Source organism: Spea bombifrons, chromosome 1, assembly GCF_027358695.1.
Source record: "Spea bombifrons isolate aSpeBom1 chromosome 1, aSpeBom1.2.pri, whole genome shotgun sequence".
NCBI classification, from domain to species: domain Eukaryota; kingdom Metazoa; phylum Chordata; class Amphibia; order Anura; family Pelobatidae; genus Spea; species Spea bombifrons.
In genome coordinates this window covers 92855885-92927973 of record NC_071087.1, presented here as the reverse complement: position 1 = coordinate 92927973, position 72089 = coordinate 92855885, and the positions used below count along the sequence as shown (strand labels likewise).

At 39.9% G+C, this 72089-nt stretch overlaps 2 protein-coding genes and 3 non-coding genes across 6 annotated transcripts; all 5 read left to right on the top strand.

Annotated features, from left to right (window-relative positions):
• Positions 1-17320: 17320 nt before the first annotated feature.
• Positions 17321-24070, top strand: PLIN2 (perilipin 2). 2 transcript variants are annotated; one of them, XM_053465895.1, is made up of 8 exons: positions 17321-17380; positions 17965-18160; positions 18634-18716; positions 18972-19224; positions 19359-19543; positions 20641-20769; positions 20950-21240; positions 23905-24070. In XM_053465895.1, exons 1-8 carry the CDS (start codon positions 17336-17338, stop codon positions 24025-24027), a joined length of 1305 nt encoding a protein of 434 aa, XP_053321870.1. In that variant the 5' UTR covers positions 17321-17335; the 3' UTR covers positions 24028-24070. The 2 variants fall into 2 exon arrangements, with proteins under 2 accessions (XP_053321870.1, XP_053321871.1); XM_053465896.1 differs by lacking the exon at positions 23905-24070 and having other exon boundaries at positions 20950-21649.
• Positions 24071-26596: 2526 nt separating this feature from the next.
• On the top strand, positions 26597-35801 carry HAUS6 (HAUS augmin like complex subunit 6). Its single transcript, XM_053465894.1, has 17 exons — positions 26597-27074; positions 27408-27503; positions 27604-27682; positions 27776-27908; positions 28497-28644; positions 28825-28887; positions 28974-29028; positions 29123-29296; positions 29383-29573; positions 30044-30173; positions 30696-30798; positions 31485-31578; positions 31986-32049; positions 32238-32417; positions 33619-33754; positions 33851-34825; positions 35209-35801. The coding sequence occupies exons 1-17, from the start codon at positions 26941-26943 to the stop codon at positions 35295-35297; spliced, it is 2844 nt and encodes a 947-aa protein (XP_053321869.1). The 5' UTR covers positions 26597-26940; the 3' UTR covers positions 35298-35801.
• Positions 29687-29811, top strand: LOC128468428 (small Cajal body-specific RNA 8). Its single transcript, XR_008345836.1, has one exon. It is a non-coding gene; the product is annotated as a small Cajal body-specific RNA 8 (non-coding RNA).
• Positions 29869-29993, top strand: LOC128468434 (small Cajal body-specific RNA 8). The gene has a single exon (XR_008345837.1). It is a non-coding gene; the product is annotated as a small Cajal body-specific RNA 8 (non-coding RNA).
• LOC128468418 (small Cajal body-specific RNA 8) lies at positions 32469-32597 on the top strand. Its single transcript, XR_008345834.1, has one exon. It is a non-coding gene; the product is annotated as a small Cajal body-specific RNA 8 (non-coding RNA).
• Positions 35802-72089: the final 36288 nt, after the last annotated feature.

Here is a 72089-nt window from a genome sequence, read left to right as displayed (position 1 = left end):
TGGTATATATGTGTGGATTAGTGGATTGGTGTATACGTGTGGATTGGTATACGTGTGGATTTGTATACGTGTGGATTGGTATATGTGTGGATTGGTATACGTGTGGATTAGTATATGTGTGGATTGGTAAGTGTGTGAGAGTGATGGGTGTTATGCTGTACCATTCCCAATGTCTTTTTCATGATCTAATTATGCTCTAAAAGTACATCATAACTCCCATCACTCTATACTGTTCCATACAGTGGCAGAGCTGGGAGGCAGAGGCCTTGCACCCCCACCGCAGGACTCCTGAAAGGTAAGTGAACTTCAAAGAGGGAAAGGGTAGATAGTTAGGAGGGGGTAGATAGGGAGAAGGGAGTGAGACAGGGGAAAGGGGGTAGATAGGGAGAAGGGTGTGAGAAGGGGTAGATAGGGCAATCATACTCCTATCATGCCAAGTCTGCGAGTACATCCTGGAATCTGGGTATGCCTGGGCATGATAGGAATGTGATTGCTGTTAATCATATATATATATATTGTGACAGAAAGGCCGGTACAGTAGTGGATGGGCGGTATATACGCCCTACTCTGGCTAACTTTGTGTGTCCTTATGTGTAAAATTGAAGTCCCAGGGAAAGATGTTGTTTGACTACAAACTGCATTACTGGCAGTTTGCAAAACATGGTAAGGGTCCCTGGGGCGGAGCATCTGGAAGAGCAGGGTGAGCCAGTGCTCCAACAGCACTAATTGCTGTATTCATCCAATCCAGAGTCTGCATTCTGGACAGGAGCTCCACAGGTGTGGACTAAGTAGCAGCTCACCTGTGGTTGATTAATTAGCAGGCAGAGGGTAAAAGGAACTGAGCCTGATTCAGGAAAAAAGGCCATTGTTATTCCAGCTGGGAGAGCTGAGGAACTGAGGAGTGTGGTTTCTCTCTGAAAAGCCATTTTGATGGAAACTTGTGACTTGTTGGAAGGTGAATGTTTGGAGCTCTTTTGTACTAAGTCAGTGCTCAAGCAAAGACTGTTATCCTGTGCTGCTTATAACTGCTGCTGTTTCTTCCTGTAAAATAAACATTGATACTGAGCTGGATGTATCCTGGGCTTCATTTACCCTAGAAGACTGTGGTAACAACCAAGATCCTTGACAAAAATCCCAAGGAAAAGGGAGGCCTGTCGCAATATATATATATAATATTGTTATTTAATTGTTTTGTCCTATTTTGGTGTGTTACTTACTTTAAATAAAAGTGTTAGATTTTTTTATGGTGTGGGGGGGTCATATTCGGTTTCGGCCAGGTAAATGCTGCGCTTGCGGTTTCAGTCCAGAATTCGTTTCGGTGCATCCCTACTACTAAGCCAGACAATGAAGTGGTAGGCCTACACCACATCAATGTTTGGCGTAGTATATAGTGATTGGGGTTTTGTTGCAAGTTTTTATTCCTTTCTTTTTTTGGGATGGGGGGGCGCCAGAGGAGTAGTCCGCACAGGGCGCCAGAACACCTAAGGCCGGCTCTGTCTCCGCTACTCTGTCTGCACTCTCCAGAGGCGTACTTGACTTCAAGGAGGAGCAGGGCTGGTTGGGGAGATCATGGATCAAGAGTGAATGTGCATGGGCAGGCATGTATGTGTGTGTGAATGTGTGTGTATGTGTATGGGCAGGCATTTATAAGGGCAGTGTATATGTGTGTGTGAGACAGTCTATCCATTACTATTTTGGGTCTAAGAGTAGAGATAAAGAAAAGTGGGGACAGATAAAGAGAAAGTAGAGAGATGGGAAGAAATTGGAGAGATAATGCAGAAGGGTGGAGATAAAGAGAAAGGGGGAAGATAATGAGAAAAGGGAGAGATAAAAACAAAGGGGAAATATAGGGAGGGATGGCAAAAGGAAGAGAGATGGGGAATGATAACGATAAATAAGAGGATGAGAGATAAAGAAGGAAAGGAGAAAGGGGAGAGACAATAGAAACGGGAAATAGAAAGGGGAGATATAATGAGACATGAGAGAAAAGAAGAGACATTGGGAGAAAAGGGAGTGATAAAAAGAAAGGGGGAGACAATGAGAAAGGGGAGAAATAGGAAGCGATGGGAGAGATAATAAGAAGAAAGAGAAATTGGAAGAGATAAAGATAAAGAGATAAAGATAAAGAGGAGGAGATATAGAGAAAGACCAGAGATCAAGAGAAAGGGGAGAAAAGAGGTACAAAGGGAAACTATAGAGAAAGGGAAGACATAATGAGAAAGAGGAAGTTGATTGATAAAAGAGAAATTGGACAAATAAAGAGATAAGGGAGGAAAGGAGGGATAAGAAAGAGAAAATATGAGATAGCACTGAAATTATAAGAAAGGGGAGTGATGGGGAGAAATCAGTGCATCTCCAGCAATCATACTTGGGGGGCACATGAGGACACAGGGACAAAGGGGGGGACAATAATTCTGAAACATTATAAAATTATATATATATATATATATATATATATATATATATATATATTACTACCGTTCACCAGTTTGGGGTCACTCAGAAATGTTCTTGTTTTTGAAAGAAAAGCAAATTTTGTCCATTAAAATGACATCCAACGGATCAGAAATAGCGTGTGGTTAAGTTGTTAATATTGTAAGTGACTATTGTAGCTGGAAACGGTTGATTTTTAATGGAATATCTTCATAGGCGTCCTTTATTACTCCCATCACGCCTGTGTTCCAATGGCACGTTGTGTTTGCTTTTGAACAGTAGTGTATGTTCCCAAGGATAGCAGTGTTTGGACACAGTCTAACAGTGGGAATGGTGGTGTATATACATGGCTGTGTTTTTGTGAATGGTACACATTTAAGGACTAAAATCACAGATTTGTTTTATGAATGCAAATTCTTGTTGAGGATTACGAGATAGTCAGGCAATAGGTGTGCACATTTAGTTACATTAACAGATAATGTTTATAACCAACCATGGCCACCAGAGGCTGCAATGTCCAAACAACCTGGATGTGAATGCTCCTCTATTAACACAACAGCCTATATTAGCCAGAAGAGGTTAACATGCTACCAAACGAACTAATTTAATATTTTTATATATTATAGTTTTATTTTTAACTTAAATGAGCCTGTTCTTTATTGATATGTGTTTATATTTTAAATAGAAATGTGTGTCAAATATGTGTACAATAGTATGTCTCACAACTTGCTGTGACCTGAGCGTGCAGTAGTCCACTAAGCACTTTCACCTTAAATCTCTAAACACCACTAACCACTTTTCCATCTTCTTACCATAGATATGTGTTTATGCAAAAGATGCATATTTAGGATTACTGCAAGTCACGTGGAACAGGAACAGATTAGCTTCTAACAATTTACTTACTGCAGCTACCTTAGGCATTTAGAAAAATAAAATGCTTGAAGTACAGGGCTAGTACTAGAATTATCATGGACGGTACCAAGATAACCTTATTCATAATACATATACATCATGAAATGGTCAACTAGCAATCAGATTGTGGACAGGTAGCCATTATAACAAAGTATAATCACACATATCATCAGACATGTAAACTGAGTACAAAGAGTACAGTTGCCAGAAATGCAACTTTTTTTGGCGTTTCTGGGTTTTAAAGATAAGTTTTGTCAATTTCGCAAACCTGCACTTGAAGTGTAAAAGTCTGCAGTGATGTGTGTGTGCAGTGTTCTTCAATCCTAGAGCTTTTAAAGGGACACTTCAAATATCATTGATTTCAATAGGAGCACTTTCCTGTCACTGATTGGCTGCTTAAACCAGCCAATTAGTGGCTAGATTTGTCTGCAGGTCTGAGAGATGTAGGTCTGGAGCTTTAGCTTCTACCAAAGGTATATTAAAGTACTCACAAAGAAAGTACTTACACTAGTATGTACTCTTTACAATATGTATTCTTTAAAAAATATATATAAAAAACACTTTCCTTTGATAGCAGCTGAAGCTCCAGACTTGCAGCTCTCAGCTTCCTTGCGGTCTGAGAATTCTGAATAATTCAAGCTTGAAGTGCAGCAGGTAGAGTGATTGATCCCCTGGTCAATCCAACAAGTAACAAGACTATGAAAGAATATACAATGCACATTCTCATCAAAATAAAGACAAATTAATCATTAAGCCAATTTTGGCCGTAAGTGGCCTTCATCAGGGCTAACAGTTAAAATAGATCCCTTGCTGGCCATGCTTAGATTCATTGAAGGAAGAGTGTACTATTTTTTGGTTACAATCCACTAGAGGGCGTGCCTAATGGTCCAAGATTCACCTGTTGAGTAAGATTGATTTAATGGAATGCTGTATGGCATTCTATCAGTGGTGAGTATAAGTTGTGCAGAGGGGGATAGTCTTCCAAGTCAACAACTCAAGGCCTGTTCTATGATTGCTCCTGTAGTGTCTTTCTCCATAAAAGCAAGTGCCCGTGGCAGCATACCATTCCACATATGGCCGTGGACATCTTGAATAAGACACATACAGGTAAAGATCACTAGGTTTCTGCTGGATCACTTCTATAAACAAAACTTCTGTTTTAAATAGAACTGGCTTAATATGTAAGCAAGCACTACATTTTCCAGTGTTTCAATGAAAATTATTTCTTCATACTCCAATTAGGCAAAGTGCTATGACAAGCTGTTTTACAGTTGCCTATGAAGACCCACCTACATCAAAAATGAATCAGTTACAACATTTTGGTACATTGTCAGCCCCAAGGATCACTGTAAGAGAACAGTCAATGGCTAAAAAATTTAAGGCTTGCTTTACTATGGTTTTATAGTGGGAAATGTACATTGATCTCAAATCAGTGCCAAATGCCCTGTCTAAGTGAAAAGATCCATGTCCTTCAGCGCCTTGTGGTGAGCATAATTATATGTAAAGGGCCTACTGCTAAATTTCTGATCTTTCCATGTACTGAACAAGCTTGTCAGATTTAAAATTGTCGCTGGAATGAATCTGCACTTGCTCTTGTATTGGTTACACTTTTGTCTTTGAGATGACTTCTTCTGGCTCCTTGTTTGAAATGGGAGATGGATTTTCCAGGAGTTACTTGACCAGGAGAGAGCTAGCAAATATAAATCTGGTGGGACAAACCCAGTAAAACAGTGGCCCAAACATTTTGTGTGTTTGGCCATTTACCACAGGATAGAGAGGTAAAGCAATCCAAGTACTTTCATCTCATGTAAATTGTTTACCAATTGTGTCCTTTGTTGATTTTCGAGTGCCAAAATAACAGCTAAATCTCATTTCTTGGCACTGCTCCTTTACTTGTTCTACACAGGGATCAATTTGTTGTCTGGAGATTTTCTTCACCCAAGACCCAAGCTTTTCTATTGTTTACAGCAACAGTTGAATCGCTTTTCTCAGCAGAGCAAAAGGGTCAGTAATATCTCAGTATACATGGATTTTATTTTACACACTGAAAGAACTTAAAGCATTTATACAAAAGTAACCAACCTCAGGGCCATTATTAAGATATGGACTAAAGCAGCAGATTCCTCAACTCTTCATGCCAAGGCTTATGAAAACTGTAAATAAAAACCAAAAAACCCAAGACCCATAAAATTTACATACATTTTAACATGTAAGATTGAATGTCTCGAAACATGAACTTTTACATCAGCTGAACTGAATTAAGATGCATTGAAAGAGATATAAACAAACATTAAATAATAAATTGTAGTATCAATATTAATCTAAAAAATCTAAAAGATTTTGTAACAATTTAATCTTTATGATTAAACAACACGATAGCTTTAAATATCATATTCTGATGGTTATGTCTCTTTGTTCGCCATGTAGCATTTATGAGTAGGTTGAAACCAAGTAACCTAGACCTAGAAATTTTCATTAGTGTTGAAAGGCCTGTCATTACACAATGAGCTTGTTGCAACTTTGGACCTAGATCATTTTTTATGAAAGCAGTTAGCAATTTGATATGACCTTTGCCTCCATAAATCTAATATTGTGTAGTCATGTTGTTTTAATTACCCATACTATTCCATTAGATTGTAAGCAAATGAGCGAGGCCCTCAAAAGCCCACCATTCCTGCCAGAACGTTGTAAAAGTACCATAAGGCTAGATGGCAGCTCACAGGCAGCATTCTCATCTCCTGATGTGTCTGTATGTATTAATGTACCGTATATTTTTTATGTATGTGTTAACATATTGTACAGTGCTGCGTAATGTATTGTCGCTTAATAAAAAAAAGATAATAATACTGAGTCTTCTGTTACTGTACCATAAAGTGTATCTGCAGGTAAGATGGTGCTGCTCATGATGTGGCCTAATTAATAAACTCTTTTTTTATATGAAGATTTTCTTTTGTAAAAGTCTCAATCTCTCTCATTGTGGCTAACACTCTATAAGAATGTAGATCAACAGCTTGTGCATTCTGGCTTATCGGAGGGGCCAGAAGATGTGAGAAGCTAAAGTAGTTCATCTGCTTTGTGTACAGGGTCCTTCTATGCATCTGAAAGTGTCATGACCTGTATTTTCTGAGGTGGGCAGATTGATCCTATGACAGTACAGGGTCTGGTTTGTCACTGTCGACAACAGAGAAAGTAAAATATGCTGCTTATGTCTGTTTGTCAGCCGCACACCAGCGAGGCCCACTGCTTCAGCAATCATGGGGACCACTGAGCGGGCTTCCCATGATCATTTCAAGTCTCTCAACTTACCTGTCATTCTGGTGGGCATTGCAGGGACCTCTAATGCTTCCTTGGAGGGCCACGGTGCAGACAACAGCAGACCCCAGTAAAACTCCTCCGGTCGCTTCAATGCCCCCAAATGAAATGAGCAGCTTCAGCAAAAAACATGAGGATACCACTAATTTGTCAAGTTGCTTCAGCCAGCCTCCTGGAGGTGTGGAAAGGCTTGAACCGTTTTTTTAACCCTCATTTTAGACTATAGCCTTTCAACATCGTTTATTTACTTTTACCTGTTTGATTATCCAGTTCTGACTCTGCTTGTTCCTGACCTTGATTTTTGAACGTCTTGTTGTTTATAGTGGATCTAATTGGGTATTTGACCTCAGCTTGCCTGACTATTCTGTTTGCCTCCTGCTCCTCCTGGTTCCTGGTTCCTGCTTTCATACCCTGGTTTAGTCCTTCCACCTTCAATATTATTGAGAGACGTTGGTGCAACCAAGTGCTCAGTGGGTGGTGCCTGCTGCTTAACCAAGGGTGCCCTCCCATTAGGGTGAAATCCTAATCTCAAGGTACCAAGTGGTGACTAGCATTGCAGGTTCATTTACCATATCGGTAGCTAACAATTCTTTAATACTACAGACATTTACAGCATAGAAGGAAACACTGCATACCGACAGAATGTAGGTGAAGGTTCACACCAATGATTACACTGCAGTTAATCAGAGTTCAATGCCGAAGGAAAAAATAAACTACCATTAGTTTATGGAGACATGGCTATGTACTGACTATGTACTGGCTATAACAATGTATATGTACTGAAGGGGAGTTGCACAAAAAGTGGTTGCATATGCGTCAGCTTTACTCAACAGAGAACAGACCACCCAATTAAGGTAGGACAGATATGGAAAATGTAAACAATGGGTATGGTTAAGTTACCTGTCAAGCCCACTGGTGTGGATGAGTATGAGTGAATGAATGAATATCATTGAATGAGTGAATGAATGTGTGAATGGGTATGTGCAAAGATGACACAGACATGTTGTTTGGGGAAAAAGAAGGCAAGTCCTACACCAATCTGGGTACTGAGTAGGTCCTGTGAATGCAATCTGTGTGCTGAACCAAGTTCTATGAGTGTGATCTGGGTGTCCATTGGGGTGTGCGACCTGTGATCTATGGCTGCAATTTAGCGTTTCCATGCATTCTTTATTTGAGCTATACATTCAGTGTTGAGTTTACGTGTAATTTCCGTTGCTCTACACTGCAATGCTATATTTCCATGTGTTATTTATGTACTCTGTACCTGCAAATACAGGGTATCAATCAGTTGATCTGTACCCTCAATGCTGTGTTTCCATGGGTTGTTTATTTGAGTTGTGGTACAGTGAAGGAGGGGACAAAGTGACTCTGGAGGTGATAATGGGAGGAGGCACCACGGGGTGGCCCGAACAGGCGCCTGTACAGTTAAGGCTGGCCCTGATCACGACTCAAATGTCCATTATGGGTCACTTGCTGGACCCACACCAATTCACTTGCTGTGCGATCGGCATAGTATTGTGCTCCTCCCTTGCCCTGTGAATGTGTCATGAGGACGTCTAACACTGGGTCACACTAGGGTTAGAAGGAGAGAAGACAGAACTGGCTGTGACAGTCTCCTTGTAATCTGCAGAGTCAATGCAGTAAGCACGTTTTTGGGGGGTTTTTTGGTGTTGGAGTGGAGGGTGTGAATCCATGCTAGGGAGTACTTTAATAATGAATATTAAAGACAACATTAAATATGACATTTCTGTGTCTTTCCATTTCTGAAAAAAATCTGTGTAACTAACTTTGTTCTGCTGTTCAGTGAACTGTATTGCAGATGCTGTTCTATGGAAGGTTACAGCAGGGAGAGGCACAGTGCGCATACACTATACGTGAATAGAAAGTGGGTGAAAGTTCACAATGAACAGCAGATCCTTCAAAGAGGAAGCACTGTATGAACCACAATTATATTTCTTAGTCACAGTCAGTTCTGCTATTACGCATCGTTGGTATATGCCACATGTGTCTTACAACGTCGTGACTACCACAGCAAACCTAAAAGGCGACATTTAAATATTCAAGTAGAAGTCCCACTGTGTGTATTAAAAAGAAACCATTCAGTGATTAATATCTGTGTTTGTGATGGGCTATGGCTAGTGTTTCATCCAGGACCCAGAAAGAAACAGAAGTGTGCCGATTGCTAACTGACATAATAGGAGTTTAATGTCCACGATATCCTAGGAGCAACCTATTGGATACTCAAGATTTAGAACCAAGAAAACTGCAATTTACGCAGCACTTAATACAATACATATATTCAAGGGGTATGACAAGACTAGAACTGACAGACTATGACAAACCGACACATTAGGTGGAGTGGGCCCTGCTCACAAGCGTACCCATTTTTTTACGCCAAACCCCTTTGCGTTACTTTAAACATGATGCCTGCTTTACTTGTAATGATGCGGTTAGCTGTGTGCCATTATAATAATACTCAAGTTTCAGGCAAGAGTATCAGACCTTGGAGCCAAACATCTTAATATGAAATTAATTTAAAATAAATTTCATACATTTAAAAAAAATACTGAAAACAAAGTTATTTAAAATAGAGAAAATACTTTTAAAGTAGGTAATAAACATTGCAAATAAATGTGTAGCTCCCCTAAAAGGATTTATAGCTAAAAATGTAAGAGGGTGGCTTAGGGAGGGGGACGTGTGTGAGCCACATGGATTATCAGAGAGAGTGGCTGTGTGTATATTTAAGTGTATGGTGTTAGATTGTGTGCATGAATGTATGTTTATATATGTAAGTGCATGGTGTTAGAGTGGCTATGTGTATGTACATATAAGTATATGGTGTTTGAGGGGCTGCATGTGGATGTATGCATAAGTGTTTTATGTTATGAGTGGTGTGTGTATGTAATTGTATGTGTATGTTGTAAGAGTGTGTGTATGCATGTATGTGTAGGGTGTTAGTGGGCATGTGTATATGTATGTATGTTTATGGTGTTAGAGTGGCTGTATGTATGTAGAGCTGCCCATGACTATCATCATACCACCAATATCATATCCTCCTTCATATTCATACAATATTCAACAATAATTTTCATTCATACAATTTAAGGACATAACTAGAAACTGCAGGGTCCCGGTGTGCAGCGTGTCTGTGCCATCTTTACCCCAAACAGCTTGCCTCTCTTTCTTTGCCTCCAAACAGCCAGCCAGTGCAATATTTGCAGCCAAACAACCTGCCTGTGCCATCATAGCACCCAAACATATCTGTGCCATCTTTGCCTCAAGCAGTTTGTCAGTGATCCCAAACAGCTTGCATGTGCCATATTTGCCCCAAACAGCATGTCAGTGGCCCCAAGCAGCTTGTCTGTGCCATCTTTGTCCTCAAATAACTTGTCAGTGCCCCCAAACTGTATTTGTCATCTTTGCCACCAAACATCTTATCAGTGCCCACAAACAGCCTACCTGTTCCATCTTTGCTAAAGAGCTTATCAGTCCCACCAAAGAGCCTGCTTTTTCCATTATTCGCCCCCAAACAACCTGCCTGTGCCATATTAGCCCCCCAAACAATTACAAAACCATGCTCACACAAAGGCATACACAACTACATACATATTTATGCTCACATACACTTACACATTCATGGTAAGACACATTTATACTTATATTTTCATTATAACATACATTTATACACACTCTCTTATCCTCCTTATTCACTCACAAGTTCACTCCCTCTTGCACCCACTTGCCTCATCTGCAGCTTTCTGGGGGTCACATCAGCCAGTAAGCACCTGGCAGAGGTGACCCAACCGTAAAAGCGAGAGTGCTTGCTTTTATACATGTGCTTGTGACCATGCTCATCAATGTAGCTGCAGGGACAAAATCTATTTTGCTCCTGCAGCTTCATTTGTGGCTGGTGTGGACACACTTATAATTAAATGGCCGGCCTAAGGACCAGTCCAAGGAGAGGCAGCTAACTGGGAAATCTTCCGGTATGCCAGTAGGCCAGTCTGGCTCTGACTCAGCCAAGAAACAACGATGAAAGGACCCAACAGCAGCAGTGAAAAGTTCCTCTACTCAGTTGTGATGTAGACTGGATGCACAGTCCCAGGATACAGAGGTATCCTTGACTTATCTATTTATGTCCCAGGAAATGACTGGTGGTCATGTGCATCCACGATCTGCAAACACTGGACAAGTGAAAGTGGCTAGTAGGGCCTTATAATGTGTATGTGGAAGGAATGGGAATGTTCGCAGTGTCCTAGGGAGAGAGTTGATGCTCTCTGCATATTTCCATAAAGAAACAGTCGGATGTTGGCAGGCAGCGGTGTCACAGAAAACAAAAAGGGTCCAGAAAATCACAAGGACCCACAACAAGTGCAATGAGAATGACTGTATTTATTGCATGAAGCCACAACAACACGGGGGTGACAGCAGAGTCAGAGAACCAGTAATACCCGCCTGTTGGGGCTAGGACAGGAGTAAGCCAACTCAGTTATAGTATTTATCAGTGTATTAAGTGGATATTAGGGGCACAGAAGTGGTTATATTTGTTCTTGATGTCAAATTGATGCCCTCTGCATGCCTGTGCATAAACAGTAGGTTGAGCTATATTATAAAAGTGTGCTGGAGATATGTAGACTGGGGATAACCCAGGGTCACCTCAGTGCAAAACATTGGAGCTCCAAAACTGAGAGGAGGTGTAGCTTTTTTTTAAGATGTAGTAGGTATATTCTTTAATTTTCTGGCACAGCTGCCAAGGGGGTCTAAATGTCATTGCTTTCCATTTTTGTTTGTCTTTCATATTGCTGTTATTTAGTCTCATTTTATCTCCGCTTCCCTCTTTCTTTTTCCGTTCACTCTCATCTCCCTTAATTCTCCTCCTCCTTATCTCATTTCTTCCATCTCCCTCTGCTTTTCACTCCTCTCTTCTCTATCCTTTCTCTCTTTTCCTTCCACAAGACCACTCCACTGAAAACGCCCCAGCTACACTCGCAGACACAACCTCTCAAAGAAGGTCCAGGGAACAGCTCAGCAAAGGGTGGTATTTGTTCTCCCAGACATAGAGCAAAGGGCCTCTTATAAACAGTAGATTTACAGTCACTGGTAGACTGCTTTCCATTGGCTGGGTCAGCCAGATGTTACATTATGTTAGTACTTGTTTTTCTTGGTTTTATATTTGGATGACTTACTTTTGACCCAGACATGTCACAAAACAAGAGGTAACTAGAGGCAAATGTGCTATGTTTAAAACAAACTGTACTTTGCTCCTTAACAAATGCAAGTCTCATTTAGACTAGGGAGGACCATCCATAGTATGTACAAAGGTCAATGTCTCGGCGTAAACTGGAAATTGGAGTGTCTGAAATGGTATGTTGTAAGAATGAAGTAATAAAAAAAATGAGATGACTCATCAAAGAAGTCTATTTGATTCACTTCCACAAATGTATTTCTGTAAAATAATTGTTGCTTAAATTTTTGACACCGCTTATTGTACAAAGAAAACCATATCAGTAGGGCACAGGGACATAAAATAGTCTTTTAAAGCTGATACTACTGCTTAAAATTAATTTTGTAAGTATTCTTTAGTAGGTAAGTACAAGGTGTTATATTTATCCAAAATTGGCAATGATTATTTGTTCCGCATAATTGCACATACTGTAGATAATAATGTGTACAGTAATAAGTACATACATAAGGGGTGTCACCAGTTAGTAATGCATGTCTTTTAACTGATCACCTACATTCTCAGGAAGAAAGGAGACACGTTGCACTGCCATTTCTTGCAGCCCAGTATGGATCTTTGTCTAAAATGCAGAACTGACACTTCCACTAACTCAGACACTCACGCCAAAACAACTACACATTGTGTGGCCCTGCCTCTTGTTGGAAGTTAGGGAGATAAAGAGGTAAGTCTGGGTTTCGGATTCATCTTTTTATCCCTACTCCCGGGAACATGCCTCTGTCAATCTTGGGGGCCCCTATGAACCACCAATCCCTCTGGGACCTGCCAATGACTAAAATGCAGTAAAGCATAGATGTTTTGCTCCCTTAGCCAACACACCACAGGTGTGGCATTGGAGATGGGCATGCAATTGACGGAAAAGTGCTGGAAGGGGCGTAGAGAGGGTTGTGAGGTTGGCAGAGATATTCTTCTAATAGTTCTTCATCGGATGAGCAACGTGCAGAAATTATTAATAGAAATGTGCAGAGACCATTGTAGAAAGTAGAGGTGAGTCAGCACTCAGCATAGGTTACAACAAGGAAAGTTCTAGATGGTAGTTAAGTGTTTATCAAGCACTCGTTCTGCATGATTACCCCTAAATAATGCCCCAGCTCTCCAAGTTGGCTGCAACAGCATCTTTTTCAAGTTAGTATGCCAAGGAGGGTTTCTGAAACATTCAGGCTGGCACCATTCCTTGCCTGCTCTCTTAACCAAGTCTGCTCCTCATTTGAATCATAATAACTTAGTTTAGTCCCTTTTAATATGTTATTACCTTTCTAATTCCAATGTTGAAATGTATGTTATATCAGATGGCATTTTACATGTTCTTTCAGTTGAAAAGCAGTAGCCAGGTGTTTGCGAGGAGGGGGAAATTCAGAAGTCTGGAAATAGAATGTTGTGCCCCAGAAGTGGTAAGGCCAGATGAGTGGCAGACCCCCTCTCCCCACCACCAGACAGTGCCTGAGAACCATGGCTGTCTTATAAAAACTGGCACTGCTGGGAGGTATGTATTTATATTAATTACCTCTCCCAGGTTTCCTGCATTGTCTGCAGGAAGCACATGTGAGACAGGTGGTGAAGGTGGTCAGTGGCCAATTAGAGCTCATGATTGAGAGCCACGGACAACAGATGCAAAATCAGGGCCCATTGTCATGCCTTCATGTACACCTACCTTTTCTGCATTGTATTGTCAGTGCAAGGGGACTGGAAATAGACTGTTAACGGGCTGCTGTCTGGGTGCGCCCCAACACCTGCCTGCCTCTGCTCCTGGTTGGCATGTTTATGAAGGAAGCAGTAACAGAAAGGCATTAAACATGGGCAGTGGACTCCTCATGTGATCCATATACTCATAAAAGCGCACTACAGTGTTGAGCCAATGCTGCCACAGCAAATGCAGTTTGGAGAATTTACCAACAGGACAGGCAAGAGTTGGGTACACAGGCAAATATTTCTCCAGAGGAGAAATTATTTGTCCTATACTTCCTTTTTGTATAAGCCCTGCAGAGACCTCTTCAATAAGAGTACTTCTCTTACCACTTGATTTATGAACCTTTTCCCAGGCACATAAACAAAGGGATTAGCACCTAATGTTCTGAGTAAAGGGTACTTTAGATTAATTGATCATAAGTAGTCTTGAGGAGGATGACATATCACACTCCCCTACTGGCCTTTTCATTTTAATGTCCAGATTATTTACCCTACCCTGCCCACATTCATTGCCCCCTCCCCGTCACATCACCATCCTCATTCCCAGGCATATTTTTGATGTTTCAAACCATGTAGTATTCATAAAGATTTGGAGTATTGTATATATTTTCAAATGTATGTTACAGGGTTTGTATGGTAACATATTTGAATTGTACTGTTAAAGTTTTTGCAGGACTTTGTGTGACAATGTATTGTATCAACTATAATAAATCTTTGTGCCATATGTATACTGTGACAGTACACTGGTGTCTATCTCTGTCTACAAATAGGACCGAGTGATTTCAGTTTTGATTTGATGTTAAATGTAAACAATATATTTCTTATTCATCTCCAGGTACAAGATAATGTTTTATGTCTCATTTTGTGGCATTCTGTGGCATAGTGTGTACAGCCAGGAGTTGTTAGCAAGGGGAAAGAGGGTAATTGGACCATTAACTGAGTTGATAACACTGAGAGGTTCACCTACAATATGTACAATTCACATGATTCTCAAATATTATATATATATATATATATATATATATATATATATATATATAATCATAATGTTGAAAAATATCACCATGTGATGTTGTCAAGCAGCAAGAAATAACAGAGCACTCACTGGGAAAGATTAAGCAATCTTGGAAAATTTGTGATATTGACTTTTATTTAAAGTTCATCCCCTTCTCTTTCACTGACCCATGTCTCTGAACCAGAGGCTAATGTCTGCTTGGGCATGCTAATGATATGATTACTGTTATTTTCTAATAACAATAACAGCAAGGGTGGATGGGAAGGTGCTTTATGTTAAATTATGCTTATTTTTAATTTGTTGCGTATTATGTGTAAATAAACTTTAGCAGTGATGCCATCACTAACTGGTGTTCGTGCCACACCACAACTATGTCATAATACACTGTTCAGACATAAGGCATATTTCAACATTAATTGAACTGCACCAGCCTAACTGGCCAACTTTCAAGTAAGCCAAAGTCTTGACACCAATATTCTGCAGATCCTAAGTAATAATTGTGCACACATCTTCAAGAAACAGCATTGTCATGTTTAAGAGTTAAAATGCCAAAAAAAAAGTCACAACCTTTCCTTGTTTTATATAAAATTTAACGAAACTAGTAACTTTTTAGAAAAAGCCTATAAACACTGCTCACCAACAGAACATTCATCTCCTCATCCACATCTCCACCAGCCACTTATCTTTTTCTTCAATCTACATCGGTATCTGGCACCAAGAAGTTAGCAGCAGATCCTTCAAGTTGCGAGGTGGGGCCTCCCTGAATCGGACTTGTGTGTCCAGCGCAGGCCAAGTCAACACCTTGAACTCATTTTTGTGTTCCTAAAACCATTCCTGAACCACTTTACTTTGTGGCAGGGTACATTATCCTTCTGAAAGAGGCCAATGCCATCAGGGAATACCGTATCCATGATATGGTATACATGGTCTGCAACAATGCTTAGGAAGGTGGTACCTGTCAAAGTATCATCCACATGAATGGCAGGACCCAAGGTTTCCTACCAGAACATTGCCCAAAGCATCACACTGCTTCCACCAACTTGCCTTCTTCCCATAGTGCATCCTGGTGCCATATGTTCTACAGGTAAGCGTCACACACACACCCAGCACGTAAAAGAAAGCGTGATTCAGGCCACTGAGGTCCAGTTCTTGCTCACAAGCCGATAGTAGGCACTTTCAGCAGTGGACAGGGGTCAGCATGGGCACCCTGACTGGTCTGCGGCTACACAGCCCCATACACAACAAAACTGCGATGCGCTGTGTGTTCTGACACCTATCTATAAGAACCAGCATTGACTTTTCAGCGATTTGAGCTACAGTAGCTCATCTGTTGGATTTGACCACACGGGCCAGCCTTCACCCCCCCCCACTTGCATCAATGAGCCTTGGCTGCCCATGACCCTGTTACCGGTTCACCGTTTTTCCTTCCTTGGACCACTTTTGATAGACACTGACGTTTTGATAAATAAATACGTTTTATTTCTTACTTTCTGAAAAAAATCTCACCAGGATTATCCAAAAAGAACCAGCAGGTTTCACGTTAGTAGTGAGTAAAGCTTTGACATATTATCACGCCTGAAAGTTTTGCATAATACATTTTAACTTGTGCAATTCATTTCTATAATTAAACAGTGCCAGGTGTCTAGCGATACTGCATACATTACACTATGCTAAACATAGCAGCAGAACATTGACTTGGAAACAGCGATCAAAGATAAAGTTGCATCATTATCTAATTTCAAAGCCTTAAGTTAGTCTGTATTCCTAAATGCTGGACAGCGGTTTACAGAAAAATATTTTAGGCCGTCTGACTTGGACGGGGCCCGCAGGCAGAACTTGGGGGGGTCACACTTGCTCCGAAGACACGCTACGCGTGCTTATGTCTGTGGTAAATACGGCGGCGGGGAGTCCCTCGCTAATAATGGTCAGGTCCCTCAGGAAGAAAAATGTGTCTTAACCCCCAGCACTCAAAAGGTTAAAAATGTGTCCCACTAGCATATTTCTTTTTTGAAATTACCCTTATTTATTATATAATTGAACCAATACAATGTATTATTTAATTCAAGCATCCATACGCGCCTTTCAAATGCTTTCCTCCCAAGCTCTTTCAGCACTATATGTATCGAAAACTAGCATTTATTCTATGAGGGTTATAAAAACGTGTTCCTCTATATATTTTATTATTATATTTAAAATATTATTATACCGTAATTATTTTTATTTTTTAACACAGGCCAAGTTATAAATGTCTTTTGTGTGACACAACAGCACAGGCTGGTATGGCTGGTAAATGAAATTAGCAGGCACAGTGTCTACTGGCAGGTCATAGTCCGTTCTGTGTCATATAATATTCCATGAATTACATTGTGCAAGTTACTAAACTTCGACCCCTGTCTTTTGAGCGCAAACCCTCTTCCACGACTCAGGCACGCGCCTGATTTCCTCCGGTGACATCACCTTATTATCGGAGATCAGCTGACACTCGGGAAGCTCAGGGACGCAGCTTCGCGAGGAGAGGGCGTGGTCTGGTGCGCCTATAAATTCATTTACTCGCTGATTTTTTTCTTCAGTCCTCCTCCTCAGTTGGATCTTGTGAGAAAGAGGTGAGCTGCTGTAGTTGGTGGTTAGGTTACGCCTGTTGTTTGGTGGGTGCATTTTCTGATTTTGGTTCCGTTTGGTGTATTTCTTATTTTATTTTAAGCCCCTGTTTATTATTTTTATAGGGTTTTTTTTCTAAAATGGCATCCGAAGTTGAGCAGCAACAGCAGCAGCATCAGCAGCAGGTAACTATATGATTGCTAATGGAGTTGAATAGCGCACTATGTTGTGCATTAGGCTAGCTCGATCCATGGGTGTGGGAGGCAGGATAAAAAGGTGTGTGTGTGTATATATATATATATATATATATATATATATATATATATTAGCGTGTGCGCCATAATGATCTATAATGTGCTCGGGTGTCTATGCTGTCAAACACGGGGCTTATTAACTAAATACCCTGTCTGTTCGCATGTTTGATACATGCCACCTAAAATCAATAAGGGGTCTACTGCATGATGTCATTCCATGCACATGGCTTCTAGTGAGAAGATCTTGGTCATGGGATTTATCAATCCCTTTCTAGTTCTGTTTCCCGTCATGGAATGTGTACTTCTCTGGTTAGTGGTAGTGTTGTATGTGTCTGAGGTCTTGTGTAACTCTACTTTTTTACTGGGCCAGCACAAATAAAGTTGGATAGAAACTAAAGAGTCTACTGAGATAAAATGGCTAAATACTCTAGTATTATGAAAGCAATGAACCGTTTATGTAATGCAGTATTGTACTTTATTATATATATTTTATATTGGCTTTTTTTTTGTCCTAGAATGCAGTTGTCAGGTTAATTAACCTGCCTTTGGTGAGCTCCACCTATGACATGGTGTCTAATGCTTACACCAACACAAAAGATAATCATCCATACTTGAAGTCTGTCTGCGATGTGGCTGAGAAAAGTGTGAAGACCATCACCTCGGTGGCAATGGTTGGCGCCATGCCTATCATACAGAAGCTGGAGCCTCAAAGTAAGACTTGACTTTTAGTGTGAATATTCTGGCTAACATAACTATTCAGTTTAATCAGTGTTTGCATTAAGACTGCAGGAATAGCTTGTGGACCATGGGTATGTCCCTAGTGGTGGTCTCTTTACCTTGGGGTGTTAGTGTGTCTAGATTCAATGTTCTGGTGTTAACGTTTTATTCTTTGGGTGTCTGATGCTTCACAAGGTTTGACTTTTATCTTTGATGTTGGGATGTTTCACTTTTCCTCTGCCCTTTTGCCTTAAACTATTTGTTGACCCAGACTTTCACAATACAAGCTCTGTAGCCTTTGGTGTATGTGCTGTCCTTGGAAAGGGCACAGTGACACTACAGATGCTGCCCAGAAATGATCTTGGAATGGCACCCCCTCCCCCAGACTGTTATACAGTCTGCCCTTGAACATTAAACTTGGCACGTATTGCTATGTTGACTGAATACCAAACTTTTTCCTCCTTTAGTTGCTATTGCCAACAGCGTGGCTTGTATCGGCCTGGATAAAATTGAAGAAAAGCTCCCTATCCTCTATCAGCCTAGTGACAAGGTATGTGTCGTCTTCTAGGATGTTCTGTCCAGTGTTTTTATGTAGACTAGTCATAATCTGCTTTTGGGAAGCATTGAGTGTCTAGCCCAGTTCTGATGCCGCTGACAAACCCTAAATAACAGTAACTTGAGCTCTTAGCCTACCCAAAGTTCTTGGTATTTGATGCTTCCAAAAACCAACATGGCCCTGTAGCTATCTGTCTTGTGACGGAAAACTTATTAGACTGCTTTTTAATTGTTTTTCTACTACATCTAGGTTGTGTCCAGTGCAACAGAAGTAGTGGTTGGTGCCAAAGACACTGTCATTAATGGAATTACAGGAGTGGTTGATAAAACAAAGGGTGCTGTCCATGACAGTGTGGAAATGACAAAGGCTGTTGTGAATGGCAGTATAAACACTGTGCTTGGAAGCAGTGTGGTGCAGATGATGAGCAGCACCGTTAACACTGCCCTCACAAAGTCCGAGTCCTTGTTGGAACAATACTTGCCGCCAACTGATGAAGAGATGGGTAAGTAGAGTCTAAAGTTCATGGTAGATATTTTAAGTCTTCTTGCTGTAAATTAGCTCCGTATCTCTTGTTGCGATTGTACAATAAACTGATGCTTCTAAAGACTTCTTTTTTTTATTTTTGTTCCTTTTTAGCCGTAGAAGCATCTAAAACTGAAGGCTTTGAAGTTGGAACTGAAAAACCCAACTATTATGTCAGACTGGGTTCCCTGTCTTCTAAAGCTCGTAAGCGTGCCTACCAGCAGGCTGTCAATCGGATGAAGGATGCAAAATCAAAAAGTCAAGAAACAATTACTCAATTGAACAAGACTGTTGATCTTGTAAGTGTTTGTCCCACCCTCCACATGTCGGACTTATTGTAACTATTTTAGCTCAGTCACTACACATTAATGTGTATTGGGTACTTAAAACCAATACTGTCAAAATGGAAACCTGCACAGAAACCAGGAATAGACAATGTGTTCCTTAACCCCCTTAATGACAGCCTGTACGGGATCAAAAATGCATTGTCTTCAAGAAGCGCAGACAGTTTTTGTTTTTTGTATACATTGTACAGCCAATACACTGTTTTTTGCAGCATGCTTACACCTGTTTGGTAGGCCTCGTATTATACATTTGTATTATCTGAGCCTGTGACTAGCTTAGCGCACCGACATTTTTTCTTTTCCCTGTTTGCGCATATTTGAGGTTGTTGGCTCCTCATCAGTCTGGTTGCAGCTTGCTGTCCAGGGGTTAATAGGGAGGAGGTTTAATTGCACCTCCCCCAGCACATTAATAAGGTTTTGGTAGCAGTATAAACTGCTTTGTGTGCCCACTATGTAGGAGGTGAGAGTAGGTTCTCACCCTATTGAGAGTGTGCCTTGACGTGGCGGGTGAGCTTAATTATGCTTTGGCCAATTCATATAACCAAAACCTCTCATTTATATTATGTTTATATATTAGTTGCCAACTTTATTAGGGTAAGAAGCGCAGACAGTTTTTGTTTTTTGTATACATTGTCTTCAATGGGTTTAGGGACCGTCCTTAAGGGGTTAATAAAATCTGCTTTCAGCACTCCACTGGCTAACCTTAGCTGTTGGCTCCATTGAGCATATAGAAATGCTTTCTTCCATAGCATTTGCGTTTCTTAATAGTAGCTTTGTGGGAGTTCCGTAACAACCCTCATCCAGTCTACAACTCTTTAGCTAGCCTGAGGGCAAATTGGCTCTCTTAATGGGGCTAGTAATGTCTTAAAGGAGAAATGTGAGGGAAATCACCCAGATCTTTTTTTAATAGATGCCTGTCCTACTGAAGCTAGAAGGCTTCTGCTCATAAGGGCTCATATTTTGAACAAGTCAGAACATGATCCACAAGTGTCCCAGTTTAACAAACGTTAATGATGCAACAAGGTATTGATGTAATGTTGTTGTGTACCTAGATTGAGTTTGCAAGGAAGAACATGAATGATGCCAACCAGAAGATCCATGGTGCCCAGGAAAAGCTGTACAGTGCTTGGATGGAATGGAGAAAGGGCTCAGGGGAGACTGAAGGGCCAGAGAGTGCTGAGGTAGTCTAGATTTCTCCAGTTTAAGAACTACTTAAACATGCTTACCTTGTTAAAAGGATTATGTAATCAATTGAAATGTTGACACTTACAGCCAGTGGCTGTAATAAATTTAACAAAGAACGTGAAATTGCTTAGTAATGTAACATGATTCTTTAACACTTTTTATTTTTGTTCCTCCAGCAAATTGAGTCCCGTACTCTATCAATTGCACGAAATTTGACACAGCAACTTCAGACCACTTGTCTCTCCCTGGTTACAAGTGTACAAGGGCTACCACAGAACATCCAAGAAAAGGCTCACAATGTTAGCACCATGGCTGGAGAAGTGTACCAAAACTTCCGTTCCGCTTCCTCCTTCAGGGAAGTTTCTGACAACCTTCTCACAACCAGCAAAGGCCAGCTCAAGAAAATGAAAGAGTCTATGGATGACATGATGGACTATTTGGTCAACAATACACCACTCAACTGGCTGGTAGGTCCCTTTTACCCCCAGTTGGGTGGGTCTCCGCATGGTGAACAAGAATGTGATGGGGCAGATAAACAAATGAGCCAGGAGGAAAGACTGAATTAAATTCCACATATCACACTCTGCACTTAAATATTTGCAAGACATGGGTGAATTCTATTTCTGCTCTTCTGGATTTCAAGCAATAGCTTGTATTACCACATGGGCTTTAAAGCCAAGTCTTGAAGACTGTCTTTGAAGCCTAACTTTGCAGCATCACAAGAAAAACTCTTGCCTAACAAGCGCTGCTGTATTACATGCTCGTCTAACTTTGTCCTAAGTGTTTACGTCACTCACACAACCTACACTAATTTTGTAAACCCTAACTTTTGTATACCTTTTTGTATCTGCAATAAACACATCAGCATTAGATAAATTCTGGTCTGTTTGTTTAACCTGAAACTCTATGCGTAAACCGCTGTAAGAGCCTAATTTGTGGAATATGTTTGAAGACTTAAGTTAAACAAGTGTGTAAACCACTGCTGGAATGCACAAAGCTACTCAAACCAGAAAATCTCCTCTTCCAAGAGTACAAAAAAAAGTATAACGCTCCCTGTGTGCCTCACACAAGTGATTGCATTAATACTCAAATTGTACATAATCTTGTGAATGTAATAAACTTGCATCTGTCCACAAAGACTAGATATTCACCAATTGTAACATTTAAAGTTCCCCTCCATAAAAGTGATTGCTGTAATACACCTAACTTCCAGTATCTTGAACGTAGCACAGTGTATGCTAATCATGCCATGATACAGGTGTGGCGTATCAATCAATATTTAAAAACTGCTAAGCGTCCGGACTTCTTGGTTTTGTGTTTGTTTGTCCACCCCCCCCTTATTTGGAGCTTTCAACCAAATCTGCACAAACAAATGGCTATTTCACTGAGTGTCTATAGTGGCTCAAAATCCATTCGATAACAAACCCGCTTCATTAGTTTACTGCCTCCAATGGATTATATTGATTTTATAGTTACAGTTGGAAAATACAAAATCCGTAATCGCTTCTAAATACAAGCACTACTCCTACCACACCTCAAGTATTCAACGCGCCAGCTTGGTTTGTGTTAGGATCCGATATTAAAGGTGGGGCTATGTATATGGGGAGAGGGGCTTTATGATCATGTGTAACTAATAACACTACAGCGGTTTCTAACAAACAAAATTAGAGCTGGTGCTGTAGAAACAATCTCTCTGTACTGTAGTGATGCTGACCAGTGGATGTCTCCCTTTAATATTCTAAAATCAAATCTTAAATGTTGGGATTGGTACCATGTAGGGCTGCAACTAACGATTATTTTAATAATCGATTAATCGGCCGATTATTTTTTCGATTAATCGATTAATCGGATAAAAAAAAACAATATGCAAATTTTTCGTTTATTTAAAAGAATTTAATGAACTGGATGTTAAAAAACAACTTAAAATTTACATTAACATTCTTATTTTGTTATGATGTAATAAAAAACAATATTTTCAAAGTACAAGAACCCAAACACAATATTTATGAAACAAAATAACCCCAAACATTCTGAAAAGAGGTGGACTATTACTGTTCAAGAAACTTTGCCCCAGCACTTTGCACTTTGCACCCAGCACTTTGCACCCAGCACTTTGCACCCAGCCCTGGCACTTTGCACCCAGCACTTTGCACCCAGCACTTTGCCCCAGCCCTGGCACTTTGCATCCAGCACTTTGCACCCAGCATTCAGCACTTTGCACCAGCACTTTGCACTTTGCACCCAGCACTTTGCACCCAGCCCTGGCACTTTGCACCCAGCACTGGCACTTTGCACCCAGCACTTTGCACTGTGCCCCTGCACCCAGTCTCTAACTCTGCCCTGCACCCAGCCCTGCCCCCACATTCTGCCCTGCCCCCACACTCACACTCTGCCCTGCACCCACTCTGCCCTGCACCCACACTCACACCCTGCCCTGCATCCCCACCCCCACTCTGCCCTGCACCCAGTCTCCCACTCTGCTCTGCACCCACACTCACACCCTGCATCCCCACCCCCACTCTGCCCTGCACCCAGTCTCCTGCCCTGCACCCCCCACCCCCACTCTGCCCTGCACCCCCCACCCCCACTCTGCCCTGCACCCCCACCCCCACTCTGCCCTGCACCCACACTCACGAACCGCTCCGTGCGAATGGAGCCACTCGCACAGAGCGAACCGCTCTGTGCGAGTGGAGCCACTCGCACAGAGCGAACCGCTCTGTGCGAGTGGCTCCATTCGCACAGAGCGATTCGCTCTGTGCGAGTGGCTCTGTGCGATCCGTGCACATAGACATGAAGAATACTTACCTCCGGAACGCGTCACATCCGTCACGTAGCTAGAAGAAGGCGGAGACTGCAGAGCGTGTAGCAGAAGCGGGGAACGCTCGCGGAGGTAAGTAAAAGGAGCCGAGTGCTCCAACAACGAATTGATCACTCGATTAATCGATAACGGAAATCGTTATCGATGATTTCCGTTATCGATTATTATCGATTTTATCGATTCGTTGTTTCAGCTCTAGTACCATGGCAGACCTTTAATGCCTTAATAGCAGAGTGAGCCAGCTAAATTATATCACCTGATTGTTGCGTTTTCAGTTGCTATGAGATTCATTTCCATTTTTCCCTTTTACTAGGTACCAGACTTCACAATCACAGACCTATCTTCAGAACCTGATGACAACACTGATGACACGGAGGAGGAAATGCAAGACTTTTCCCGTGTAAACGGCCGTTTAACAAGCCAGCAATCTATTTAATATGTAATCTATCGCTGTTGATTAAAATAAGACTGTGTGCTGCCCTGGTCGCTGGAATTTAGTTTGTATGCAGAGGGTAGTAGGAGATTGTGCCTGGGATTACAAAACACTTTTTGGGGGCGGGCGTACAGATGTTTTCCTGTTGTAACTGTATGAAAACACTTTTTTTTTTTTTTTGCCGTAGACTTGATTGTTGCAACCACTAAAGCACTTAATATACAAAAGTAACCTATAAATATTTAAGTATTTTCTTTTTGCTCAAGCTCGGTATTGCTATGGTAGGACTTAATATGTTTGACAAAGTATTGGTGTTTCTAGTTCACTGTGCCAATAACTACATTTAATAGTCTACCTAGAAAACGGGAATGAAACTGGTCATGTGGGGAGAAAAATAAAATCCCGTTACGGAGAACTAAGAAGAATTCATTACAATTCCAAAAACATTGGCTAATAAAAGAAAAAAACAGTCCAGTATATCTGGAAGTTGCCTCTGTTGTAAACGTCATGGCTTTGGTTGGATGTGTTAATTCCGTGCATGTTTTCTAGTAGGCTTGTTAGTTGTGTGAACTTAATGTTGGATTATACTGTTACATCATTTTTGAAGGACAATACTTAACACAGTTCTCTCCCCCCCCCCCTTTTTGAAAAAAATAAACCACATGCAAAATTGCCTTGTTCTAGTTATGACGCTACTGCCTAGCAATGGAAAACACGGCTATATTGTGAATGCATGGCTTCAAAATACAAGCGGGTTATACAGTTCTAAAATTCTGTTTCTTTATCAGCATAAGTGATCATGGTACCATAATGTAACAAACTCTATATCATCTAAGGTCTTCACTCAAATGATCTAAATGTTTGGGAACCCTGAACAACTAATTACATCCGTATTGATGAACCCCCTACAGCAAGGGCGTCCAACATGTGGCCCGTCAGATTAAGAGGTGCAGCCCGTCTGAGCAGGGCCGCACTGGCCCCCGGGAGATATAAATATCGTAATACAAAAGGGGGTGGCTGGGTTGTGGCATACAAAATCAATAGTGGGGGTGGCGGGGGTAATACACATGGCAGTGGGGTCATTGATAGACAGAGGTTGGTTGGGCATCAAATTAGCCAATACAAAAAGGGTGGGGCATCAATACACAAGGGAGGGGATTGGCTGGGGCATAAATGCACAAAGGGGGGCAATAGACAAGGTTGTGGGTAGGACACACTGATCAATGCTAAAGGGGGCCAGGCTGGGGCATCAATACAAAAGGGGCAGTTAATGACAAGATACAGTGTAGCAGTATTTTTTTTTTTACGCTTCAGTGCGGCAGAGCCTGCCCTGGTGTGTGTTTTTGGGTGTCGGTGTGGCAGACTGTCCTGGTGTGTATGTTTGGGTCACTGTGTGGCAGAGCCTGTCCTGGTGTGTGTGTTTAGATGTCGGCGTGGCAGAGCTTGTCCTGGTGTGTGTGTTTAGATGTCGGCGTGGCAGAGCTTGTCCTGGTGTGTGTGTTTGGGGGTCTGTGTGGCAGAGCTTGTCCTGGTGTGTGTGTTTGGGGGTCTGTGTGGCAGAGCCTGTCCTGGTGTGTGTGTGTTTGGGTGTCAGTGACTGTCCTGGTGTGTGTGTTTAGATGTCGGCGTGGCAGAGCTTGTCCTGGTGTGTGTGTTTGGGGGTCTGTGTGGCAGAGCTTGTCCTGGTGTGTGTGTTTGGGGTCTGTGTGGCAGAGCCTGTCCTGGTATGTGTGAAATGTTTGTTTATGGCAGCTGATTAATACCTTCTGCCTCTTTCTTGTATCTTTTTTAAATTGTATTTATTAAAATAAAATCACTTTATCTTTCTAAAAAATCCAATTGCTATAAAAGTTAATCCATTGAATTATATCATAATCCTAAAAAACTAAATAAAACACTATTATAAAATTGACAATAATGCCTAAAATATTGTAAAAGGGAGCTTTCCCCTGGGTACTGACAGACCTCAGACGGTTTATACCGGTAAGACCAAAAACAGGCCAGTGAAACAAATGCGCCTGAGACACCTCCATAGAAAATAGAATCTCATTTAATTTATTGGCCTTAATTGCAGTGATCCGCAGTCAACAAAGAATCTGATCATATGTTGCTGTCTGGATCACACCTGGGGGTTAAATCTTTACAGCCTGAGGCGATATTCCCTTTTTAATCTTAAAAAGTATATATTGATTATGTTGAACACTCATATAGAATAATTAACGGAATATGCGACTAAAAACTCTATAGGTTTCCGCCCTAAGAGTTCCGGCCAAAATTCCCACTTATCCCCGCCCCGAATGGCCACTTTCTTACTTCTATTGGCTGCATGTAAGCGGGGCGTTTAGAGCTCCAAGAGTTCTAAATACAAGACGCACTGCGAATCATTTACGTAGACGCTTTAGCCGTAGAGTTAAACAAAGCTTGGTCGCCACACAAATGGCCGTTATCGTCTCTAGTGCTTTGAACTACGCCAACATCAGGTACTATATAAGCCTGCGTTGCAGTTTGATTGGACAAAGCAAATGACCTGTTTTGGCGGGTCTGGATGAGATCATGGCGGCTTCGGTTATCACAGTATATGGGAAAGTAATGCGCTCTTCACGAAAACAGATACGTGGTGTCGAAGCTCCACGTGAAACCGGAGAATAAAGCGACGCCGCAGCTCATACTACTGTCGTTGAGGGGACTTTAATACTGCGGACGCCCCACGGCATAACTCCCTCAACTTTTAAAGCGGGTTTGGGCCTGGTGTTGAGCTTCGGGGGGCATACCCCCAACTATCTGGTACCGCCGTCCTGTGTGTTCGCGTCTGCCGCTTTAAAGCTCTTGCTGTTTCATAGAGCGGACGCCGCCTGCAGTTTTTTTTTCCTCCGTAACCCTTTCATTACCGGAACAGGGGCGGATAACCACCTCAGCATGCAGGCTGCGCCTCGTCCTTCCTCCTCCTGGCAGAAGGAGCACCTATGGATGTCTTTACAGGCTCTGGGCTTCGACCCCGGCACAGAGGCAGCTGCTGCGGGCAAAAGCCTGGCCCATGTCACCTTTGGAGTGTGAGTATGTGTGTCATAAGGGCATGTACGGAATGTGGTATAGTAAATATAGTTAAACAGGTCACTACATATTTATAGTAAATATTTAGGACTTAAACATGCCGCTATGCTAAATGGTCAGAGTATACTGGCAATATTTATAAATATTGGGTAAAGTGTATTAATGTTCCAAGTCATAGTATACACGGTTTATGCTGTGTCTGAGCCAAAATGGCAACTATCTTACAGGTTTTTTTACACTGTATTTATAACACCCTGGGGTTGCTATTCATAAATACGTGTGGTTTGGGCTTCTCAGTAGCTAGCTGACCAATTTTATTTGTCTTTATGCAGGAACATGTTTGACAGGCCGAACAAGGATGCTTTCTATGTGGTCTTCCACTTCTTGTTTGGGAAGCTGGATAACGCACGTTGTGAAGAAGTCTTTAGGTGAGTTGGACAGCTCCCGCTTCATCTAGCAAGATATTAACGCTCTGGAAATATAAAGCGGCTTATATTGGTAACCGTCCCGTCTTTGCTTTCTGCTTAGGTATTGTTGGCCGCATATGGATAAGAAGCGAGATGCTGAATTCAGAAAAGCTTGCTGTGAGTGGCTGCGGAAGATCTCAGTAAGTGGATTTATTTCAGGCTTCTGACATAAGACATTTGTTCAGAGGTCTGTTTTTAGCAGTTAATTTTTGATTTGTTTCTATTCTGTTTAGGAGGATGCTGGTAGTGGCTTTCCTCAGGTGGTTGCGTCCGTATTTCTTTCCCCTGGAGGGCCAAAGTTTGTGCACCTCTCGTACCATTTTGCAAGATTTGTTCTACTGCAGCATATCAAAAAAGATGTTGATGGTGAGTTTGCCATTGTGGCCGTCTCTTGTTCCTGAACATCTTGGGTTCAACTTGTGTGATGTAAATGTCCCGGTTGACCCATACTCTTGTTTGCCATGAAGGACAACTTGAAGCAGTACCACAGAAACATACAATATACATAAAGTGTGTGTGTTGCTTTTCTATTCAATGTGCTTACAACTCAAGCAGTAAGCATGTTAAGTCCTTGCTCCTTCCTGAATTACAAAGCTGATTTAGGCTATATGAGCTTGCACTCTAAGCAGTGCGCACATTCTGCAGTGGTTGTATATCTCCCTCACATACTTTTATATGTACATGCTATCCATCAATTTCTGGCTAATGAAAGAGGTTCATATAAGTAAATATAATCTGCTTTCTCTGACTCTTATAATGAACCGGATGAGCAAGGGTATATAGATTCCAAACTTGGGTAAATTGTATGGTCAAAGCTATAGAAATGCCTAAATACAATATTTTTATGTAAATGATTTATTTTTAATACACACTTCCTCATAACCGGGCTTTTTTTTTTTTTTTTTAATTTCTTTATTTTTTTTTCTTGCATTTCTCAATGCATATTTTTCTTAGGTGCCAATTCTTACATGCCGGAAGCCCTGCAGGCCAGGGTTCAGGACCCCCAGAAAGCCTTGATAAGAAATAAAGTGGCACGTCGGAGATACTTGCAGATGCTGCAAAGAGAAAACTTTGTGATCGGAGAGTACCAGAAAAAAGCACAGTGAGTTACATTGATGTTGCTAATTTTTGAAAGGCTGTCAACCAAACTCCTGATTCTTCACTGGGTAAACATCAAGCTTTTAAATGGTATAGTCTTTTAGTTGCCTCATAGTCAGATTTATTTTATTGCAGTGCATCAATTTTTTTTGTTTTTTATTAATGCATGTTATGTTAAACGTAGGCTTCTTGTGAAACAAATAAGGGACCTTCGTTCTGAATGTGCAGCCCTGCAGAACCAGCAAAAGTATGTGACTTTAATTGCTTTCTTTACAAAGTAGCTTCACAATGTCTGTCAAGTTGTCCAAACCAAGGGTTTTAATTTACTTTCAGGATGGTAGAAAATTCCAGTACAGACCAGACTGAAAGGCGTAGCAATATTGAACAGGTGAGTCCTGGGGTAATTGCTTAATGGACTGCCTTGGTAGCTCAGTATCTTTCAGACCATTTGATTGCTAACTAGTTATTTTCCTCTCATAAAGATACGATCAATGTGGAATACGATTATGCAGACTCTGAAATCGATAGAAAAGGAGGTGGAAGTTGTGGACTGCGTGGTTAGAGGGAATGTCTATCAGTACTATTTAGATGGCTCAAAAGTTTCTTTGACCATACCAAATATATTGGTCACCAGAATTGAGAGTGAAATGCATAAGGTAAGTGTTCAGAAAGCTTTGAAGACTTAAACAGAACTTGGATGCCTCATCACTAGATGACTTCATGTCTCCCCCCTCTGTTACAGTTGCAAATGGAGAATGTGTATGAAGCTGGAAAGGTGAATCTTGTAACAATTTTCCAGCTTTTAAACGAAGCTCTAAAAATAGTGAAACGGGAACGCTGCCAATATGATAAAGGTCTTCCACTAGATCTGCAGTATTTAACTGGAAAAGCAAAGTTTGAGACTGATATTCTGACAAGGCTGCAAACTATGAGGTAAGATAATCATGAGCGTTCAGTTCGATTATACTTGTATGGCTAAAAATCACTAGATGCCTCGGTATGTGTCAGGCATCTAGTGGTGTAGTGGCCATTCTTATGGCTCACAATGGGTGATTGATACACAGACAGAACTTACTCTGCCTGTCACAAAATCGCCCTAGATTAATAATGCCTTCTGATGACCGGGGCGAATTGAGAGAAATCGCAACGGACAGATACGGGGCAGACAGATTGACCATGTTGATGTTCTAGTACATCTATGGTAGTGGCCATTCTTTATGGCTCACAATGGGTGATTGATACACAGACAGAATTTACTCTGCCTGTCACAAAATCGCCCTAGATTAATAATGCCTTCTGATGACCGGGGCGAATTGAGAGAAATCGCAACGGACAGATACGGGGCAGACAGACTGACTTGATTGTCAACGTATATTCTGTGTGCTCAAACCAATGTATTGCAGGCATAAAATAAAGAGGGAGGATCTTGTATCTATAAACAAGTCTATTGCTGATAAAGAACATGAGTGGGAGAAGAAATGGAGGAAGGTCCTTGGCAAGTCTCCATTTGACATATTCAAGGTTCTGAATCCAGTAGGTATTCTGAAAGCTGTTCATACTAAATCCCCCTCTTTAGGAGGACCCTGCACTCTCTCCCTGTCCAATTGTGCTCCGGCATAGTCATCTTGGTTATGGGTTCCATGCAACAAGCTTTTAACAGTAAGTAAAACTGTTCAGGCTATAAGTGTTTGGGACACAACTGAACTTGTAGCGAGTCCCTAGTGGGGGCTTGGAGAGTTCAGAGTGGTGCCTGGTGCAATATTTCTTCATTCTTGCAGACTCATTCTAACACCATACAGACACTCCCTCTTGTCCCCCTCTGCCAGGTGCCACTAATGCCATAAGTTTGGTCCCATACTCCCCTTCATCCATTATCCTTGCCGCTCGCAGATGACATGTCACATCAAGTGATGCTGCCGGGAAGCCTTGGCATTTTGTACCCACAGCACGGGATAATGTATCATGAACAAAACGGTCAACCGTTCATGCTGTTGTAACTTGTGAATCTCAAGCTGTTCTTTTTTTTTTATTTTTTTTTTTTTTTTTTTTTTTTAGGTTCTCAATCTCCAGCCCCCCATGGCTCCATTTTCCTTTGAACCCGCCACAGATGAAGTATTAAGAAACAGTGTGTTTTATCAGTACCCACCATCTGCACAAGGTGAGAGCCTTTCTGTTTGTGCATTACAGTACTTGCTACTTGCATAGCCCTTGAGTCAGGTATGTTTGTGGCTATACATACAAAAGAACCTAGGGCCAGCTTGTGTATCCTGAGATGCTAAATAGCCCTGTGCTCTCTGAATAATATTGGAGTTACTTGCAGGTGTGGTGTGTGTGTGTGTGTGTGTTCCTGCTTTGCCCAAGAGTCAGTTTTTTTATTTTATTCTTTACTAGCTTATGCCCTGTGAATGTTAGACCCTTTTTATATAAAGATTTGGCATTAATTGTGCTTCATGCAACATAACTAATATGGTTGCCTGTATTCAAACAAGTCTTGGAATGGTTCTGTAACGGAGGCAAATCTGCTGTTCATGTACCACTTCACCCCAACAGCTTGTGTGTTCAGCAAATGTAAAGCATCAAACACCTTAATATTCAGAGCTCAGAAGCCAGGTGCTTGAAACAATTCTCCCCCCCCCCCCATACTTCAGCTGTGATATGTTAACTGGACCCAAGCTGCACCTGTCAAAATTGTGCTAGATAATGTATATCCTTACATAGTATAACTTTATATGGGGGAAGCCAAAAGCTCTGACAAAATGGGTTCACAAGCTTGGAAAATGTCAAGGCACTAAAAGCATTGAGATTCCCACATGCACACGTATAATAGTTCCTATATCTCGCTAGATCAACATTCGACAGATTCAAAGGATCTGAACCGTGAGAGTGGGCAGTTGAGAAGAAGCTTTATGGAGTCTACAGTGTTAACTCCATCTGGAAGGTGTGTTTCTACAGTAACTATGTGCTAGAAAGGAATAAGTGCTAACTGCCAGTTCTATATAGAAGGGTTGTACAACTCTTGTGAATATTGAACGTAAACTGGAAAAACATTGGAAAGCTGTTCTGCTATTGGGCAGGCCATCACAATCCATAGCATCTGTTAATCTCATGGTATATCTTTTTTGTTTCCTGAGACATTGCAGTTGAGTTGAACACTTTACTGTCATCTATACGAGTTTAATTTTTGTGAAGGAAGATCCAGGTTAGCAAACAAACCTCTGTGTACGATGGATACAAATTCCCAGTGATTAAAAGTTTTAATATGAAACTATACCAGATATGCTGTGTATAAACTTTGTTGTATTGACTTTTTTTTTTTTTCTTCTGTGCATCCCGATCTGTCTCTAGGAACTCTTTGCCTCTACTCTGTCAAACCCCTACCCTTAAACGCAGAATGTCCTTAAATGAAAAGGTATGGTTTCATTGCATAACAGCTGGTTAGTGAATTGAGATTGCAGCCCCCACTCTAGCGACTGTTAATATTAATCAAGTATTGTAGTAAATATTGCTATAATTTTTGCCCCTCTTGGGTCCCAGTAAAGTATTGTCGTTCAGGTGACGCTACATTTACATGTTCTAACTTGTATCTTCTTGACAAAGGACTTTCGGACACCGACTCCAAACGCAAAAGACAGTTTTCTGGAGAGGACCCCAAGTTCTGCTTTAAACAAGAGGAGGTCTGATACCAGCTGGAAAACTAATGCCGGTAGCCTGCTGCACACGCCAACACCATGCAAAGCAGATCCAATGAGCACAGCACGCCAGCAACTTGCACAACAGGTGAGCGAATTACTGCCTTTTCATGTTCTTGTAACATATCTATAATCACCATGGGAGTCTGATACACGGATAGATCAGTCATGTTCTGTCTGTCACTGAATCTCCCTAAATTAACACTGCTCTCTGATGACCGGAACGACCTGAGAGAAATCGTGACGGACAGATACGGGGCAGACAAGTAAAACAAACTGCAAAAGGTTTACTTGCCCAAATAATGCATTTGAGTCTCTTCTACAGCACCACTGCCAAAAGGAGCCTTCTTTTGAAACCCAATTAACCCCCTTCAGTCCAGAGCTGTTTTGCCACTTTTCCTGTATGCGGGTTTCATAAAGATTCCCCTTTTCTGTGTTTGCTGTACCCACATTACATTTTATTAAATGTTCTAGAGGGCCACATCATACCTTGCAAATAGAGATCAAGGTCTTGAACATGTCATGCTAGTAATGTCGGTGACATCACTTAACTGACATCTGTCTTTTGTGGCGTTTTCCTCTTGTGTAAAGAAATATCTTCTCACACGTTTCCCTGTGATTCCTCCTGCACTGATCACTGTCCTCATTAAGCAAGTCTCGATAGACTTGCATTGTATATTGCCATGTGTGTAATTGGCCAGTAGGGGGAGCAATTGGATAGCCTGGCCCTTCTGGTTGATGTCGGCAGTCAAGCGATTAGGCATTCTCTTCTGGATTGTGCATGGCATATGTAACTGCTTACCTTACCAGCTGGGGGGTCCAGGCAGTCAAGACAGCATGTGCACCACCAGGGAGAGGTACTTGTATTTTCTAAAGGCTTCTAAGCAGAGCTTCTTAGGATGTTGAAGTACTTAAGAGGTTAAACATAAACCAAAGGGTGGGAGACCTTTTCTTGTTTAAACTATGGTAGATAAGAAAACTAACAGGTGTGCAACATCTTTCAAACTACATGTGGAATAGTATGAAGTGTGGCAGATGCTAATCTTTTATTACACTGTATACCGATATATTACACCCACCCACACTGCCTTCCGATCAGTTCCAGAATGATGTATATTCAACTGCTTCAGCTAAGGAGCACTATGCTACTTACAGCACCTTTGGGGAAAACATGGGTCTTCTTGCAAGTGCCTTTAACAATATCGGTGTAGGGCTTCATTCCATGGAGAATTTATCCTGTCTTGAGATGTTTGAAGTAAACACAAAACACACTTCCACTGTTTGCTCAGGTTGCAGAGTTTATTGCTTCTGACTCTCCAAGAACCTTGGGCGGCAGAGGTGTAGAGCTTGATGACTTAATTGGCATGTTATCATCTGATCCTTTCTTATCAAGGAAGGAGATCCCTCGGACGCCAGAGAACCTGAGTGAGTTGTCTTATTCAGCCTGTTCTTAATCATGTTAAAATGGCAGTAATTTGTCATGTAAACTTACGGTTTGTCTTCTCTCCTCCCTGCTCCTAGTTTCAGACATTCGTACCTCATGGAGAAAGGCTATTCAGTCGGAAGAATCTTCTGATGTTGTGGCCAGCCCTCTGGAGCCTCCATGCTTGGATTCTCCTGCTGAGATGGATTCTGCACAGTGCAGTCAGATAGACCTGAGCATGGCATGTTTTATGTCCACTTCACATGTTTCTGACCTTCACAACGAGTCTGTAGAAACTACTAGAATCATTTCTAATCCAGGGACATCTGTACCCTCTCAGTCTACAGGAAGTGAGATGAACACAATGGGACTGGAAGAATTTCTTATTCCCATAAAGGAAAGTGGAACACTGCACTCTTCATTTGTGGACAGGAACCAGACTTTTGTTTTAGACAAGGAGCCTGTTAGAATATTGGATAATCCGCTAGTTCTCTCTGTACCTAGAAATGAAAATGCCTCAGCGCATTCAACCCTCTCATGGGATTCCTCCAAAATGGTAGACTACAGCAATAGTTTAGATGCCTCTGAAGTAATTCAGCTTGGCATTCTGCATGAAACCCTTCCAGACAGAGTGGGTAACATAAGTCTTAACAGCACCGACAGTCCAGAAACCAGAGACATTATTAATAGTCAACTAAATGAAACTGACTGCATTTTGGACACAACAGAAGGTAGTTTCAAGTCTTTGGAGCGGAAAACGGACATACATTCTATACGCAGCCGCTATGAAGCTCTTAAAACAACTCTCTTTACATCTTTGATGGACAGTGGAAAAGGTGACAAACATACCCCCACCAGGTTCTCAAAGCAAAAATCCGAGTCTAGCCTAACACTTGACGCTGGTAGCGTGTTTAGCCCTGCAGAAAAAGGTTTAACTTTGGACGTGGAATACCTGATGACTCCTTCACCAAAGGATAGAAAGCTTTCCCTCCCACAGCTGATATCGTTTTCTCCAGCCGAGGAACTCGTCCATGTTGGAAAGGATGACCTTGGCGATGTCTTTGAGACCCAGGGTAAACAATGTCTCTGCTGTTTGATGTATACCTGGTTTTTGTAGGTGGTCTTTAGTTGCGTTATATCTGGCCCTCTGCTAGTTATAAAAGCATAAGTATCTCTGGGTTTCTTCAGATGGAATTAATCTAGAAATTTATAAGGCATACTGAGGCCTCCCAATATAATTCCTTTACGTAGCTTGTTACCACTTAACACAATTTCCTACTATAGTATAGAAAGGAAAGCAATGTTTGTGATTGCATCCCCAAAAGGTATTGCTTGCATGTTGAGGGGCTTCTCCTTTTCCCCCCCCCCCCCCTTCCCTGCCTGTTTCCTTCCTTTATGACCGTGACAATGTTAATGTCTGCTAATCGACTACCGTTGCTCTTTTTCCCCACTGCAGGTGCTGTAAACCTGAATGAAACATTTGAGTTTGCAACAGATCCACTGAAGTGTACAGATGAAGGGCTGGGACAACTCATAACATTGTAAAAACCCTGAAACTATTGGAGGACTTTGAATGTCAGAACACTTCAAAAAATGTTTTTTTTTCCTTACGGACTTTGTTCGCAATCATTGTTTAGAGGGAGTTTATTACAAATGCTAACTTTTCACTCACTTTTCATTAGTTTGAATGACCACAAAGGCATATGAAATGTTTACACTCCGCTTGTATTGTAGTAGAGGGTCCAACAATTAAATCTAGTTCCAGGCCCATATCAAAGATGCTGATTCAAAATGATTTTTGTACCTATGCACATCGGAAACCACTTAATTTAAATTCTTAAACATCTATACAAACTGAATGTGCTTAACAAAAAAAAAAATGCTTGGGGTCATATCACTTTAGCTAAAGATCTGTTTCTAAATACACCTGTATAGAAAAACATAAGCCTCACACTTAACTTTTTGTCTTTAAGTGTCTGTCAGTGACTTAAATCTAACATGTTTGTGAAATAGCCAAAGTAAATTGTAAATAAATATATTTATACTGTGTATGGTAGCCTTGACTGGCTTAAAAGATAGCTGGGACCATCTGTCAGCACGTATGAACAAGCCAAACCTGCTTCACCCTCCTTTACCCAATCTGATCTGTCTAAAGCTGATGGCATGGCTTCCCAGGTGGAGATCTTGCTGAGCATTGAGAGTGTTTTTGTTTTTAATTATATATTGGAATTTTATTTATAAAGGAACATTTGGTCTCATGGAATGAGTATGTCATAAAATTGCATCTCATTCAGCTGTAATGAGGGTGATGGGAGTTTCAGCTTGTACAAGCAGCACCTGCAGAGGTGTGAAATGTCAGTTACACAGATCTTAAAACCCAATACCCCCCCCCACACCCTTACTTCCTCTAGGTTGTTAGAGACAGTGGAGGAGGGCCCTGCTCAAAGTCACACAAGCGATTGGTTTCCTGATCTCTAGTTGCAAACAGTAAAAACAAAAGTACCTTGTTAGGGTCAGGGGTTGCAAGTGATCCCTATGTGACTCCTCCTGAGCAAGGTTGTTTAAAACCTTTAAAGAATATCCAAGATGAAACAATAAGCAGAGAGGTCCATAAAGCAATGAGTACTGTGGTAGTAACCATAATGGTGATGCATGACCATTGTGACTAACAATTCCCATCTTACCCTTGGAGGCTCCTACGCTCAAAACCTAAAAGTACTCAGGATTCCAGACATAGTCCAGATTTCTGGGTTAGAGGCAGACCTTCCTCCTCTAAACAGGAGGACGGGGCTTCAAAGAAAGCATGACGCCAGAAACATTGCGGTAGGGGGTAGGCTGAAGAGTTTTCTTCATCAATGGGCTCTATTTTGGTTGGACGTCTGGACCGTGGGAAGCATTTCCAGAGGGAACAGGCTGGCGCTTGTCCGGTCTCCCCAGAGCGGTTTATATGATTTCTATTTATATGCCTCCTGCGGATCCATGCATTTCTGGACCTTGTTCGAGAGTTTGTGACAAAAGAAGTGTTGATCCATGTGCCTCCAGGCCAAAGAGGAAGAGGTGTTTACTCCCGCGTCTTTGTTGTTCCCAAATCGTCAGGAGACTTCAGACCCATCATAGATCTCTAAACTGTTTTGTGGCTTATAGGAAGTTCAGGATGGAGTCTATAACATCCTCCATAGAACTTTTTTCCATGGGAGATTTTCTCGCTACTCTAGATCTTCAGATGCCTACTTTCATGTTCCCATCAGGCAGGACTCGCAGTTTCTTTGGGTGGTCGTTATGTATACCAAAGGGACTCTTTATTTCCAGTTCCAGGCCCTTCCTTTTGGTCTCACTTCAACTCCAAGAGTCTTCACCAAACTGGCGTCAGGGATTGTTGCCCTCCTGAGAAAGGAAGGAATCAAAGTGGTCCCTTATTTAGACAACTGGCTTCTGGTAGCAGGCTCTCCAGATCTTTCCCACCAGATTCACAGGGCTATTTGGACAGTAGTGTCTACAGATGCCAGTTTATCCGGTTGGAGAGCCATGTTTGAGGAAGAATTCAGACAAGGTTTTTGGTCAAACCAGGAACATCATCTTCATATCAATGTGCTGGAACTTTTAGACATCTGGAAGGTGCTCTTTTCTTGGCAATCCAGGTTGCGGGGCAAAGGCAGTGAGAGTTCTGTCAGACAATTGCACATTGGTGGCTTTCCTGAACAAGGAGTCTTCAATTGGGCTTGAACACTGCGATGTTTCTAAAGATCTTGAGAGACTGGGGTACTCCACAGATCAACCTCATGGGAAGGCAGCCAACAGGTAGCTCTGGATGCCTTTTCCCAGACTTGGGACTTCAATTTGGGTTACATCTTCCCCCCTCTACCTCTCATCACCAGGGTTCTCCGAAAGATCAAAAGACAGATGGTTCTCCATCAAGGGCCTGCACTCCACACTAATCCCACTTACTTCAAGTTGTCAGCGTGGCTCCTGAGAGGGAGGCTGGTCTCTCCGAGGAGGTGGCTAAACCCTGATGAAGAGTCGGGACCAAGTTACCAAACTCCGGTATGAGAAGATCCACAAGTCCTTCTCCTCCTGGTGTGCTAACGGACAGCTCCACCGCGATAAAGTCTCCATCAGCAATGTCCTGGATTTCCTCCAAGCTGGTTTTCATAAAGGTCTGTCTCCAGCCACCCTGAAGGTTCATATGGCAGCTCTTAGCACTCTATGAAGTGAACAGTTAGCTGTGCACCCTTGGATCTCTCGTTTTCATGAAAGCCATCTTTAGACTTTGTCCATTCAAGAGGCCTCTGGTGTCCTCCTGGGACCTGAATTTGTTTTTATCTAGCCTAACTTCTGCTCCTTTTGAGCCCCTCAAAGACATCCCAATCAAGTTTCTCACCTGGAAGTTGGTCCTGTTAATAGCTTTGATATCAGTTAGAAGAACAGCCGAGATCCAGTCTCTCTCCGTCTCTCCTCATCTTAACATTTTTGAGCATAGGGTTGTTGTGCGTACTCCTCCAGAGTTTCTTCCTAAAGTCATGTCACCTTTTCATCTCCATCCATTTGGAATGTAAGTGGTTGCCAGTTTCTTTTAAGATTAACCCTTTAAAATAAAAAGTTTAATTGAGGAGTTGCTTCACATCTACGACCCTGGTCTTACATCTAAGTTCGTTAATGTTATACCTAAGCAAGCAGGAGAGCTTTTTGACGCTGCATTGGTTTCCAAGGTAACGAGGCTGCTTCACTTTTCCCAGGGCGTTGCTGAGCTGCCGGCTTTCATGGCTCTGTACAAGCTAGGAGTAGGAACATGAGCCTAGATACCTGACAATCTCTGTTTAAGTTTACTTATTAGAATCAAGGTAGTTTTAATAGTCCCAAAAATACGTGTGATCTACGTGCTTACACTTCTTTTGAAAGGTTGGCAGTACCTAGTGAGAATTAAAAGCAGGTGGCCTAACATCCTAGAGTAGCTGTATAAGCCTATTAAAACTGATTGCAATATATGATAAGTATATCCTGTAGGACTTTAAATATTGCAGATGTATTTAAATTAACGTTTGTGTCCATTGCCTCGGATCCCCTGATACTACAAGTGGAATATCAAGGATGCGGTTGTCTTATACAATTAATGATCACGATTGTTTAAGGGAAATTCAGTATGTGCTATGCAGCCGTACATTCCAGTCAACAAAAGGAATATAATATATATAATATAATATACCGTATATATACACACACTTATGTACAATAGTGACTAAAGTCTAGTGCTGTGTACACCAAAAAAGTGAGTGACTATAAATATTAATGGGGGTACTTCCCCTTTAAATGTTGAATCCTTGAGTTCTGAGGTGATTTTTCTCAATGTTAATACAACCCCCCCAAAAAATAAACCTGATATGGTTCAGCCCAAACTCTGTTGTATCTGTTTAGTGTGTCTATGAGTTACAACTCTGTTTGCATGTACAGGGCTCCCAGAGGGATCCACAAGAGAAGGAAAGGAACAATTCCAGTAAAAAAAAAACAAAAAAACTTTTTAATATAATAAAATTAAATATCCACTTACATTAAAGTGCTGTAAACAAGGAATGCGAAGAAAGCTGCAGTGGCTTGCAGGCCAAGTCGGATCAGCATCTCATTCACAGCACTTTAAAGAAGAAGAAATCTGGCGAAAGGTGTAAGTGCTTAAGCATGAAAGTTTGCCATGTCACGATTATACAGAGATTTTACTGATGGATTTACTAGCCCCATGTCTTATTTGAGGCAGCATGGTGGATCCAGATTTTCCTTAACCCAAGAAAACATAGAAAACTAGCCCATGTGAACATGTGCAGCTGTTTGCACACCAACATCATCAAAAGTTTTATTCAAAAGAATAATAAAATTAGTTTTTTTTCTGACTGGATATGCGCAAAACATCTCAATTTGTATTCTGCAACATCTCCCAAGTACAACATGCATTGGGTTGGCATGGTTGTGGGACATTGTGCAGTCTAAATCAGAATGTGCCCAAACTTGGGCCCAGTAAATCAATCAGTAAAGAACCCATGTCTGAATTTAGGCAGAATGGTGATCCCATATGTTAAAACTGGTTTATATTTATGTTGGGCCACATAAACATGTTTTATACAGCTGCCAACACACAATCATCTTCCAAAGTGCATTTGGTAACATCTCCTAAGTCCAGCAATACCAAAATGCATAGGTCTGTAATGCTCATGGGGCATTGCGCGCTGTAATTTAGAACATACACATTTCTCATGTCAAGCTTGGTATTTTTAGATATGGAGACGTATGTATGCAATTTTTGGAATAAAAAGTTAAACATTTAAGAAAATGTAATTCACATGCACACATCTTTAACATAATATATGGAAAATTAGCTGAGCGAAGTATAGAATATTTGAGGATTTTAAAGGCATGAGAAGAATCGACACATGTATGTGTGAAAATAAAAGACAGTCCAACATGCCAATTAGTGTGTGATCCAAAGTCTTGGTGCATATGCATACATATACCTACAATGCCATATACCATACTTTATAGTAATCAGGTGTATCAAACATTCTCTTAATGGCTTTTTATAGTTCGGTATTATGGTATGATGTCATCACAAACTGCGCTCATAGAATGCTGGCTTTTCACTCCACTGTGGGTATGTGTCATCTCTAACAAATACTTCTAACTTCTACTATGGGTAGCAGTATACAACACAAGAATATATTTGGGGGACTAGTTGATCACCGTGATTTTGGCATTTATATGTTAAATGAGTGTGATTTTACGCTTCTTAACGTGGTTGTACATTGATTCATGTCCACTAGATGGCGAAATACACTCACAATAGGTTATGAAGGGATGCTGATTGTAAATTATATTTTATTCACTTTGTATTAATATTAATCTTATTATCTTTTATTTATATAGCGCCAACAATTTATGCAGCACTTAGTACAATACATATATTCAAGGGGTATGACAAGACGAGAATTGTCAGACCAATAATATTACATTTCCACACCTGACCCTTGTACTAAGTCTAACCTAATATTTATCTGTGAAGAAAGAAACATGACAACAAAAGTACATTTACCTTTTATTAACATTTTTTTTTTTGGCGTTTATTTATCTGGTTTATTTTCTATCATCATGTTCTGCAGTGCTGTACAATGGGTAAACAGGACATAAATAACATAAGTTGTTTATTGCATACCAGTCTGGATTTACAGAAACAAAATGTTAAGAAGGACCAAGCTCAAACAAATTTACAATCTAGAAGGAGGTTGGTGGGTATATTATACAAGAGATGAAAGTGCAATGTTTTAGGTGGATCAGTGACTCAACTTTATCCTAGTGTAAGCTTTGTTTAAATAAATGATATTACTAGGCATATGTACAGACAGACTGATGCGTATGAGGGCAACATATCTGTCTTCACCTGTTGTCCTAGTCCTTTACTGGTGATCTCTGCCTCATAAGGACGTATGGTGCCTGGGAAAAGCATGGCCGGTAGGCAGTGCCAGCTCAGTCTTGGCCAGAATACATCTCTGCTGACACCAGGATGGAAACTGGGAAAGGTAAGGGAGTAGTAGTCAGCTGACAAACTTCCCTGAACAAGTGTGGGTCTTGTTTTTTTGGAGTCTAGGGAAGATTCTGATAAGATGGGATAAGAATAGGGGCAGCTCTTGAGTAGCATTTTATACATTCATGAGAGGTAGAGATTAGGGCAGATGATGGGAAAATAGCATCAGATGAATGGAGGAGACGGGTAGGTCTGTAGAAGCGATGAGATGTGGGTAGATGAACTGCTTTGTAGACGAGAGTCAGGATTTTAAATTTAATCCAGACAACCAGCATTCTTGGAATACAGTATATGTTGACACACACAGTTTCCTTTCTTCTTATTTTCTCCTTTATCTCTTCCTTTTGAATCCTGCTTGCTGCCAGGCCCAAACAGGCCATTAGCCAGATGGGGTAAATGCCCAGTGGGCTGGTGCCCAGCAGCTCCTCCAAAATGCAATGACTGATTTTTTTCTCTCGTTGCCAGGTCGGCCCTGCATGTCATTCGATGTTTTAGTAGGGGATATCATGTTTAAATTATTGATCACAACAAATGTGCCCATTTTGCCATTGCTTAAAGTGACTTTTGTGTGGTAAATGGAGAGGTGTGGAGATTAGAGAATGTTGTGCCTGGGAAGCAGTCATTGCCAGATACACCTCCCCACATCAAATAAACTGAATAAGCTGTGCTGAGCAGCCATGACACAGGGAGATGAAAGCAGTCGGCGGAGAAGGTATGGAGACATTCATAGAGAGAGTGAGAGAGAGTGAATGAGAGTAAAATGCCCAAACCAAAAGAGCATGAAACAAAATTTGCTGTCTTAAAACAAATGGACCAAAAAAATAAAGAACATTTTTTGTTTTTGATCCATTTGCACAATTCTATTAGATACTGCTTGCCCTGACAATCTCAGCTTCCATGAAGTGAACCTTGAAACTGAATGGGCCAAAAACAATTACACTGACAAAGAAAATATCAAACTATAGTTTGTTTCAATAAGGAACTTTCTTATGGCAAATCTGACAGTAATAGTTCCCCTTTAAAGTCTACATTTCTTAAATCAGACATTCTGCTTACTTAACACGTACAATATATGACAAAAAGTATGTGGACACCTAACCATTACAAGAGCTTGTTGGACATCCCCTTGCGCATGCATTTGTTTGGCAATATGTTACTAACTTCCGCACCAGCTCAGCACCCTAGTTATAAGCCAGGGTCTCTAATTGGTAATGTTGACTCAACAGACTTTCTATTGATTTTACACCAATGCCATTAGGATGAGATATTCCGCAAGACAATATAGTAATTCTTTGCCTGTGCCATAATAGTAATTTATACCAATTTTCTCTGCATTTTGCACTGATTGTGTACTTTATATAACCCAGATACCTACTACAAGCTCTGCTTTACGTCTGACTGTCAGAAAAGTTAGTGAGTGGAAATAGTTCAATTATACATCTTGTATCTTGTTATTTCAGTGTTTAACATTGCATATCATGTTTCGGGCTAACTCTTGGTTACATTTCTGAGCTAACTATCTCTAATTATAATCTACAAATATACATGTATTGGCTGTGAGTCTGACTACAGTATTTGTGGGAGCTCATAATTAATTAAGACAACTACACGAAATCTTGCAATTTTTTTTTTTTTTTTTTTACTAAGTACCTTAAAAACTTTCCCTTAAAAGGTAATCATGATAAAAAGCATATTAATAAAAGACAATATTTAAGAAAGTTAAGATGGATCTTTTCCCATTTTGCAATATGATCAGGCTATTGTGCCCAAAATATACAGTAGAATACATTAAAGCACAAACATTTTTTGTGCATGTCATGTTAAGGTGGACTCACTCTAGCTAGGTAGGCATCTGACACAATGACTACAGCAATGAGGATGTCTGAAATTTCACATTCTCTTACCAAAGCTAAAAGAGAAAAAAATATATATAATGTATACTTTCCTTTTGACTTGTTCAGATATATTGACATTGGTGTATCCATGTATATTTTTGTGATTTAAAACAGCAAGGTTTGGGGTGGAAATTTCTCATTTATCATGTTATTTTAATGGCCAATATTTGATATTTGACCCCAAACCTTTGAATGTGTGTTTCTGTATATATATATATATATATATATATATATATATATATATATATATATATATATATATATATACTCACACATATACATATACATACACACAACATGTAGGTATACATTGATTTTCCTTCCAAGATTTAATTTTATGAAGCGTTCTCAGGAAGCACCGGCACTGAATCGCTTGGCAGTGAAGGTATGTTCTGGGACGGTTTTTGGAACACTGACTGTTTGGCCAAGAGTTCCATCGGACAGAAAAAGATCATGTTGAACAGCTTTGGCCATGCTGAAGAATACTGGCCTGATGCCTTTCTATAAACTCTTAAAGCTGTTAGCAGAAAGCAGAAGATGGGAAGAAAAGGGTCATCAATGTGAAGCTTTACAATAGATCATCATAGCTGCCAATAGAAGGTTTGGTATTTTAAAGTACCCATAAGCTTAGACCATTCACAACAGTCTCAGATTTATCTTAACATTTGTTCTTCATAATCTGGAGTGAAGACAAGATTTTGTGATCCAGCTGATATAACGGCAGGTTTTTTTTTTCACTGCTTGTGGTCTGTTATTCCTGCTGCTTGAGTACTTCAATTTCAGTGAGTAAAATGAGCAAGTATTGGACTCATAAAATAAATATAAAAATAAGCATTAAGTTAAAGATACCTTAGTGAGCCAGAATCATAAGTACAGTATCACTTTTATTTGTATGGTTTGTAGAATTATTTGATCCTCTTCAAAATCGTCGCACATGCAGGGGTGAGCCAAGGGTAATTGCCACCAAGGTATGGGAATATTTTCACAAACTTCCTTCCCTCCCCAAGCCAGACATCACACATCCACATACAGAATATCATATTATTATTTATAGGTATGTATCATTCACACAGTTTGGCATGTGTACAGTTGTCTTTCATCCAATTTTTCTCAACCTTTCCCTCCATTTTTTTGTTCCTCCCCTCCTCACACTTAGTCCCCACCTCTACATTTTCTCTTGTTGTTATTTTATCTTCCATGAAGTTTTCGTTTTGTTCCCTTCACCAAAAAACTGTTCAGACAATAGCAGTGTTGTTATCCCTTTTTGTATTTTTCCCTCTTTCCATTTTATAAATAGTTTCTGTCTTCAGTACGTCATTATAGACCGCTGCACCTTTTGTGACCACCCACTTTTTATTTCAGAATTTACATAGAATGCTTCAGAAGAATGACCAGGAGGTAGTTATACACTCAACATATTTGCTATACCACATATTAGGGGTTGTCCATGTCTCAAAAGAGTTTGGCGATTCTCAATTAAGCTTATCCTCCCCTTATGCATTTACCATCAAGGGGAATGACTGGGATGCTCAAAGTAGGGAATGTGAAACCATCGAGGAGCAACAAGATTTGTGCCTTTCACGGACGTCTCATCTCCATCTCTACTGCTCTGTTTATGTGAACTTGTATGGATTAAAAGCAGATAAACCTATAGCAGAATTGTCGCAATAGAGATTACATGGAAAACAGTAGCTTGTGGGCCTATTGGAGTTGCTTGACACTGCTTATGGTTTTCCAAGACATTAACTACAGCTACCAACCTTGTATGAACTATGATGTGACCTTCACTGAAGACCATGCCACATTACACACAGATACACCCAAAGTTATTAAAACAAGCTTTGAAGTGTCCTGGCAAAACTATTAGCAGTCTTATATCAGAAATTAATGGAAACCGCGTTAAAGGAAAGGATTGTTAAAATATGGATGTAGATAAAAAAAAAACCATGGGTTCACTGCAATGCACCACCAAATAAAAGCGAGCCAACATTGTAATGAAAAAGCACACGCTTGGCCCAGGCAAGGACTATGAAAGAAACCAGGACAGTTTAGAAGATCCAACCTAGTACTTTTTCTCTTAAGTTTATTCTTGCATTTTGCTTTACCAAGAGGCTGCATTTGACCGTCGGTGAGAAATTCTGCACATTATGTTGAGTCATTGTTGTGTATGGAAAAGAAATGTCAACTAAGGTTAAAAGAGTACTCTGCAGGAAATCTCTTTATTAAATTATGTGCCACATAGGGGAAAATACCGTACGTATTGAAACTTTCTGGACAAAGCTGGCTTCTCAACGCTTAGCGATGCTGTTTTTGGAAACAGGTAAGTTTTTCAGTGCTTGTATTTTGCCATCTTCGAGAGCTTTGAGGGATTAATCAGCAGATGGCCTCATAATCCAACAACAATGGAACATAAAACACATGCTGGGAAATCTATGGAAAGAAAAAAAAATACATTTTGCTTGAAAACTCTTGTCCTCATTTAACCTAATTTTTCTTTTTACTGCATGTGCACCTATTTTATACTAATTTTGCGTATGGTTCATTCGAAGTCTTGTTAATTTTACTGTTTTATTACTATTTGTGTCAAAGGGGAGAAAAATACCTAAATTTGCATTTAAGAGGTTGCTGGAGCATCCAATCAGATGGAGGCCACAGGTTATGAACGATTCATCTGTGGTTTCCTCTTTCTTCTATGACTGCCTGGTATTTTAACCTGTAATATACAGTATTTGTTGATGGATTCAGGCTAATGTATTGCAAAAAGTTTCTTCTTACATAGTTATATAGGCTGAAATAAAGACATGCATCCATCGAGTTCAGCCTTTCCCATTTCTGTTAATTGCTTGCTGTTGATCCAAAAGCTTGCTTGTTTCTCTATTAATGGTTTTATAAGCGACAGATACCCAAGCAAGATCCCCCCGCATAGCAAGCTACATTATTTACATCTGAAAACAGACATCTATAATTCAGCAGGGCTTAGAAATGAATGTGTAGAAATAAAAAAAAAAGAAATGAGAAAAATAATACAGGCCAGCCTTCTGATATTGCAAGTAAAATCTGTCAAATTTAATTTGTAAAGAACCTTGCTGTAAGATTCCTAATATAAAGGAGAATGTGCTCTATTGGCTAGTGGCTTTCAGAATGTGTTGTGATGGACCAGTTCACTATTTTACACACTAACCAGAAATAAACTTGCGCAAATGGACCAAAAAAGAATTTACTTTCCCGCTCTTTTGCTTTGGACAAAATTTATAGGGCTTTTTCCATTAGGAAAAAAAATTCTGTGTCACCTTTATTCACTCTCCAACACACTTAATGTCCTCCTTACTTTCTCTTTTTCGGCCACTTCCATGTCCCAGTCTCCTTCCCCATAGCTCCACTTCTTATCTAAACTTGTCTTGTTCTTCTGTCGTCCACTTCTTCCAGTGTCTTCTTTCTTTGTTCACTTCTTTGTGAACCTGGCCTCCTGGTGAACTTCTGCAAAACGGCAGAGCATCAGGGCACACCCCTTCACCAACTGGGTGAATGGGGAGAGGCTGTCCCCTTACCTCTGCCTGTTTGCAGAAGTCCACCGAGAGGTCAGAATAATGCAGATAGTTTTGCATAGAAAGAGACGTGCAGAAATGCTTCTCTTTCTACGCAAATCTGTCTTCATTATTCTCCAGGTAAAGTTTCCACAAAAGACTGGAGCCTCCGGGGAGACCCCCTCTCCCGTTCTTTCAATCTGTTGAAAGGGTTTGCCCGGAGGCTCCACGGTATACAAACATTTCCTGGAAGAAAGCTTCTCCAATTTGCGACATGTTTGGAATGTCACCATCAAATGCCCTGCTTACATTCTGGGTTTTTCCCAATGCTAGGTGAACAATCTCACTGATAACTATGGCAATGAGGAAATACTGTGCAAGGCATCCTGGGAAAAAGGGTTGAACAGCATATTTAGCAAACATTAAAGCGTTAAGAGTTGTGACAGCTGGTCCAGTAAACAAAACACCTGTCCACAATAAAATAAAAGTAGATATAGAGCCTAGGCCTTTTTGATGTAACAATATTCCCCTCCACATGATGGAAAATTAGTACCCAACACTAATAATACAGAGCTCCCAGCATTGACGAAATACTGTATGCTATCCATATGATCCATTTTACACCAACATGAAACTTTAAATATAGCGAAACTTCACCAGTAATAATGAAAATCCCAGACCCTAGAATGACACCATGTTTTTAATTCGTTATTCTAGCCTCCTGGTGAACTTCACCAGAAGGCCGAAGCTTCCATGCAGACTCTCTCCCTGTTCCTCCAATCAAAATAATGAAGGCAGATTTGCGGAGAAAGAGACACTCTTCTGTACCTCTCTTTCTCCTTGAACCTATCTTTATTGTTCTGGACTCTTGCTGCTCTTTCACAAACAAGCAAAGCCATGTTGACAGCCTCTCTCCCGTTCCTCCAATAGGGGGAGAGGTTTTGCCCATAGGCTCCCGCTAGGAGGTCAGGTTCACAGAGAAGCAGACAAAGAAAGAAGACAGAACACAGAAGAACAAGAAGAGTCAAGAGAAGAAACAGAGCTCCAGGAAAGGAAACAGGGACACGGAAGTGGTTGTCGAGAAGGTAGGGAGACATTCAAAGAGAGTGAGAAAGTGCATGAGAGAGCATCTATAAGAGTGAGTGAGTCTGAAAAAAACCCTCCCTCCTTTTTGGACATGTGTATGAATTGGCAAAACTGTCAAACTTTCTTAAAATGGAAATTCGTGTGAATCCAAATGCACAAATTTAACCAGAAACATTAGTAACCATAGTATAATCAGACTTGGTTGCTTATGCCCCCCTCAATAGTATGTCAAGTATACATCAACTAGACCCAGGTGTGTCTTGGCACCCATTACAAGTTTAGGTAATCTATTGTGCGCTGCACATGAAACTAAGTATATAATGTGAATGTGCCCAATTTGCAGATGAAGTTCACTTTTATCTTTCTAGTGTTGGTCACTGCACTACGCATATGAACACTCTTTAGTCATTTTAGGAGGGAATTGGCTTTTGTGTGATGCCACCAATATGAAAACACACTTGTTTTTTAACCTCATTAATCTTTTTCGTGTGTGCATGTACCCTAGAGCACTCTTGCTATGTTTTTGGTTTTACCAAGAGATGAGACGCACAGGAGTTTGTGGGGGAAACAGATGTTCAGTATAAACCATTGTGGTTGTCTGCCAAGTCTTGGGTTAAAATGAAGCCTGTGTCTATACTGGCTACAACCCAAAGACACATTCATATTCCAGGCCTAAAGTAATATAATCACTGATTCCCTAAAATGAAGGATATAATAATTAGCAATGCTATTTTTCTTAATTTTTTTTGTACTTACATGCATGGCTGAGAAAAAATTCCCATGGCTTGGCACCTGCCTGTCTGGTTTACACCATGGAATACCTGCTTGCCAAGTTCAGGACAAATGTCTCATTATCCGTCATTTTGCACAAGGTAGGAACAAAAGGACACATCTTTACTTATTTACTTTCATCTGTGTCCTGCTTATTAAATTTGGCAGGTGTACTGTGCCCCCAGCTCAAATAGATTATTTGGCACCTGAAAATACAAGAGAAAATGAATTAAGAATGTCATGATATTTGGGAAACAGGTCAACCAGCTTCAAAGAATATTTCCTCCCACATGGTTGACTATTCTTTATGGTTTGGTTATGGACAAACTCTCTAGGAGAGCTAAAGAATGTTGTACCCACTTTGATGTACAGCTTATCCGATGATTTTTACCAAATATTTTTTTTACCATAATAGATGTATGTAAAAGGACAGTAAAAAATATAAATATTTTAGTAAATGGACTTGGCATTTAAAGGAACGTTTGATCCTATTCCGTACGATCCAAAAATTTCATAAAGCAGGCAGGCATTCTGTACGGAGGGACAAAGGAAGAAGAAGAAAAAAAGCTTTTAAGATTTGGGAGATTTGACTTAACAGTTACTTGGCTGATATTTCCAGAGTTGTTTGAGAATTACATCAAATTACTTGTATCGTTTACTTGAAGTTTAGCCAGTTAATCATGGACTTTCATCAAAGAGTTTATATTCAAAATTGTTCTTTGCGGTTTCCTGAATTGAATAGCGTTTCTGCGTTGTTTGTATACAAATTTTCTATGCAATCTATAATGACATTGTTATTGAACCCTCTAGGGCACAAGTAAGTTGGGTATACAAAGCTTCATTTAGTATTAAACCAGGGAAAAGATTAGTAAGAAAATACCACTCACTTTGCCACACTTATGAAATATGTATCTACAGTAAATGCGCACCAGCTGGTCCGTCATATTAGTTTATTAAAATGTTTCAAAACAGCCTTAATTAACAGCATTATATATTTCCTAGATGGAGATGGATAAGAATACAAAGGATTTGTATTAAAGACATGAAACTGTAATAGTATTCTCTGTGGCTTATTTCACATGCCCTGCGCGGGGAGCAGAACGTTCTGCAAATTGGTGTTCCTTTGCTTTCCCTGCCAGATCTAACCTTCTGTCTTATTTGTTCATAGTTCATAAGGTTGAAAAAAGACCAAAGTCCATCAAGTTCAACCTATATACATATTGTGTCCCTACCGTGTTGATCCAGAGGAAGGCAAAAAACCCTTATGAAGCAGATGCCAATTGCCCCATACCAGGGGGAAAATTCCTTCCCGACTCCAAATATGGCAATCAGAATAAATCCCTGGATCAACGTTCTGTCCCTATTAATCTACTATCCATAACTTGTGATATTATTGCTTTCAAGAAACACGTCCAGGCTCCTTTTAAACTCTTTTATTGAGTTTACCATTACCACTTCCTCTGGCAGAGAGTTCCATAGTCTCACCGCTCTTACTGTAAAGAACCCCCGTCCGTGCTGGTGTAGAAACCTTCTTTCCTCCAGCCGTAGAGGATGTCCCCTTGTTATAGATACAGTCCTGGGTATAAATAGGTCCTGGGAGTGATCTCTGTACTGCCCCCTTATATATTTATACATAGTTATTAAGTCCCCCCTAAGCCGTCTTTTCTCCAAACTAAATAACCCTAATTCTGATAATCTTTCTGGGTACTGCAGTCCTTCCATTCCCCTTATTACTCTGGTTGCCCGTCTTTGAACCCTCTCCAGTTCCACTATATCTTTCTTGTACACTGGTGCCCAGTACTGTACACAGTATTCCATGTGTGGTCTGACTAGTGACTTGTACAATGGTAGAATTATTTCCTTGTCATGGGCATCCATGTTATTCTCTTGTTTATTTTCAGCATAAGTTATTTTTATATATTTTTTTTTATTCTAACCTATATACCTCTGTTCTCTTGTTGACCCACATGCCCCTGGGAGCCTTAGCCACACTACATGTGCTTGCTCTAATTGGTTGGTTCATCATAGAAGTATTTAAATGTTGCTATCCTGCCTCCCCTCTCCTCTTTTCCTCCAAGCAGCGATGACTTTACCTTCTGCTCTACCCTAGGCCTGACTTAGGGCAGCGCCCACACCCTTTCTCATCAGTCTCCACTGCCTTAAAAGGTGCACCAATACCTGTGCTCCATTTTAGAGGGACACAACACCTTTTAACACAATCTGTAGGGGCTGTGCTGAGTCCATGAGTGCCATAGTGTAAATGGGATGGTTCAGGAGATCAGAGATCTCTCCTGTAACCGGCCCGTTGAGCAGCGAGACTGTTGCTTTCCTGGAGCTGCCTCCCTAGGCCTAGTCTGCCTAGGCAGACTGCCTCAAAGCTATACTAATAACCATAGTAAAACAACTTGCTGTTAATGCTTTATAACTTGTTTGTTATATATGAGTGTATATGAGTTGTTTACCGACCCCCGCTTTCATGAAAAAGAGGCATACTCACTTTCAGGACATTTACATTAAGGACACTCGTGTGTATTCACAGCTCTTACAGTGAGGATTACCCGTTCCTTGTTTAAAATGGAACTGTGGCATCTTTAATCACAATCACAATAAAAATACTTCCCAGGGCCATGAGGTGAAGATTTCCATTGCGTATTATGAACCTTGAATCTGTGTATACATTGTGATAATATCACTCCTCTGTTCTCTCTTCTCTAGAATAAACAAATCCAGTTTAGCTAAATGCTTGAAATTGAACCACATATTAGGAATGAAGCATAATTAATGTTTTGTATAGAGACCAGGTAATTAAAAAAAAGGAATAACTGTTTTAGGGCATTTTGTCACTTTTTAATGAAAGCACAAAGAAGTGATACTACATGGTTACTGTAAAATATTTGCAGCTGTTTCCTTGATTGCTACAAGTCTGCACAATTACTTTTTGTTGTTACTTTTAATATGTTATACAATGTTTTAAAACTCATGTTCACTCAGGCTATCCAATTAGTGAATGTTTCTTCTTTCTGGAAGGACTTGTGTTAGTAATGCGAAATGTCAAAATAAAGACATAGGTCTTCTTTGTTTTTAGTTCAAGGTTCAACTCTGGTTTAGTTTATGGGGATTACATATTTGATTTTGTGTCAGGTGCTGTAGTATGTGTCAGAGGATCAACATCACTTCGTAAAAAGACTGAATATCATAACATCTTCCTATCAATCCCATCTGAGGTTGAAAAAGGACATGTCTTAATGGCCGCCAACTTAGCATAGAGAGTCATCAGGGAATGAGTAACCCAGGACTTTGGTGTGTGCTTAGCATTGCCAGTACTTTAATGCAGATCTGTCCTTCTGACCTTCTAGCCCTTTTCAAGTTCTGCTGAGCAATGTTTCACAAATCCTGCTTTGGTCACAGAACCTATAGCCCATACAACCTGAGCAGAAGGTGAGCATTGTTTTCTAGTCAATCAAGATTAATTTACAAATTAATTAAACTGACCAAACATGTTGGTTTTCCAGTTTAGTGCTTTGTTTTATGTCCTTGGCTACTTTTAATACATTGAAAAACAATTGGCAATCTTATTATACATTGCAGCTCATTCTGATCACTATCCATTTGTTTTGCTCCTGCTATGCTTCTTGTGTATAATGATATTTTGCATGCCTATAATGTTAGATTGAAATTGTGTAACTATATTTGTGACAACATGAGAGCTGCTTATATCCATGTCCTCTTTTTGTGTTCATTGGTTGTGTTTTTCAAAATGTCAGTGAGTATCTGTCAAAGGATCAATGTTCTTACAGTAAGATGTAGAGTCACACAAGCTTTGAAGACCTCATAGCTCTACTACACATTTAGGAAGAGCCTCTAAAATTTTTGTTCACAAAATATCATATCATATCATATCATTAACATACCATGGAGCCTTTGGGTGAAGCTTTGCTCTGAAACTAGCCACTGCTAAAGGCGTTCACCCAGAAGAGGGAGAGCTGCAGGTGGTTCCCACTTATGCTCATTGCACCGCTGACCAAATAGTCTACAATGAACGCGGTCTATAAAGACTCTAGGACAATTCCTGCATTCATTTTGTTGTGACTTTACCCTTTTAGTGAGTAATGGGTATGGCCCACTTGGAAGAGAATCTGACACACAGGTGACCCTAACCGTTACAATAGTAGTAAGAATGACCTCTCAATTACCTGTACTCTACTTTGTAAACTTATCTACAAGTAAAGAGTCGCACATCACAGATATTTTTTTTCAGGTAACCTTTTAGCTGTGACAGTGAAACTCATCTGAAGATAAAGGCTTAGCCATTGTGCCCTTTGGAACTAGATCGAGAGAAAGATCACATTATATGTCCCGTATCCGATACTGATTCTTTTGTGTGTACGAGTCGAACAGCGCCTCAATCTGGACTTGTTTCCATTATTATTAAAGATTTCTGTGACATATGTTTGAACATTCTGGAATGTTCTTAAGTGAAGGTCTGTCCTCCAAAGTGTAACATTACCGTCGCTTCTAAAGGAAAAAGTTCAGAGCTTTGTGGGAATTACAATCAACCTGCTAACGGTTTCATATTAAAGTCCTTTGTGTAGTTACAATCAAAAACTCCAAGCGTCTGCTTTCCCTGGGGAACTGTTCCTATTTTATATATTGTTTAAGTTTATTTGAAATATGTTTTCCATCTAATGTAGAAAGCTCTGCATTCCTCATACATTCACTGTCAATGTGTTTTCATTTTCCGTTTGGTTATTTTCACCTATTTGTAACTGATAGGGTTTGATAAGACACATGTGCATACAATTCGGTTTTCTTCACTGAAAACCCTTTATTTTGTTTAACTGTTTTCCAGGGGTCTCAAAGCAGGAGTTGTAATAACTTTGTGGTTAAATAACTCATATTGTGTAATGCCACTTACTTGGCCTTTCTCTAGAGGTGTATATATAGTGTACTTGGAACAGTAAATCCCTTCACTACATAGAACCTCAGTTCAGTTCTAAAGTGAACCTGCTATTCAGATATGGCATTTTCCATTAGGTCATCGTATATTCTTCTCTGCACGTTGTGGTAGACGAATAGCAAATGTGTACTGCTGATGCAAATCTAGCACTGGCCTATTTACAAGCACTACATTATAAGACTCCACATGGCATGTTCTGGTATGTTTTAAGGAGCAGACATGTCAACTTTCAACAAATTATATATTAAAAAAATGATGTTCCTTATCATATGCAACCCAGCCTGTTTTGTAGGCTTCTGTGCTAAAGGTATGTACATGTCGATGCCCTCCAGGACTAAAATTGAAAATGAGAGAAATCTCAAGGTATTTTACCGGGGTTAATAATTAGAATATTAAATATAATGTATGTATATTATTTACACACATGACCACATGACCAATGTGTTATTGGCAAGTCATACAAGTTGTATTGTATATGAAATATACCCAGCTGCACCAAAACAAGCCCCTGTGGTGCAAAAATATGTTATAACATTTTTAATGTCTGTCAATTGGATATGTTGTCTACTCAAAGAAAAGTAGCACTTATATAATATATACGTACTGGCAGACAGAAAACAAAAGACAGTGTAAGGTTATACGACACAGGGTTAAACCGAATGGATTATATGATCTTTGCATGTCCCCAGTCTCCGTAAGTAGGGTAGTTCATTTAAATAGGAAGTATCACTAGTTATAGAAAAATGTATATATATATATATTGTATAACATTCACAGCTTAAAAACAGCTTAATGAAACAAGATTGCTCACGGTGCAAGGAGATGACTAATTCAAGAGTTATGAAAATGAAGAAATTTACTAATGATGGATTCTTCACAATCCTTCACAATCCATCCATTTTGTATTGATATGTTTCCATTGCTGTCAGCGGCAGATGTGGACATTAGAACCATGCAAATTAAGGAACTTAAACACAGTATATAGCATATAACCATTTATGGATGAAAATGACATTTGAATGCAGTAAATGTATTAATATAGTGAGGCCCTGTGTAAACTAAATGCAGCATTAGAATCATACTTCCTGGTACCACTGAATGCCCAGAACTTTACCAGAAATAATGATTTACTCAAGGGAAAAATTGCGTCATATTTTTTTGCTGGGAACATTTAATTGTCATGTGACACAAATGCAGACACTAATAGGTTGTTGCCATAGAACCTGAAAACATTATGAAATGTTTCAGTGTTTTATATGATTAAACCCATAGAAAAGAATGCAATTAATATTTTGTAGAACAAAACATTTTATTGCCCAAATGTTGTAGCCTTCCAGGAACACTGATGGCCACTCATTTTGCTTTCAATTCATGGGAGGCCTTGCATGTAGCTACTACTTCATTTTAAAAAGGAACTCCCATCATTTGTCCCATATTTTTTGTTATGAAGGATTAAGTATGTAAGTGATGCTTAAACTCACAGAAATAGTACTTTTTCACCTAATTTAATGTTTACCATCCCGGTAAGTCTGAAGTCCGACTGAGAAAGACTGTATTTACCACAGGCCCTGCACACAGAGAAACCACAGAAAGGAGAACACCATGGAAAACTTTTAGCCAAATTGGTCCTGTTCTTCTCCTTTAACTAAGTACTACCACCTTAGCACACTTGATTTGGTACACTACTGAAAAACGAAAGATGCCAAACTGTCAATTATCACTGACTTCTGCCGATATAGATGCAATGTAACCTAGAATAAGTAATCATAAGATGATTCCAATGATGATTAAACTCTAAACATGATATGCACTTAGTAACGTCCCTTATTATTTATTATTATTATTATTTATTGTTTTATATAGCGCCATCAAATTCCGTAGCGCTGTACAATGGGTAGACAGGACATAACAAGTAGTATGTTACATTACAAATTGACTAACAGAGACAACAGGTGAGGAGGGCCCTGCTCAAAAGAGCTTACAGTCTAGAGGGAGTTGGGTGTATTACACAATAGGCAAAAGTGCCGTTGTTAGGGATAGACCAGCCACACTAGTAAAAGTATTGCAGGAGAGGAACTAGGAAAGGTGAGCTAAAGGAATATGGGAGGCCGTCAGTGTGCTATGTTGTAAGCATCCTTAAAGAAGTGAGTCTTGAGGGATTTTTTGAAGGAATAAAGGCAGGGGGAGAGACGGATAGACCGGGGGAGGGCATTCCAGAGGATAGGGGCAGCCCTGGAGAAATCTTGTAAGCGGGCATGAGAGCTAGAGATCAGAGGAGAGGACAGAAGGAGATCGTTGGATGAGCGGAGAGACCGGTTAGGAGTGTATTTAGAGATGAGTGAGGAGATGTAGGGAGGGGAACCGCTGTGAAGGGCTTTGAAAGTAAGAGTGAGGATTTTAAAATGAGTCCTGAAGCACACAGGCAGCCAGTGAAGAGACCGACAGAGGGTCACGTTAAGTAAGAACATTCCTAGATATAAGAAGTAAGACTTCTCCATCCAGATCCAGATTTTTTGTGTCTATGCACATTCTCCTAACTGTCTAACAACTGAGTGCCCACCTCACGCACCACCTGATCACTGGAATTTAATACAAATCAACAATATTCACAGCCATGGCCACCTGACATCAAAGTAGGAAGCTAGTCTTTAGATATAGGTTATATTCCAGTTGAAACTACTTTGAAAAGTGTTGTCCAAGCCAGGCTGACTGGTAATATATTGTGTGTAGGGAAAATAGCTGGGGGACAGGCGCCAATGTATTTTCAAGGGGGGACCGTATGAGTTGTGTGGGGCCTTGAAATGAGACCTGTGGTAACCATACTGATCAAAGAGTTGTTTTCCACCCTCGAGCTTGGGAATGTAGACAATAAGGAAAAGCACAATTCTAGTTATTTTCCATATGACACAACACAATATAAAAAGAAGTATAAGAACTACAGCGCAATACTTTATCGGCCTGTATTGCTGTACTTCTACTTTTTTAGATTCACCTCAGGATACGTCCTCACTTTGTTAATCAAAATGCAGGATAAACGCTACTTAAGATTGAGCCATGGGAATCACTGTTTTAATTCAGATGAAAATGTATTTGAATTCAGTAAATTAATGGAGGTTAGTGATAAAAATGATCAAAAGGGCAAAAAGCAAACATTCCCTGATGCTCTTGTATTTTGTTACATCAAATATTTTACAAATGAGGTAAAAACCTGTCCTTTTAAAATATGAGGCACATACCACATAACGGTTATAATAACATACTCCATTTTTCTATCAAATAAACATTCTAAGTGCAGGTATATTTAATTCACAATAACATTACACTCAATTCTGATAAACCGTATGCTTTTGTCAGACCAGAAGTAGAAGCAATAAACATTCCTGATCTGAACACGTTGTACAGCACTTACAGGACAGATTGTTCCAAGCTGGCTAAGTTTTGCACTTGAATTAGCCAAATATCTTCAGTTTTATGGGTAATTATATGTTCAACTGACAGAACTTATTCATACGAAAGTTAGGTAACATTTTTAATCAAAATGCTGGATACATCGTTCCCTCACCATCAGAATTTAGTAAACTGAATACAGGACAAGGAATAATAAATATCGTGGCTCCTAATAGTGATGTATGCGGTATTTTCTAGGCTGATTTCAGCATAATCCCTGTGTTTATTATGGATTTTGCTTTATTACTCACTTTAAATCTCCAACAATACTAAGGTATTCTTTAAATAAACCATCATTCTATACGGACAATGTACACACTTGCTACATACAGTACTGTGCAAAAGTTTTAGGCAGTGTGAAAAAAAATGCTGTAAAGTAAGAATGCCTTCACGAATAGACATGTTTTATAGTTTGATTTTATCATTTAACAAAATGCAATAGAAGAAAAATCTAAATAAAATCAATATTTGGGGTGTCCGTCTATTACCTTCAAAACAGCATCAAATCATCTAGATACACTAGCACACAGTTTTTTAAGGATCTTGGTAGGTAGGTTGGTCCAAACATCTTGGAGAACTATCCTCAGTTCTTTTGTGGATTTATGCAGCCTCAGTTGCATCTCTGTCTTTATGTTATCACAAACAGACTCGATGATGTTGAGATCAGGGCTCTGTGGGGGCCATACCATCTCTTCCATGACTCCATGTTCTTCTTTACGCAGAAAATAGTGTAAATGGAGTTTAAAATATCCTACAATACCATCAGAGAAACATCTAATTGGCCCCAAACATACACGGTACTTGCTCATGCTCAACGCTCATTCCTGCCTTCTGCTACAGTCAAACAATTAAAATGTTATTATAATGCACCCCAGTACCTGTATTTCCGTGAATAGTTGAGTTGCTTGACTTTTGTTCAACGTTGGAGGTATGGATTTTTGGCCGTAATTCTTCCATGGAGACTGCCAGACTTCTATGGACAGTAGATGGGTGCACCAGGGTCCCACACTTTTCTGCCAATGCTCAGCTGACGCACTGCTGGATATCTAATAGTAAGCCAAGTAAGTTTCCTTGGCTGACTGCTGCGTCTATGGTCCTCATCATTGCCCATATCTTTTTGCTTCTTCAAAAAACTTGGACAAAATATCTCGAAACCCCTGTCTGCCTTATAATTTCTTCCTGGGAGAGACCTTGCTGATGCACTATACCCACCTTGTGTCTTGTTGCTGTGCTCAGTCTTGCCATGGTTTATGACTTTTGACATTAAACTATCTTCAGTAACCTCTACTTGCTTGTGAGTTTGGCTGGTTTAATTCCTCCTACACATCTGGTTCAGTTAATGATTGTGTTTCAACCTACGTATTAAATTGAAGATCATTAGCACCTGTTTGGTATAATTGTTTAAACACTTTATGCCTACAAAATCCCTGACTGTGTGCCAGTATACCTAGAAGTATTGATGCTGTTTTGAAGGCAATGTGGCATCCCTGTATGGACATCTCGCCTACCCTTCTAACATTCCAACATACATTGCAGATGAAAACCTATGATTACTTTTATCACACTCAGATAATTGGATCTGTACCCCCCTGGTGATTTCAGCCTTACTGCTATGTGTCTCGAGCTGTGACTTCAATACCCAAGAATCACGTAATTGTTTTATAAATATTTACAGTACCCGCAGGCCTAGAAAATCAGTAAATCCACAGTGCTCATGTTGCAGTAAGTAATCTCTCAGTAGACAATACTTTACTTTGATTCACGTTGCAGGTCTGCAAAGAGAGTCCTGTCCAGATGCACTGCAATCAGAAACAACATACTTTGTACTGTAATGTTGGATAATGATGTGTTATCATAATTTTGGGTGTTTATTTCCTTCCCTGCTTGTCACCCGAATGCCTGTTTGTTTATAGATAAAACAGTCAATAGAAATACTTTTAGCTGTCTGTTATAGCTTATGGTTTTCATTTCATAAATGTTTAGATCAAGTGTCCTCTTCTATATCATTGCCGTTCTCCTCTTGACAGAGCAAAATTGTTACATACGAACACACACGTAGAAGCCTGCATTACACTGCAAATTAGCAACATCTGCACATGGCTTATTTTTGGCTTGAAACTATATATATATATATATATATATATATATATATATATATACTTATACACAAATGTTGCCCACCAATGACAGAAGCACATATTGTTAGCACATGATAAAAATTATGTATTTACAGCTACTATTTTGTATTTCAAAATATTTGAATTCCAATCAGAATATCTTGTGTTGGACTATTTTGTTTTCCAGTTAAAAATAGTTGAAATTAGTTTGACATTAATGGATTATTTTATCTCATTGGAAAAATTAATTTATAATATTTGTGGTCAATGATAGTCTTCATAAATGTATCATTATGCAGAAATGTAGAAGCAGGGGTAGCTGACCTTGAGGACCATGCATGGGAACTCTCTTGGTTTGACCTGAAGGCTCCAGGTGAATCCCTGCTTGCCCTAGGTCTCCAGATAATTTTCCTCTTTTTCTGGGCAGGGGAGCGGTGTTTGGCCATGTTAAACCCTGCCTAATACCACTCGTATTCTCCCCACTCGACTTATCCCCCCCATGCTTGACTAGCCTCACCCCTAATGAAGCCACTTGACCAAAAGAGACAGCTTTAGGACCACTGCACAGATGGACAGGGTGGTCTGTTCAGCTATTTTACAGCATACTAATCCTATCTGTTCACATTTTCTAAGTGGTAAATGGGGCTGCTTTCATGATCAGGTCTGTCTGATAACCCCATTACTTATATTTGGCCAGACAGCAGGTCAGCTATCTACATTAATATGAATTATTGAAATAAATCAGAAGATGTATTGAGCTGATCATAAGTTAACGAACACTTGAAACTGTAGAGAACTAGAAAGTTGGTAAGTGTATTAAAGGATACAGGGGATTTTCTTCTGTCATATCATCCATCCACCCATTTGTCTGACTCGAATGAAGGAAACCATTAGGTTCAAGTAGATGTGCAACCATGTAGAGTCTCTGAACAATGCGGTATGAGCAAGATGCAAGGATGAAGCATGTAGCAGAGGACAGGGTGCATACTGGATGACTGATAGAGGGCAAAGGATACACAGGCAGGTAGACAGTTATTAATACAGGGAGCGAAGGTGAGTAAAAGTGCAATAGAAAGAGGCTAGAGAGTTGAAATGGCTAAAAGTAAAAGAGAAAGGTAGACAATAGCTGAACCAGCTAAAGGAGAGAAAGTGGTTTAGGAACGGTAAAAAAAAACCCTGTGTACCTACCCATATGTGCATGTACATATATATATATATATATTGCACACACTGGTTTGCATGTGGCTTAGGACCCTTCCTTGAACACACTGTACACTTACTACACATGATAAATATACATAATATATATTTTAAAAAACACGTAATTATAAATATAAGCAAGTGGAAAAAATCATGCAAAAACCTATAGTATACCTTATATTCAATCTAATAACTTATATAATGTGGCGTGTCATGGATGAATAATGTGAAAATAAAATAAATATATGCTTTGTGACATTTTTAGATACTCACTTAAGAATGGAATGCATATTCTTCTCTGATGTAAAAACAGCTGTTGTCAAATAAAGGTTTTAAAAGGATTGCTTTTGCCCAAAACAAATCAAATTTAATTCTCTTCTGAAGTTAACTATACAGCAGTACAATTGTTGCTAACCTGCAACAACCAATATTGCTATGAAGGCCTCCTGGCTTTTACATAATTGATGACATCATCTCTTATTTCTTGCGTCCACCGTCACAGTATAAAGTGTACCAAAGTGATGCAACCCAAGTTCCCATAAAGGTCAAGCTTAAATCTTGGTGATAGAGTTTCATTTATTCTCTTTGGTCCAAATGAAAATCTATCATCTTTCCAGTTACAAGGCACATTTGGCAACAACATATTTCATTTTGCAAATGTTGTTCATAACAATTTTTACCATAGAATTTCAAGGATTAAATATATAGTGTAATTTGGGAATTCCAATTAATCTAAATTTCTATGACCTGTGGACAGTGCGTCAACAACGCAGGATCAGGTCAGGGGCATAGTTAAGTTCATTTATAAAAAGTACCTACATCTTTTTGTTGTTTTGCAATTTTAGAAGGGGTGGATTCGAGTGTCCTTGTTGGGAGGAACGGGGATTTAGTCCCCCTGGCAAAGGGCGGGGTAATGTGCATCTCAGAACAACTTGGCCTGGGGAGACCAATGGCTTCGGCACCAGGAGTTAAAGGTCCATAAGAGCCTATTGGTAGCCAGCAGGGGGCTCTCTGGCAGCAATCAAGGAAGAGAATCTGCCCTTAAGTCCTGGGGTGACTGTATGGATTACTGTTAACCCCTGCTATACTACGAAGACTTAAGGTAGGCTAGAGGTAATTACTTGTATGGGGGGGGAGGTGGACCAGTGAGATTAGCTAGGAGATATTTACAAAGATGAAGACAAACACAAAGAAACCATATTAGTTTTTTCGTTATTCGGTTTGAACAACATAAAGACAACATTCGTGTTCGTGTTCTCCCAAATATGAATGCGCAGGCCTAGTTATTACACAGAAGCATGTGCTACCTCTCAGTTACATTGGCATTCTAAAAGAGTCCTCCTTTAGCATAAGGGTAGTCCCTCTCCACTATATCCTCTGGTGTAACTCCATACCACAATACCATTTTTTGAGCCCCTGAAACTGGTTAATGTTTTTTGCTTTTGTGTCGTGATTGCTTCTTTGTACTGTGTTTCATGTCAATGTGTGATAAAACGGCTGTCTCAGATATACTGATTCAATTATTTACTGTACACAAATGCTTTGCCTGTACACATTTGGGCTGACGGTGGTTGAGTTCTCTGCTGCATCACACTTTTCCTTGTATACAATATGTTTGTTTTTTTAATAAACTCAATCAAGTTATAAAGACAATAATAAGTAAAAATAATTATTATGAAGTTATAATTATCAATGGCAAAATAAACCATATTTGTGATCATCCTGTAGGCTGTGTATAAGACCATATAATTGTCATTGAGGAAGTTAATTGTAAGTGCACCGGAGCCACGGCTGGTTTGGGGATAGTGGTGCCACAGTAAGGAATACCACGGGGAGTTGCCATTGTAATTGCAATAAAGCTTGGGGCAGTTAATCTCATAGTGGTAAGTGGCTGTTACTTACCCCATATTTTGTGGAGTGACACTTTTTTTTCCATGCCTATACAGCCTTAGCTCAGCATACACGGGGCATGATGATGGAACTACTTGGCTAAAGTTTGCAGTTTAAAATGTAAATAGATTGCATACCAGCAAATGCCATTCTTTGGAGCAGCAGCATTGTGATGCACACACTTGTTAAATACTGCTGTGCTGGTTTGTGTCAGAGAAACAATTACACAGATGTTACTGTAGGCTAGAATTTGTCGGTCCCTGATAAATGAAAAATCATTGTAAGAAAGTACGATTGTCCATTTGTTTTGCTATCTGTAAGGAGAACATTGTTTAACATGAATAATTTGTTTCGTATAGTAAAACAACGAGTAATCTTCTTTACTGCTTTTAGTAGTATTTCATTATAATTGTGTCCAGATCAGAGCTTTATTAGAAAATGTTAAACTTGTGGCCACTCAATGAATGATCCTTTGAGTCCCAGGGCTTTATAGCACTCTGACCGGCATAAGTATGAACTAACATAAGATGATCAATCACCCTTTATTCACAGTGGAGACATGAAGGCATATGATTTATCATTATATTTTATACAGAATATCAATCAAGGTTCTTATTACTAAGACGGAAACCCCTTGTCTTCTGAAATTGAGCTGGATTTCTGGGGAAATCAAAGAAACTCTCAGGTTCAGCAAGACAGAGTCTTCTACAAGTATTATGTTGTTTAAGCATTCTTGGGTGTTCCCAAGTTCAGTCCCCATTGATTTAAAATAGACCCAGCTCAGAAGCTCAGCTTGGGGGGGGAAGGTGTGGTGCCCCAATAGCTAACATTTTACTGTGAGTTAAACAGCTTGGAGGGTATCCAATGCAGTTTGAAGCGTGTAACCATATTGGCCAAGAATATAACCATACCTGATATCAGACAAACACATCTTCTGACATGTGGTACAAGTGTTTTGTGGGGTCTAACAAGACCCCCAATGTGCACTCTTTTAAATGAGAGCCATTTTCTGCCACTGATAGGTTGTTTGAAGCAACCAGTTAGTGGAACAAATCACCAGAGCACAGAAAGGGGGCATTAATAAAAGGTAAGTGTTTTAGGTACTATATTTGGGGTTTTCTTTACAGATGCAAAGTACGCATTTTAAGGTGCTTACAAAGTACATCCTTTATTTAAACTTCACGAGAAGAATAGGCCAAGTACTTTGGACTTTGAAACTACCTACAAGCAAGACAATTGTCAACACAAAATCAAGCCAACAGGTTTATTTAAACTTGCAAGATGTGTGACACCAAGATGGATACAGTATCCACATATCAAGGTAACAGTATGGAGAAAATAGTTTTGAGCCTTTTTTCTAAAAAAAAAAAAGAAAAAAAAAAGACTAGGATGCAGCCATTGGTGTATTTACTGCATGTATCCTGTAGGCCTGTCTTTGGTGTGTGAAATAAATCCCATGACACTGATCGCCTTTCCCACAGAGATTAGAGAAAAAATGGAAAAATAAATAAATTTTTTCATAAAAAAAGGTTCCCCATTGCAAACTATTTGCTGTTTGATGTTAATTTAGGGAAGATTAAAATGCATTATAGTGATCCTGACCAATAACCCAAACAGTTCTCTACATCAGACGTGAAAAGTCTACAACACATTATACCATTAGCTAAAGAGACCACATTAGAAATCAGGAATGTGGGTTCCAAAGATGGACCTCCTGGAGAACCACATGGAAGGAATGGCTGAGTATATTTACACATGATGCAAAATTTCCAGTAACACCTTTGTCTTCATTCATAAACACTAAGCAGTTCTAACATAGTCTCTGTGTGCTTGCACAAATCTGGGGCACAGAGCCAGCCTTTGGGGTGTGTGCGAGCTGTGCATAAGTAATGTGTGGATGAATTGTGTGAATGGGTGAGAGAATTAATTAATTAATGTGTGGATGAATTGTGTGAATGAGTAAGAAAATGAATGAATTGGTGTGTGGATGAATTGTGTGAATGCATGAGATAATAAATGAATTAGTGTCTGTATGAATTGTATTAATGAGTGAGATAATGAATGAATTAATGTGTGGATGAATTGCGTGAATGAGCGAGAATATAAATTAATGTGTGGATAAATTGTGTGAATGAGTGAGAGAATGAATGAATAAATTATTGTTTGAATGAATTAGAGAATGAATGAATTAATGTGTGGATGAATTGTGAGAATGCATTAATGAATATGTGTAAATGATTTGTGTGAATGAGTGAGAGAATGAATAATTGTGTGACGGAATTGTGTAAATTACAGAGTGAATGAGTGAGTGACTGTATAAGTGTTTTGTGTGTATCATAGATGTATGTGATTTGGGGAAAGGCAAAGATGTCACAAGCAGGGTCTTTGAGCTTTGGTGATCAAGATGGCACGGGCAGGGTGTTTATGGGACAACGATGGCACAGGCAGGGATATTTGGGGACAAAGATGTCTTATGCTGGGCTGTTTGGGGACAAAAATGGCTCACACTGGGCTGTTTGGGGACAAAGATGGCTCAGGCTGGGCTGTAATTTCAATGTGGACACCAGGGCTGTGCAACCTGTGATCTATGCCTGTAATTTAGGTTTTTTTAAATCTATACCTTTAATCCTGAATTTATAAGCGGGATTTGTGTGTTATTCTGTTGATCTATATCTGCTATACTATGTTTCCATACATTATTTATATATACCTGTTTGTATATCTTATTTAGTTGATCTATATCTGCAGTGTCATTTACATGTGTTGTTTATTTGATCTATACCTGAGCTACAGGGAGGAAGGAAAAGAGAGGTACGGCTTAGTGAACGAGGAGACAAAGGGACCCTGGGGAGTACAGGAGAGAGGACCTTTCAAAGTCACGGTAGGGTCAGAACGAGGGAAGACTGCACTGACTTTCACAGTCTTCCCCTAATCTGCAGTCAGTGTTGCAAATATTGTTTTTTGGTGTGGGAGTGGAGGCAATGTTTGCTTCCTGTTATATTTTATTGTACTTGCACATAAATAATCTCTAATTAAAACTAGTTGTTTGCTACAAGATTTTTTCCCTTTCTTTTTTTTGTCCAGGGGGGCTCCTGAGAAGTAGTCCTGACAGGGCACCTGAACACCTAAAGCCGGCCCTGCTGGGGCATGTGCATTGTGAATGCATCACCCAATAATGCTTACTGAAGCCATGGAAGGCCCCTAGGCCATAATCTAGCTATTGAGTCCTCTGTGATATGTTAGAAATAAACTCTACTGTAGCAGTTTTTAAACTTGCATCACCCTTAGCTAGCCATTTCATAGACGCTGGTGTGGAAGTGATTTGGATAGCCCTGTCGGGGTCTGCCTTGGGATTTACAGAATTAATTTTGACTTCATAGTAGGCTTAATCTTGCGACGTGGACTGTGATGTGGATTGCGTTTGTCTCTTGATAGAACAGAATCTTGTCTCCTCCTGTTCTAGTGGCAGTGTGTTTGCCTCGAGCAGTATAGTATGTTTACAATATCCTTTGTATTAAATCACAGTAATATATTCAAGATGGTGATACAGAGGAAAAACAACTATCTCTTTGAGGACCATGTGGCTAAATAAAGGGGATTGGGGGAATTTCATAGATCATTGTTGAAACAAAAGAAAATAAATTCATATTTCCCACAGGAGCTGTAAACGTGTAGAAAGAATGCTATTAATTATACATAATTGATTGCACATGTACATGCATTCTTATAGCTCTTTACATTCTTTGATAGTACATTCTTCAATTAGCAAACTCTGGCTTACATATTATAACTCTGTGTACAGATGTCTAAACAAGACCAACACTTCAGATAACTTTGTTGTTGTGGGTGTTATTGCTTTGAAAAGTGGCTGCTGAATAGCTGAGAATGGTTTCTACACACAAAACTATTTCACATAATAGTCAATAAATAGCTTAGATTTGAACTGAGACCATTTGGTGGAACAAAATATGTCCATTATGTGTGTAGTAACAGACAGATTGATACTGTTTCCATTCTCCGATCAAGATAATTTCATGGTTTGTATATATTCATTGCTGTCCAACAGAGTTAGGACTATTGGTCCACTTTTGGAGAACGTTAAAATAAAAATTAAAGAAGGACTAAAGAAACTTTAATACAATTGAAATGTTTAAAGAGTCGATACACTTTAAATAGAAGCCAAAATGTATTATTATTATTATTTTTTTTTTTTCATTTTGTTGTAACTTTTTTGTGAAATGTAATGCTATTTCCATCTGGAAAACCATTAGTAAAATTTGGAATTGAAGAAAAAATGCTCAGGAAAAAAACCTGATTTCTTGGTACTGAAAACCACAATTGGGTTGAGGGAAAAAGAAATGCTTTGCATCATAATTGTAAATTGAATACTCTCAGCCTCAACTCATGTTAGGTTGCTTATCAAATTTGTCATAAACTTAGCAGTCTTGAAATACTCCAGTAGGACTTAAAAGGGATTTAGCCCAGGAGATCAACTCCAGGAGCTATTTTAATGAACACTAAAGGTGATAAGGCTTTCTTCTAAGGTCGATTCAGCCAGCTTGAGATTGTCCATATTCTATTGTAAGGACCAAAATGTCTCAGTATAGTATATGTGCCAAGATTTATAATGAGGTCCAGATAATCTCAGCTTTGTCACATCTAAGTTGATTCAAAATGACTTTTGCAGATCATCTACTTTTACTAGTACTTGCTTTATTTGATACACATCTCTTTTTCTTAAGAATAACTTCAGCTATTTCAGCTGAGCCAAAGGTATAAAAGGTAGGCATACGTGATATCAGTGTTTGAAGCATATTTAAAAGCACATTTATTGGAGCATTTGGAAGTTTTACATTTTTGATGAATTTCCTGTAGTCTTTTGCTAGCAGGAACATGTCATCGGTTTCTATTGTAATCTTTCCCAATTAAGCTATGTAAGTGTGGCCCCCTCAAATTAAAAGTTTAGCGGAAATCATTTGTGGCACATGCAGCAGTGTTTGAAATATCTTTGAGACTTGGAAAAATAAGTCCCTTTTAATGAAGTCCCAATATTATTGTCTAAAACTGGGGAATTTATAAATGATCAATGATTCAAATAGAAATGGAGTTGATCCATGAAAAAACAGATGGTAGATTTAAAAGTATGGGGAAATAAGTTCAATTCAATGCATAGTTATGGTGTCAGAGTCAACACTTTTTTTGCCCATAGGAAGTAACAGTACAAAAAGTAAGATTACAAAAAGATCATGCTGAAAACGTCTGATCCTTCACCTATATGGGGTTGTGTATATATACTTATGTAGAGTCCTAAGTTGGATGCTTTGGGAGTAATACATTTCTATTATTGTCATTGGACAATGGATAACAATATCTAACCACCTTAAGTCAATAGTGATATATATAAAGTTGAATATAGATAATAGCACTCAATTAAGAAGTATCAAAATAGTGACTAATAATGTATCCAGGGTACTTAACTTATCTTAAGTCTTCCATTCTGTGTCAGTCAATATACAGCTCCAGCAAAATACATATTGCAGGGTTTCCAGTCATGTGGAGGTCATCTCTCAAATAGACATAACAGGTATGCTCGACTCAGATAGGATAAAAAATATAAATTTTATTGTAATCCACATGAATTGTAATATACCAAGCTACACATCTTTGTGTATGGACAGAATAGCACATCGTACATTATTAGTCTCTGTTTTGATACTTTTGTTACTTGAGTGCTATTAGCGCCAAGAAAGAAAACCCTCCCGGTAGCCATTAACCTTTCAGTTCCTGGAAGTGTTAAAGTTATTTACATTATTGGTTCAGCCGTATTTTTACCGGAGTATAGGGCATGAACTATCGACATTGATTTTATGCACGGATCTTTATGTAAATATACTATATACCCAAAAGTATGTGGATAGCACATCTATATGAGCTTGTTGGACATCTTATTACAAAACCATGGGCATTAATATGGAGTTATCCCTCTGAGAAGACTTTCCATAAGATTTTGGAGTATGTATGTGGGATTTTGTTCTCATTCAGCAAAAAAAAAACATTTGTGAAAAACACTCTGGATTTGTTGAGTCATAAGGAAGGTGGTCTATGTTAGAGCTTCGGGCAAGCTGCAAAAGAAAATCCTGATTCATCTCCTGCGGAAGCCGGTTGTCCGGTGAGACGCTTTGAGAGAGAGAGAGAGAGAGAGAGAGAGAGAGAGAGAGAGAGAGAGAAAGAGGGATATATTGGGAAGTTCTTGCTGCTGGACGGTGGACTTTCCTGTGTCTGGTTTAATGCTGATTACCTTGTACACGCTTTTGTACATTTCGTCTGTTGTAAGTTCATTACTTTACCTTATCCACATGACCGAGTGATACTGTGCCATTGCTGCTGTGTTTTTATATTTTTTAGCTACAAAGAATTAAAGAATATTTTATAATGAGCTCATTTATGTCCTTGGAAATGTGAGTGCATTACTTACTTGCAATACTGCCAAGCCTCATTTGCATACAGAGTTATACTATTTTTTGTCAAAAATCTCTTTTTCCCCTATGTGGATGTGCGCCCCATTAGGAAGAAGTTGTATAGATTATTAAGTGTTGGAGGAACACTTATTTGGGTGCTGCTGCCTAATTAGGGAAAGTATTATTTATTAATTTACACCAGTAGTGTGTGTTTGCTTTTCTTGTGTTTTTGGTTTATATCTCCTTCTCTTCCAGGTATGACCATAACATATTTCATTTGAACCCCTCATCTGTAAATTTGGTGCCCTCTAGTCTAGCTTAATTGCATTTGTTAGCCAAGGTGTGAACCATCTGCCTCCTGTATGCAGTCACCTTACCTGACCACTTGTGAGGCAGCCCTATAAATTCCTAGGCCTCAGCTGGAAACGTAGCTGCTGTGGCCGCCTCATAAGTGGATAGTTAAGAGTTACACTGGAGTTAAACGGGAGGGAAACGACATACCAAGTACCACTGCCACATCATCAGAACCCGGCGCTTTATAAATAAATGTAATGTAAAATGCAATGTAATGACACTTTGCTACAATGTAAAGCAGTGAGTGTACAGCCTGTATAACAGTGTAAATTTACTGTCCCCTCCAAATAACTCAACACACAGCCATTAATGTTTAAACCTTGGCAACAAAAGTGAATACACCCCTAAGTGGAAATGTCCAAATTGGGCCCAATTAGCCCTCCCCGGTGTCATGTGACTCGTGAGTGTTACGAGGTCTCAGGTGTGAATGGGGAGCAGGTGTGTTAAATTTGGTGTTATCGCTCTCACACTCTCTCATACTGGTCACTGGAACTTCAACATGACACCTCATGGCAAAGAACTCCCTGAGGATCTGAATAAAAAGAATTGTTGCTCTACATAAAAATGGCCTAAGCTATAAGAAGATTGCCAAGACCCTGAAACTGAGCTGCAGCATGGTGGGCAAGACCATACATCTTTTTCAGAGGACAGGTTCCACTCGGAACCGTCCTCGCCATGGTCAATCAAAGTAGTTGAGTGCACGTGCTCAGCGTCATATCCAGAGGTTGTCTTTGGGAATTAGACGTATGAGTGCTGCCAGCATTGCTGCAGAGGTTAAAGGGATAGGGGGGTTAGCCTGTCAGACCATACGCCGCACATTGCATCAAATTGGTCTGCATGGCTGTTGTCCCAGAAGGAAGCCTCTTCTAAAGATGATGCACAAGAAAGCCTGCAAACAGTTTCCTGAAGACAAGCAGATTAAGGACATGGATTACTGGAACCTTGCCCTGTGGTCCGATGAGACCAAGATAAACTTATTTGGTTCAGATGGTGTCTGGCGGCAACCAGGTGAGGAGTACAAAGACAAGTGTGTCTTGCCCACAGTCAAGCATGGTGGTGGGAGTGTCATGGTCTGGGCCTGCATGAGTGCTGCCGGCACTGAGGAGCTACAGTTTATGAATGCCAACATGTACTGTGACATACTGAAGCAGAGCATGATCCCCTCCCTTCAGACACTGGGCCGCAGGGCAGTATTCCAACATGATAACAACCCCAAAAACACCTCCAAGACGGCCACTGCCTTGCTAAAGAAGCTCAGGGTAAAGGTGATGGACTGGCCAAGCATGTCTCCAGACCTAAACCCTCTTTAGCATCTGTGGGGTATCCTCAAATGGAAGGTGGGGGGGTGCAAGGTCTCTTACATCCACCAGCTCCATGATGTCATCATGGAGGAATGGAAGAGGACTCCAGTGGCAACATGTGAAGCTCTGGTAAACTTCATGCCCAAGAGGGTTAAGGCAGTGCTGGAAAATAATGGTGGCCACACAAAAGATTGACACTTTGAGCTCAATTTGGACATTTCCACTTAGGGGTGTACTCACTTTTGTTGCCAATGTTTAGACATTAATGATGGTGTGTTGAGTTATTTTGAGGGGACAGCAAATTTACACAGGCTGTACACTCACTACTTTACATTGTAGCAGAGTGTCATTTCTTCAGTGTTGTCACAAAAATGTGAGAGGTGTACTCACTTTTGTGAGATACTGTAAATGGATGAATAATATATAAACAGTATATTGTGATATTACTATAAATAAGGGTCATTCTATGCCTCTTTCTTTTTAAAATGTATTGATGGTGTTATGAATAGAAATGCATTTGATACACAGGTGGGCCAAAAGCAAGTATGGTGTAAAACATCCCAGCACCCACCAATTAGATTAACTAAAAAACACATACAATATTGGCCTGGTAACAAGTATTGTCTAAGGACCTGGCTCCATATTCTCCTATGTTCCACATAAATAAAAATCTTTAAGTCAAAGCAGGCCATAGAGAAATCTGTCCTTTCCTTCTATCCAAGTCATTACTTATTGAAGTATGAGACAGTAATACATTGTAGGAGATGAGCAGTGGTGTGGCAACTTATCTAAACACTGGCAATCACGGGTGTAGTGATGTCTTAATGAAATGTTAACAGTGGCTTCTGTCTGTGGGAAGAAAAGCTGAGGATCTTCTCCTTTACCTGTCTGTTTAGTCTCCTTTTTATCAAGTCCCAAGAACTGGCTTTGTTAGGTTAAAGATCTTAGACATTGATTAGACACTTGCATAGTTATGTAATGTAAGGCTTTATGTCTTGTATTGTTCAAGTTCAAAATCCCATCCTACTTGGAGTTTTCATCTTGTCCGATTTTGCTTATAAACCTGGTTAACTCTGCTAACAATAAAGCAAATCAGTCAGATGGCTTTAGCTTGTCATACACATCCAATGATGAGTTGAGACAGATAGTTGGCTTGAGCTGTCACTGGACGCTTCATATAGTTTACAGTGTTGTCTGGAAATGACTTATATCTGAATATGATCCATAGATCAAACAGCTGAAGCACTAAATGTGGGCCTGTTACGTAGCAGTGGAAAGGAATGGCACTTATATAGGTAAACTTAATTGTCACAATCTGAGATACATTCAAAAAAATGTTCAGAAAGAACAAACATGGCAAAACATTTGCTGGTTTACTGTAACTAACCAGCTAAAGATACAAAATTCTGATAACTCATTTTTCAGATTCCTTTGACTTTCTATGAGGAAAAGCACAGGTGCATTGAAGTCTTCTGTGATCTTTTTTGTGTAATGTCTCAAACAACGTAGACTAGATACCATCTGTAGGAACAGAGAGAGTTAAGGCCATAACCTTATCAGTGAGCAAAGAAACAATTGCCAGTGGGATATTTGGAGTGTACAATTTCATTCCCAGTGTGCTAGTCGCTAATTTTCAGACACTGAAGCCAAAGAGGTTTGCTTATCTAGGAATCTCCAGGCCACCCTGCTTTTATTAACCTGAAATACTTGACATGTTACTGAATCCTCTTCTCGTTTTCTAAAGACACCTGATCCACAATCCAGTGCATTGAATAATTC

Excerpts from the sequence above, each read along its gene's own strand:
- HAUS6 (XM_053465894.1), top strand. The coding sequence starts at position 26,941 with ATGCAGGCTGCGCCTCGTCCTTCCTCCTCCTGGCAGAAGGAGCACCTA. Across the intron at positions 27,504-27,603 it reads CGTTGTGAAGAAGTCTTTAG|GTATTGTTGGCCGCATATGG; the intron begins GTGAGTTGGACA and ends CTTTCTGCTTAG. Across the intron at positions 33,755-33,850 it reads TCGGACGCCAGAGAACCTGA|TTTCAGACATTCGTACCTCA; the intron begins GTGAGTTGTCTT and ends CCCTGCTCCTAG.
- PLIN2 (XM_053465895.1), top strand. The coding sequence starts at position 17,336 with ATGGCATCCGAAGTTGAGCAGCAACAGCAGCAGCATCAGCAGCAG. Across the intron at positions 19,225-19,358 it reads GCCAACTGATGAAGAGATGG|CCGTAGAAGCATCTAAAACT; the intron begins GTAAGTAGAGTC and ends GTTCCTTTTTAG. Across the intron at positions 19,544-20,640 it reads TGAACAAGACTGTTGATCTT|ATTGAGTTTGCAAGGAAGAA; the intron begins GTAAGTGTTTGT and ends TTGTGTACCTAG.